This window comes from Cricetulus griseus (genome assembly GCF_003668045.3).
Source record: "Cricetulus griseus strain 17A/GY chromosome 1 unlocalized genomic scaffold, alternate assembly CriGri-PICRH-1.0 chr1_0, whole genome shotgun sequence".
In the NCBI taxonomy this organism is placed as follows: Eukaryota; Metazoa; Chordata; class Mammalia; order Rodentia; family Cricetidae; genus Cricetulus; species Cricetulus griseus.
Genome location: NW_023276806.1, coordinates 154,685,193 through 154,757,281, shown reverse-complemented (window position 1 = coordinate 154,757,281; position 72,089 = coordinate 154,685,193). Strand labels below are relative to the sequence as shown.

At 42.5% G+C, this 72,089-nt stretch overlaps 2 protein-coding genes and 1 long non-coding RNA gene across 3 annotated transcripts; 2 read left to right on the top strand and 1 right to left on the bottom strand.

Annotated features, from left to right (window-relative positions):
* Positions 1 to 19,100: 19,100 nt before the first annotated feature.
* On the bottom strand, positions 19,101 to 22,646 carry LOC103160196. Its single transcript, XR_004771881.1, has 4 exons — positions 22,562 to 22,646; positions 21,187 to 21,429; positions 20,687 to 20,790; positions 19,101 to 19,403 (listed from the first exon to the last, which is right to left on the bottom strand). It is a non-coding gene; the product is annotated as an uncharacterized LOC103160196 (long non-coding RNA).
* Positions 22,647 to 36,459: 13,813 nt separating this feature from the next.
* Positions 36,460 to 39,766, top strand: LOC103158567 (Krueppel-like factor 11). Its single transcript, XM_035451371.1, is given in 2 exon segments — positions 36,460 to 36,480; positions 38,680 to 39,766. Coding segments are annotated over 2 exon segments (1,098 nt in total). The 3' UTR covers positions 39,757 to 39,766.
* Positions 39,767 to 51,206: 11,440 nt separating this feature from the next.
* Positions 51,207 to 64,009, top strand: Spic (Spi-C transcription factor). The gene is made up of 5 exons (XM_035451370.1): positions 51,207 to 51,308; positions 53,286 to 53,406; positions 55,822 to 55,922; positions 57,055 to 57,163; positions 63,468 to 64,009. Exons 1-5 carry the CDS (start codon positions 51,207 to 51,209, stop codon positions 63,896 to 63,898), a joined length of 864 nt encoding a protein of 287 aa, XP_035307261.1. The 3' UTR covers positions 63,899 to 64,009.
* The last annotated feature ends 8,080 nt before the right edge of the window (positions 64,010 to 72,089 follow it).

The window sequence follows — 72,089 nt, the reverse complement described above, 5'->3', positions numbered from 1 at the left end:
CTCAGACACAAAAGAACATCAAGAAACAGGAGCAGTGTGCTAAAGAGATGAGCAGAATTATTGTCCCTTGAAGAGGTGTGTACTTTTTGTCTCAGAACCCCCTCCTTCTTTTTAACATGCATTTTTGCATTGATGTTTTACCTGTATGTATATATGTGTGAGGGTGTCAGATCTTCAAGTTGCAGACAGTTGTAGTGAAAGATTTTAGTTTGCTGAGAGAAAAAGTTTTAAAAGATTTTAGTTCACAGAGAGAAAAAGTTTCCCATAGGCCTTGACCCATTACAAGGAAGTTGACCCCAACCCTGGGCACATCCTATGGTTTAGACAGGGGCAATCACCAAGACAACCCTCTTTGGGTCATACCTGGCTGGCCAACAGACAATCAAGTGAAAGGCCCGCTGCCTCTCTGTCTCCCCCCCGCCTATGCTGATGCTGGGTGTTCTCTCTGGAGCAGCCGGGATGGGCTGGAGAGTGCAGCGCGGGGCGATAATTGTCCGGGAGCTGCTAGCTGCCGCAGAGCTGCCCTGCTTCACCTTCATCCTGCCCCCGCCGGCCTCCACTTCCCCCGGCTGCCGTTTTCCCTCCCAAGCCGGTTCACCCAGGCGGGGCTGCCCTGGCACCGCGCCGGGGCTGGGGCCGAGCACCCCTCGCCCCCACGCCCCCCCCCCGTTGAGAAACACTCCGTCCCAAGGTCTCCGCCCCCAAGGTCAGCCACCTGGGCGCGGAGGGAGGAATCAAGTCTGTTGTACCAGACACCAGACCTTGAGAATATGCTGATCTGGAATGGCTCTGTGCCTCATTTGAACCATCAAATAGAATCCCTGCTCCTAGCTTGCGCCTTTTTCCCTATATAAGGACCCCTTTCCCTTGGCTCGGCGCGCTTAGCCACACAAAGGCTAAGTCGCCCCGGGTACCCGCGTCTCCAATAAAGCCTCTTGTTTTTTTGCATCCAGTTCGTGGCCTCGCTGATTCCTGGGTGTGTGAGTCTCCCTCTACGAAAGTATCCCTTCGGGGTCTTTCACAAGGACTTTCCAGGGTACGTTCTGTGGTCTTTCCTTTGTAGAAGAGCAGGTCGCACCTGGGTGACGACTCTAACATGAGACCATACTTTGTAATCAATCACTTTGTGCTCCTTGCCTGTATGCTGATTTGTGGGTTTTTCCTATATAAGGAGCTTGCACCCCATGCTGGGGTGTGCAGCTTCCCCGATATTGCTGACACCTGAATGTGCATTTGTTCAATAAACCCTCTTGCTTTTGCAGCTCTTGCTCTGGTTTCTGAGTCTGGGGGGCTCCTCAGGATCCTGAGGCCCTTAGGGGCCTGGGGGGGTCTTTCATTTGGCGAGCCAGCCAGGAGGTCAGAGGAGACCCCAGACTCAGTACTGCGACTAAGAGGAAGTAAGTCCGGCTGGCTTATTTGGATTTATGTTTTCTGTTTGTCTGTCTATTTGGAAGCCCTGTATAGGCTATGCAGGCTTTGTAGAGACGCATGAGGTAGACTGACGAGTTGTTCCCCTCTGAGTCCGATCCTGAAGAATGCTTCATGGGGAGTTTGGGTGGGCGAGGGCGAGCAGGCAACCCTCGTCCCTGGGAGCGGACAACGCAAGTCTCCGCCGCTCCCTTTTGAATTTGTGATTTTGGTTTGGCACCGGTTTGCAGCTGCTCGGCCTTTGTTGTTTGGCCTGACTGTCTGTCTCAGTCTTTGTCTCTTTGTCTCTTTTTGTTTTTCACCATCTGACTGAAGGTACCGGCTTCCCTTTTGGCAGCCATAATGGTCGAACATGTGCTTCTATGACCTTGTCCTAGAAACCAGAAAGTCAGATGCCTGTCTCGTGACAAGGAACCAATCAGAAGTTAGCTGGTGGCGCTATGCTTTATGGCTCTGGGTGTGCTTTACAGACAAGCGCACAGCAATGACGTAGAGAGCATAGCAACCACCCTGGGAGGGCCTATGAGCCATAACAACCAGTTGACCAATCAACACAGGGCAAGCCCTCCAAGCCTGGAAGCACAACAATCGTGAGCCTGTGCGTAAGCCTGTGCATACCCCTAGACACTCCCCTTACGCTGCCCTATAAGATCTTTTGGGAGACACTAGGAGCCGTCTTTGCTAGCCGTCCGCCATGACGGGTGGGTGAAAGACCCGAGCTAACATGGGGTTAGCTCGTTAAACAACTACAATAAAGCCTCGTGCAGTTTGCAGCAAGCTCTCGAATCCGCCTGGTGATTGGGGTGACCGCGAACCTGGCCTGAGACCCCGGATACTTGAGTTTTCGGGGGTCTAACATGACCACCATGGGACAACAACTAACAACCCCCTTAAGTTTGACTCTAGACCATTGGGGAGACGTTTGGAACTGAGCCAACAACCAGTCCCCAAACGTCAAGAAGAAAAAATTGCAAACTTTCTGCAGTTCTGAGTGGCCAACAGTTTAATGCTGGCTGGCCTTGGGACGATTCTTTTAATCTTGAGATTATTTTACAGGTAAAAGAAAAAGTGTTCAATTCTGGACCCCACGGACACCCTGACCAGGTTTGTCTAAGATGGGATATCTAAGAGAATCAAAAAAAAAAAAAGAGCAAAAAGTAATAAAAATTTAAAGAGGGTCAAAAGGAAGTCATAAAAATGTCAGATAAAATGTAAACTGTTTACTATGGGCTCTCATATCTCTTTATAATAGTAATACAGGTTAAAAATTTTGACCACACCAGGTTAATTCTGTTTAAAAATTTTAAAAATTAATTCTGTATACTTGTTAAAAGGTTCTATCTGTGTTTTCTGGTATAAACGTAAATTTTATTATAAGCCAAAAGCCAAAACAAAAAACAAAAATGGTTCAAATATTTTTACTGTCTAATTCTAACAATAGCCAGTCATTTGTGGACATAGCTCAGAATTTATCTTTGAGCTCTAGTCATTAAATTTGGGTTATCAGGAATTCAGATGTCTTTTTTTTTTTTAAAGACTTTATTTATTTTTTATGTATACAACATTCTGCTTCCATGTATATCTGCACACCAGAAGAGGGCACCAGATCTCATTATGGATGGTTGTGAGCCACCATGTGGTTGCTGGGAATTGAACTCAGGAAACTCTGGAAGAGCAGTCAGTGCTCTTAACCTCTGAGCCATCTCTCCAGCCCCCAGATGTCTTTTTTAATAAAGATAATATTGAAAATGTTTCATGGTTAAATCTGTCAAAAAGTTAACACTAATAACACTGGGTATTGACAACATAAATTTAATAGTCACCCAGATGATAATGATTTTAAACACATCAAGGATGCTTTATTTTTGGTATTCTTACAAAAAGACATTAAAAGATTTTTAATTGTTCAAATTTATAAGGTTATAAGATATTTATACTTCTGTTATATTGTTACTATTTGTGCTTAAATCAAAAGAGCTAAAATTTAAGATCACAGTCATAAGTTTCATATGTTAATAAAAAATTAAGCTGTTTATTTCTTATGGTACAATAAGACAATGACCTAAGTTTAACAAAGGGCTTAAAATAACTGCTAAGCCCATAGGTCTCAATTCTTTAGAGTTTTAAAAACAAAACTCTTTTATAAGGGTAGCCTAAGACCACCTGTATGTCAGATGTTTACATTAATTAAAGGTAAACCTAACAATATAAAGTCTAAATTTTATAAAAGCTGCTAACCTGTTATAAGATGTTAAAAAATATAATTTACTAGCCATTCTTTTTTTAAAATTTATTAGTTCTAGTTAGGGAACAAGCTTGTTTCACATGTAAGTCCCTTCTCCCTCTCCCTCCCCTCATCCCCATCCCTCCTCCCCCACCCCCAGCCTACCCCCCACCCCATCCACCCACCACTCCCCAGGCAGGGTAGGGCCCTCAACGGGGCTCTGCAAAGTCCACCAAATCTTCCTGTGCTGGTCCTGGGCCCTTCCCCATGTGTCCAGGGCCAGAGTGTAACCCTTCACGTGGGATGGGCTCTCAAAGTCCCTTCTTGCACCAGGGAAAAATACTAATCCACCACCAGAGGCTCCCTGGAGTGCAGAGGCCTCCTTATTGACATCCATGTTCAGGGGTCTGGATCAGTCTTGTACTGGCCTCCCCGACAGCCATTCTTATAAATTAACAAGTTGCCAGATTTACCTAGGCAGACTTCTGCAGAACATGGCATTTAAAATGTTAAATAAAAAGTTTATAATATCAGATAGAGAATTCCAGATCCTGACAGTGACCCAAGGTCTCTAAAAAAGATTATGGGGCTCCATGGATTGTGACATCGCTGACCAATGAGCATGATACTCAGATGCTACACCTGCTGCCAGGCAGGACCGGGCTCAGACTGTGGACAGGCTACAGGACACTGGAGAATTGATTGCACCACTTTTGCCTAGACAAAATAAGGTCAGTCTTTTCCATGTCCCTCTTCCACAGAGAGAAAAAACTCTCACTTCATGGACCTGGAGAAGATTTACTTCTGCACTATTTACTCAACACTATTGAGACTTGGATGTGGCTAGCTGTATGTGGACTGGACCCTGTCACTTTTTAAAATTTATTTATTTATTACATATACACTGTTCATGCCTACATGCCAGATCTCATTATAGATGACTGTGAGCCACCATGTGGTTACTGGGAATTGAACTCAGGACCTCTGGAAGACCAGTCAGTGCTCACAATCTCTGAGCCATCTCTCCAGCCCGACTCTGTCATTTTTAATTGATTCTGAAACTGTATAAAATTTGTCCTCAGATCTCTGATAGTATTAATGGTTAAACTATAGCCAGCTTAATAAATCATTTAATAAAGTTCTGATAAGCTGATGAAACCAACTGCCTGCTGTTCAGTCACAAGCTCAAAGTTTTTGGGTTTACTTTGGTTGTCGTCTAAATATGAACTTGAGGGGCTTTTCATCGGGACAGGGGCACTCTGTCCAATCTATGCTCTGAACAGAAGACTCTCTGAATCTGACTCTCTGAACAGAAGAGAAATGTGCAGGCTTCTAGCCCAAATCTGTAGTTTTTGCTAGAACTCAAAGATATAAATATATTTCTGCTGTTCTACAGATACCCAATATCTGCTTTTTCAATAATAAAATGTCTAAAACTTCTATGTCCTATTATATAATAAAGTTTGTATAGCTTCAGAGGATCAAAAGGCATAAAGCTTAGATCCACTTCTCACAGGTAACAAAGGACTCCAGATAAGTACAACTTTTGTTATCCCATCTATTTGTTCCTGAGGATGGGATTTTCTCCCTTGTCTTGGAACTCCTGTCCTTCTTGATCACTAAAAATATAGGCCTAAGAGTTCCAATAAGATATACAAGTTTTAACTTCTGTTCCCAGTTTAAACATGTCTCAACAGATTTCCACTTCTGGCAGACAAATATCAGTTGCTGACTACAGCCTGCTCATAAAGACTGTGAGCCCTGAACCAGTCCAGCTGATATGGACACCCCCTATCTCTGCAACAGAGTCTGCCAACCAAAAGCTCCTGATGGATTCCCCATTGCCTAAATTCCCTTTTTTGCTTTTGACTAGCATTTCAGCCTTCTCGAGTCCCTAACTTCATCCCAAAGTCAGCAGGAAGTAGCATAGGAAAGAATATGTCACCCATTTTCCCTGGTTAAAATGCTAAGTCAAAAGGAACTCCCTTACATGGGGGAAATGCCAATATCTCTCACTCCCTGATGGGGACGCAGAGGTGGCACCAGAACCGCAGCACTGGTCCAGGGACCCCACCACTATAATGAGCTAAAAACAGCCATAGATGAGGATATTAAAGCCATAAAAAGATCCATCACTAAATTAGAAAAGTCTTTGGCTTCTTTAGCAGAAGTTGCCCTCCAGAATCGTAGGGGACTTACTCTCCTTTTCCTTAAGGAAGGTGGACTCTGTGCTGCCCTAAAAGAAGAGTGCTGTTTCTATGTTAACCATTCTGAAGTTATTAGAGATTCCATGGCCAAGCTCAGAGAAAGACTCAACCATCGGCAAAAGGAACCGGAGTCCCAACAAGGCTGGTTTAAAGGATGGTTTAACAGCTCTCCTTGGCTCACTACCCTAATCTCCACCCTCTTAGGACCCCTGCTTATTCTTTTACTGCTGCTTACTTTTGGGCCATGCATTCTTAATCACCTACTCCGATTTATTAAAGAACACTTATCCATAACCCAAGCCCTAGTTCTTAATCAGCAATACCAGGCTCTCAGGCAATAAGAAGGACCATATGTTTTAGGATTAAAACCTCACAAAAAAAAATGGGGGAATGAAAGATTTTAGCTTGCTGAGAGAAAAAGTTTTAAAAGATTTTAGTTCACAGAGAGAAAAAGTTTCCCACAGGCCTTGGCCCATTACAAGGAAGTTGGCCCCAACCCCGGGTACATCCTATGGTTTAGACAGGGGCAATCGCCAAGACAACCCTCTTTGGGTCACACCTGGCTGGCCAACAGACAATCAAGGACTTTCCAGAGTATGTTCTGTGGTCTTTCCTTTGTAGAAAAGCAGGCCACACCTGGGTGACCACTCTAACATGAGATCATACTTTGTAATCAATCACTTTGTGCCCCTTGCCTGTATGCTGATCTGCGGTTTTTTCCTATATAAGGAACTTACACCCCATGCTGGTGTGTGCAGCTTCCCCGATATTGCTGACACCCGAATGTGCATTTGTTCAATAAACCCTCTTGCTTTTGCAGCTCTTGGTCTGGTTTCTGAGTCTTGGGGGCTCCTCAGGATCCTGAGGCCCTTAGGGGTCTGGGGGGTCTTTCAGTAGCTGTCAAGTGGGTAATGGGATTTGAACCTGAGTCCTCTGGAAGAGCAATCAGTGCTCTTAACCACTGAGCCCTCTCTCCAGCCCTATCTCAAAACTCTCAACCCCTATGAACTGCCTTTCTGTATTTCTGAAGGTGTGACTATTTTTTCTTTCTTCTTTACATCCCTCTCCTCTCTCTGTCTTTCTGTCTCTCTGTCTCTGTCTCTGTCTCTGTTTCTCTCTCTGTCTCTCTCTCTGTGTCTCTGTCTCTGTCTCTCTCTCTCTCTCTCTCTCTCTCTCTCTCTCTCTCTCTCTCTTCTTTTCCCTCTTCCCTTTCCCCCTCTCTCTGAGTTATGGTCAGTGCCTACCTAACTAAGCTTGTCCCTTTCTCCTGCCCACACTTTCTTTAAAGTTTCCTGTCCTGACATTTGGTTGCTTGTCCACCATGTTTCTAGCCTCCATACCTGCCTAATTCAAATGACAAGATTCCGTGGGGTTTTTACTTTTGTTTTTCCTTCTCTACTGCAGGCAGCTGCTGAGATTTACAGCTTGCCTGCCCTAGTTTTGTTTCTTTTTTTCTATTTTTTTGGTTTTTCGAGACAGGGTTTCTCTGTGAAGCTTTGGTGCCTATCCTGGTACTCGCTCTGGAGACCAGGCTGGCCTCGAACTCACAGAGATCCGCCTGCCTCTGCCTCCCGAGTGCTGGGATTAAAGGCGTGCGCCACCAACATCCGGCCTTTGTTTTTCTTTTAAACGCTAATAAAATGTTCCTAGAGGAAAAACAACCCAGAACCACTTGATGTGGTGAGGCTCATGCCTGAGATCCAGCATGAGGGAGAAGGGCCGATTGGGCTATGTAGTGAATTTCAGGTCAGCCTGGACTACAGAATGAAAGAGGTGGGGAGAGGCTTGCTTCTCCAAGCTCTATCAATGCTCTTCATTCCTGAGACACTTGAATGTCAGCCAGTGCCTGGAAATTACTGAGTCAGTGGTAATATGAAGGGAATGTCTATGTGCGATGAATGTGTTTTAGCATCCTTGTCACTAAAATGATCAGATTTGAAAAAAGAAAAGCCGAGATTGGGGTGGAGTTGAGTGGTAGAGGCTTGCCTAGACTTCACAGGACTTTGAAGTCAGCTTTGCTCTCCAAAAGATCAACAAAACAAGGTAAACACTGACCTTACTTTTACAAACCTTTATTGTATATGCCTGGCATATTCATCATGGATGTGCATTCTACTGACATTTAACAAGTGTTTACCTTTCATTGGCTGAGTGCTTGTCAATTGAACTACATTACTTCACCTGATCTACATTTGAACCCTAAGAGGTAAATATCCTTGATTTAAAGTCAATGAAATCAACATTTAGATAAGTTAAACAATTTGCTCAAGGTGTATAATTAACTCAAGCTTTTGGATATCAGAATCAGACCTCCTGAGCACTCTTACCATACAGAGCTTCTAGAAAATAAATTGGATGACTCCAAATAAGAAACTTCCTTGTAGCTGGATATGGTGCACACCTATCACCTCAGAACTCCAGAGGCAAAAAAGCAGGAGACTCATGAACTTAAGGTCAGCCTGGACTAGGAAGTGATTTCAAAACCATCTTGACTACTTAGTGAGGCCCCATATCAAAAACAAAACAAAAGGACAAAACCAAAAATCTACCCTTACTTATTGGCTGCTATGATTTGAAAAGCCCTGCTTTGACACCCCTTCCATCATGATGAACTTCCTGCTTCACTACAGGTCCAGAAGAATGGAACTATTGTGCCATCGACCAAACCCATGAAACTAATAACACAAGGCAGATCTTCGAAGGATCCTTTGAAAATTCTGCAGTTCTCTGACCTTCACACCCTTTGGCCCTGGGGACCATATCTGCCAGGACTTGATGCCATCATAACCCAGCTTTCAGGAAGGCAAAGGGACACCCCCACACAGGCCATCTGACAAGGAAGAGATCACATATCACCCAACAGTGGCAGTAACTCTGGGACAAGTTGACAGGGGTTTAGAAAGTCCAGTATGCAAAGAAGACTACGCAGTGGAAGAAATCTGAGAGTTACCCCATGATTACCTCTTTTACGGAAGCTGTATTGTGTCATGGCCACTGCCTGGCACGTATCCCATATGTAGGACATTTTTAAATGATAAGAACTCCTCTCAACAAATCCAGAGCTCTGAGGCCTCTGCTAGTAACAGATTTAGCAGTGAATGGCTTTCTGAAACTAAAATTGTTCTGGACCAAACCAACTGTGGTACTTTTCTTTTTCTTTTCTTTTCTTTTCTTTTTTTTTTTTTTTTGTTTGTTTGTCTGGAGACCAGGCTGGCCTCGAACTCACAGAGATCTGCCTGCCTTTGCTTCTCGAGTGCTGGGATTAAAGGCATGCACCACCAACACCCGACCTGTGGTACTTTTCTTAACACAGCTTTAATTAGATCAAAATTTAAAAAAACAGTAGCTACTACATGTATGATGCTAAGATCAATTTATAATACCATTATATATATGTATGTATGTATGTATGTATGTATGTATGTATGTATGTATATATTGGATTTAGGGTTCACATAAGAAACCCCAATCTAGCCAGGCATGGTGGAGCATGCCTTAGTCCTAGCACTCAGAAATATAGAGACAGGTGAATCTCTATATGTAGTGAATTCTAGGGCAGCCAGGGTTACATAGAGACCTTGCCTCAAATTAAAAAAGAAAAGAAAAGAAAAGAAAGAAAGAAAAAAGGAAGGAAGGAAAGAAAGAAGAAAGGAGGAGGGAGGGAGGGAAGGAGGGAGGGAGGGAGGGGGAAGAGAGAAGAAACCCCAATCTATTAATCTATAATATTAAAGCAGTGAGTTTTTCTTCTCTAATGAAAGTTAATATCTCCAGACCTACAGATGGAAAACCAAATGTCTCCTGTTCCTTAAATCATAGTGATAATTTCATAACCACGACATTGACATTTAATTACATCAGTTTGCTCTTTCCCCAAATAGAAGATTTCCCTAGGGACCTGCTCTGTGTTTTGTCTTTTTTTTTAAAGATTTTATTTATTTATTATGTATAGTCTTCTGCCTGCATGCCAGGCAGAGGGCACCAGATCTCATCCAAGGTGGTTGTGAGCCACCATGTAGTTGCTGGAAATTGAACTCCGGACCTCTGGAAGAACAGTCAGTGCTCTTAACCTCTGAGCCATCTCTCCAGTTCCAGGAACCTGCTCTGTTATACTGGTTTCTAATGGATGTTCCCATGCCCCTCTCCTGCCCCTCCCCCACCATCACTGGGTTTTACATTAAATACTCAGGAGTTGGAGCGATAAAGCCCTGTTGATAACAAGTTCTTTTTGTTTTACGAGTACAAAGGTATCCTCCTTTGACTATGTCATTAGCAATGACGAGGTAAGATTAAATCAGGAATCGAAGACTAATGGTTTGCTTGTTTTGAGCCTCTTAGAAAATCAAAGAAGTAGCAGTGGGACTCAGCTTGTCAACAGGCACATTGATAACTTTTTTGTTTGTTTGTTTTGAGACCAAGTCTCACTATATAGCCCTAGCTGTCCTGAAATCACTACATAGACCAGGCTGGCTTTGAACTCACAGACATCTGCCTGCCTCTTCCTCCCTAGTGCTGAGATTAAAGGTGGGCATTACTATGGGCCTGGCTATATTTTGGCTTCTTCATTTTAGTTTTCAAAGACTATTTCTGGAGGGCCACTTTCCCTGAAACCCAGCGTGGCCTGTCCAGGGAGTCTGATATTAGCAGGATTCTGATTCCTTTAGGGGGATGGATGAAAAACACAACTTCTATACACACAGAAAACAAGTGTTTGAGATACTTAGTTCTGAGATTTTTTTTAATGATCCCATGTTTACTCATGTTTACTATATTTTGTGCCAGAGAGTAGAAAACAGTTTCCTTCATAGAACTAGAATTACTTTATTCCTGCTTTCACAGCCAGGTCACTGTATGCTTTAGATTCCTGTATGTGAGTGAGTGGGTGTATGAGTGCTTGTGTGAGGGAATAGGTGCACATGTGTATGTGCTCATACATATAGAGGGCAGAGGTCATCCTCAAGTGTCATTCCTCAGGAGCCATCCAAGTTGGTTTTTGAGACTAAGTCTCTGACTGGGACCTGGAGGTTATCAATCAGGCTAAGCTGGCTGTCCCATTGGCTCCAGACTCTTGTGTGTCTCTGCCTTCCAGCCCTGGGATCACAAGCATGTGCCACCATGCCACCTTTTTATGTGAGTGGTGAGGATCAAACTCAGGTACTCATGCTTGCACTTTACTGACTGATCCATCTCCCCAGACCCTAGTTTTCTGCTTTGTTACTGGTTTGTGTTTGTTTTCAGGCAGGGCCTATCCACATAGCCCTGGCTGTCCTGGAACCACTATGTCTACTAGGCTGGCCTTCATTTGCCTCTACTTTCCAAGGGCTGAGATTAAAGATGAGTACCATAATGCCTGGCAATTTGGTTTTTTTTAAAACATATATATATATATATATATTATATATATATATATATATATATATATGAGAGCTTGTTTTAAAAAACATATATATATATATATATATATATATATATATATATATATATATGAGAGCCCAGGCTGGCCTCAAACTCACTATGTAGTCAAGGCTGGCCTTGAACTCTTGATCCTCCTGCCTCCACTCCTCAAATTCTAGAATTATAGGCATACATTATCGTACTCAGTCCAATTTGCTGTTATATATCTATTTCCTTTTTCTTTTCTTTCTTTCTTTTTTTTGTTTTGTTTTGTTTGTTTTTGTTTGAAACAGGGTTTCTCTTTACAGCTCTGGCTGTCCTGGAACTAGCTATACAGACCACGGTGGCCTCTGCCTCCCAAGTGCTGGGATTAAAGGTGTGCACCACCACTGCCCAGCTTCTATTTTATTTTTAAATTACATTTATTTCTTTATTTATTTTGGGTACACGGGCATATGTTTCCCTCTACAGCACAGTACACATGTGGAGGTCATGAAACTTGGGTCATCACGCATGGTGGCATATGCCTTTCCATACTGAATCAAATTACTGTCTCCTTCATTTCAAGTGGGGTTTGTTTTGTTTTAGGGGATTTGGGGGATATTGGGGGTGTGTTTTGTTTTGTTTTGAGACAGGGTCCTGGCTGTCCTGGAGCTCACTATGTAAACCAGACTGTCCTGAAACACTCAGAGTCTCCCTCCTCTTCATCCCTCCTAAGTGCTGGGATTAAAGGGTAATGGCATGGTGGTTTTACACATCTTAAGAAACACAGTCAGAGTGCTTAAGACAAGAGAAGAAAGGGCTCTACTATTTCTTTCTTGAGAAGTCTAGAAGTCTTCCCTGCTAGTTTCATAACATCTGACACCCAAGATAGGTGTCAAAGAGGAAAAGAACAAAATAAGCACAAGTTCAAATTCATGTGACTTTCCCACGTTGATGCCAGCAAAAAAGCCAATACATAAGTGAAAAATAACCTTTGAAAAAGAAAAAATGACATGACTAAGCAAAACTGGCATTGCCAAGCTAGTTCTTCTTTTTGTAAAGGACTTGAAACTTGCTAACTTAATAAGAGTGTGTTTCTCATGCCCCAAAAACCATTTTCACATCCCACATTTGCCAGCTTAGTATTTCCTTCCTTATTACTTAAAAGGTTTCTGGATCTTCTGAGAGGAGAGAAGTTGGTTATGACAGATGCAGATAGCAGAAGCAGTTCTCAAAGGATAAGGACAGGAATTGATTTGATTTGCTCTGTAGAGGGCAAGGAAGTTGATTACTTACTTAATTCTGTTAATCATGGGGGAAGGTGTTATATCTGCACTGAAAGTAAGTATGCTTTTAATATTTGTTCAAGTAGAGGAAATCTTTTTTAAAAGACTTATTTTTATTTTAATGTGTGTTTCTTGTATGTATATGTATAAGCACATGTCTGTCCCCCATCCACCCAGAGAGCAGAAGAAGCCATTGACTTGCCTGGAATTGGATCTACTGGTGATTGTGAACCACGGTGTGAGTGCTGGGAACCAAACCTGGGTCCTTAGCCAGAGCAATGCTTTTAACCATCTTTCCAGCTCCAAGTGAAAGAATTCTATATCCCATGTTACCCTTGAACTGTCTCAAATTGCATGCCTTCATCCTGCTTATAAGTACTTGTAAGATGAAAAGAAGCCAACTCTCCATCATAATTCACATACTTTACATTACAGAAAATTTTGGGACATGGATGTTCTCAATTTTTCTTCTTCTTTCTTTGTTTTGTTTTTCCTGACAGGGTTTCTCTATGTAGCTCTGGCTATCCTAGAGCTTGCTTTGTAGACCACACTAGCCTGTAGACTCAGAGATCTCCTGCCTCTGCCCCCCAAGTGCTGGAATTAAAGGCATGTGCCACTGCCTGACTTTCTTTCTATTTTTAACCAGTGGAATTTGTTTCTCTAAAAGACTCCCATGTGGGATGTGAACATACAAACCACATGAAAATGCTCTGGTGGGCAGGGTCCATCTAGTCCTCTGAGTACTCCATACAATGGCTTGAAGAAGTGCTAACTTGTCTGCACAAGGTGAAAACTGTACAAATGTGACAGGCAGGGCTGCAGGAAGGCTAACTGGTTGACCTTAAAGCCTACAGAAAGCACATTTTAGCTTTTGATGATCAGTCTAATATTCATTAAAACCATATTTTTATTACATTACTTTATCACCAGAATCAAGCACAAGATCTGGGACTTTATAAAAACTTACTGAAGGAATACATTATGCTGACTCATCATCAAGAACATCTATTTTAAAAGTACTATAGTGGGGCTTAGAGAGATGGCTCAGCAGCTAAGAGCATTGACTGCTCTTGCAGAGGACCGGGGTTCAATTCTAGCACCAACATGGCAGTTCACAACTGTTGGAAACTTCAGTTCTGGGGGACCCTCACACAGACACACATGCAGGCAAAACACCAATGCTCATAAAATAAAAATAAATTATTTTTAAAGTACTATAATGATAAACTGTTTTGTATATCTTCAATAAAATTTCAGATCAGGAAATAAGTGGCTTTAAAATATTTTGTTTTGCACTAGGCAAACTAGCATGAATTTATTTTCATCTAGGAGGGTATATTTTGAGTTCAACATTACACGATACTGAAATGAACTAGAAAGATCAGTTACTGCTGTTCCTGTGCCCAGACACTCTTCCTCAGTCTTCTGACCCACCCCTTCTCATCTTTAACCATTCAGGCTCTTGCTAAAGTGTCACCCCTGTTTTGGTTTTCTGAAACAGAGTCTTACTATGCATCCCTGGATGTAAGGCTCCCAGGAGGTGAGCTTAAGTTGCATGGTGCCTTATCGTTTGTGTTTTGGAGACAGGAGAAAAGAGCTGGTGTAACTTTTTTTTTTTTTTTTTTTTTTTTTTTTTTTTTTTTTTTTTTCCGAGACAGGCTTTCTCTGTGTAGCTATAGAGCCTAACCTGGCAGTCGCTCTGGAGACCAGGCTGGCCTAGAGCTCATAGAGCTCCTCCTGCCTCTGCCTTCCAAGTGCTGGGATTAAAGGCGGGCTGCCACTAATTCCTGGCATTTATTTATTTATTTATTTATTTATTTTTATTTTTATTTTTTTTCTGGTGTAACTTTTTAAATGTATTTCACTATTTAGCTCACTCTGGCCTCAAACTCATTGTTTTCTGCCTCAGCCTTCCCAGTGCTAAGACTGCAAGTATCTGCTACCACTGAAACCCAATTTGAACCAATGGATTGAGACCCAACAGAGAGTATCTGGAGGTTGCTGAGAGGCCACCAGAGGTCCATTGGCCAGAAGGAATTGGGCACCTCAAGAAAATTCCTAGTTTAAGGAAACATTTAAAAGAAAAAGATTGGGAAGTGGTGGTACATACCTTTAATCCCAGCACTTACATCGAGGGCTACATAGAGAAACATTGTCTTAAATTACTGAGGGAGGGGGGAGTGAGTTGTTGTTTTGTTTCTTTAAAAATTAAATATTTATTTCATATGCATTTATGTATAAGTACATAGGTTCTCACAAGATGTGACACGTGTGTTTACTCTCCTAACCACATGGATCCCAGGGATTAAACTTGGGCCGAGCTATCAGGCTTAACAGCAAGTGCTTTACCTGCAAAGCTGTTCTGCCCTCCCTTTTTATTTTAAAATGAGCCACCCTGCCAGCCTCTGCCCCTTCGCTTGTTGGACAAAGGTTCACTATGGCCTTGAACTTGCTATGTAGACAGGCTGTGAATTTGCAATGATCCTCCTGCATCGCCTCCTGGATGCTGAGATTTCAGCCTTTGTTATAATGTCAGAAGATTCAAGCATTTCATTTTAAAAATGTGACATAGTTCCTAGGGACTGGACTATAGCTCAGTAGAAGAGCACTTGCCTAGGGCATGCATGGCCCTGACACCACAGGAAAAAAAGTGCTCCTGAATAAAGATGATGGTTTGTTTTTTGTTTGTTTGTTTGTTTGTTTTGATTTTTCCAGACAGGGTTTCTCTGTGGCTTTGGAGGCTGTCCTGGAACTAGCTCTTGTAGACCAGGCTGGTCTTGAACTCACAGAGATCCGCCTGCTTCTGCCTCCCAAGTGCTGGGATTAAAGGCATGCGCCACCAACGCCAGGCTTTGTTTTTGCTTGGTTTGGATTTTTGTTTGTTTGTTTTTGAGTCAGGGTCTCTCTATGTAGTCCAGGCTGGCCTTGAACTCTCAGAGATCAACCTGCCTGAGTGGTGGGGTCAAAAGAGTGTACCACCACAGAGAAAGATAGTTTTGAGTCTTGTGTGCTGTTTCAGGGTTGAAGAGTTTGTGGGCCATGTCAAAATTAAAAACTTGACAAGTTGTTATGACAGAAAAGATTTGTGGGACATGATGGCAGAAAAGACACCTTTCTCCACTGTACAGGACAGTGACAGTATGCACTAAGCCCCTGTGTGGCATCATCAGAGTGTGGACATGAGCAACTTCTTATCACTCAAGGAGGCTGATGAGTCATCCACACGGGCTTTGAAGTAGGGTTGAGGATCCCTCAGGTGTTGGTAGAAGATGAATCCAGAGAGATGCTACTTAACCCCATTACTGCATTTCTCTTTCTTCCATCTCTCCTCCATGGCAGCTGTCTGAAAATGATGCAAAATAAATGTGCCAAAACATATGGTTGTTAAAGAATAGTAAGAATCAAAACAGTTTAGACGTTGTGTTATCATTTATATTAAAAGAGATACCAGCACAGTGGTGGTGGTGCATGACTTTAATCCCAGCACTGGGGAGGCAGAGGGCAAGGCCAGTCCGAGTTCCAGGACAGCCAGGAGTGTATACACAGGATACAATTCAAAGGACTCATTCCATTTTTTTTTTCGAGACAGGGTTTCTCTGTGTAGCTTTGGAGCCTATCCTGGCACTCGCTCTGGAGACCAGGCTGGCCTCGAACTCACAGAGATCCACCTGCCTCTGCCTCCCAAGTGCTGGGATTAAAGGTGTGCGCCACCAACGCCCAGTAATTCATTCCATTATTAACAGCAATGAATTCTGAGGTTAATGCCCAGCCAAGAAGTCAAGGTAAGACATAATCTCACTCTATGTGTGGTGGTGTAGGGGTGGTTAAGTTACACATTAAAAAAAAAACCCAATTTATTTTATTTAAAATTTTTCTTTATTTGTGTGTGTGTGTGTGTGTGTGTGTGTGTGTGTGTGTGTGTGTGTGTGACACCTGTCTGTATGGAGATCAGAAGACAACTTTGAGGAGTCATTCCTTCTCTTCCATCTTGTAGGTCCTGGATATCAGGCCTGGTGGCAAGGGTCTTTGTCCACTCTGCCATCTCACTGGAGTCTATTTATGGTTTGAGACAATATTTCTAGCAGATCAGTATTCACTTTAAATTTAGAGGGGAAAAAAGCTCATTGCATTAATGTTAAGATTTCTCACTGATTCCTAAATCTATCCTATCTAGCTATTGAACTATCTAAAGTTTCTGTTGATGGTCTTTAGCTTTGCAACATTAAATACTTAAATGTGTCTATTAAATGGGTCTATGGCCATACTACCCTGAACGTTGATCTCAGAAGCTAAACATAGTCCAGCCAGGTTAGTACTTGGATGGGGGACAACTTGGAAATACTGGGTGCTGTAGGTTAAAAAAAAATTAAGTGAATATTGTTAGGCTTAAAAAGTAAGCCCTGTTGGCCATGGTGGTGAATGCCTTTAATGTCAGCACTGGAAAGGCAGGACAAAAAGGATCTCTGTGGATTTGAGGCCAGCCAAGTCTACATAGTGAGTTCCAGGACAGCCAGGGCTACATAAACAGATCCCATCTCAAAAGAAAAAAAATTAAAGGCAAACAAACAAACAAACAAAAAAGTAATCACTACTTTTCTATAAGAGCCAGAAGAAGTCAGATCAGGAAACAATTCAAATGAAAAAATTTTTTCTCTCTCTCTCCATTTTTTATTTGAATTATAAACAAGATTATTTTACATATAAATCCCAGTTCTGTCTCCCTCCCCTCCTCCCATGCCTCCCCCAACTAATACTCTACCTATCCCATGCCATTTCTGCTCCCCAGGGAGGGTGAGGCCTTCCATGGGGGATCTTCTGAGTCTGTCATGTCCTTTGGGATGAGGCCTAGGCTCTCCCCGTGTCTAGGCTCAGGGAGTATCCCTCTATGTGGAATGGGCTCCCAAAGTCCATTCCTATGCTAGGGATAAGTACTGATACACTACAAGAGGCCCCATAGATTTCTGAGGCCTCCTCACTGACACCTAGGTTCATGGGGTCTGGATCAGTCCCATGCTGGTTTCCCAGCTATCAGTCTGGGGACCAAGAGCTCTCCCTTGTTCAGGTCAGCTGTTTCATTGGGTTTCACCAGCCTGGTCTGGACCCCTTTGCTCATCAGTCCTCCTCTGCAACTGGATTTCAAGTCAGTTCAACGTTAAGCTGTAGGTGTCTGGTTCTACTTCCATTAGCTGCTGGTTGAAGGCTCTAGGAAGGCATATAAGGTAGTCATCAATCTCATTATCAGGGGAGGGCATTTAAGGTAGCCGCTCCTCTGTTGCTTAGATTGTTAGTAAGTGTCATCTTTGTAGATCTCCAGACATTTCCCTAGTACCTGATTTCTCTTTAAACCTATAATGTCTCCCTCTATTAGATTCTCTTATCTTCCTCTCTTCTGTTCTTCCCCCAACTCAACCTCCCTGCCCCTTCATGTCTTCCTCGCTCTTCCTCTTCTCCCCTTCTCATTCTCCAAGTTCCCTCTTGCCTCCTCCCATAATCCCAATTTGCTCAGAGGATCTTGTCCCTTTCTCCTTATCCAGGGGACCATGTATGTCTCTCTTAGGGTCCTCCTTGTTTACCAGCCTTACTGGCAGCCTGAGCTGCAGGCTGGCAATCCTTTACTCTATGTCTAAAATCCACATATGAGTGAGTACATGCAATGCCTGTCCTTTTGTGACTGGATTACCTCTCTCAGAGCGGTTTCTTCTAGTTCCATCCATTTGCCTGCAAATTTCAAGATTCCATTTCCTTTTTTTTTTTTCTGCTGAGTAGTACTCCATTGTGTAAATGTACCACATTTTCTCTATCCATTCTTCAGTTGAGGGGCATCTAGGTTGCTTCCAGGTTCTGGCTATTACAAATAATGCTGCGATGAACATCGTTGAAAAGATGTCTTTGTTGTAGGAATGTGCTTCTTTTGGGTATATGCCTAAGAGTGGAATTGCTGGATCTTGTGGTAGACTGATTCCCATTTTCCTGAGGAATCCCAATACTGATTTCCAAAGTGGCTGTATGAGTTGGCTGGCACTGCTACCAGCAATGGAGGAGTGTTCCCCTTTCTCCATATCCTCTCCAGCAAAAACTGTCATTGGTGTTATTGATTTTAGCCATTCTGACAGGTATAAGATGGTATCTCAGAGTTGTTTTGCTTTGCATTTCCCTTATGGCTAAGGATATTGAACACTTTCTTATGTGTCTTTCAGCTGTTTTAGATTCCTCTATTGAGAATTGTCTATTTAGTTCTGTACATCACTTTTTAATTGAATTATTTGGTGTTTTGGAGACTAGCTTCTTGAGTTCTTTGTAAATTTTGGAGATCAGCCTTCTGTCAGATGTGGGGTTGGTGAAGATCTTTTCCCAATTCGTGGGCTGTCATTTTGTCTTGTTGACTGTGTCCTTTGCTTTACAGAAGCTTCTCAGTTTCAGGAGGTCCCATTTATTAGTTGTTGATCTCAGTGTCTGTGCTACTGGTGTTATGTTCAGGAAGCTGTCTCTTGTACCAATTTGTTCAATGGTATTTCCTACTTTCTCTTCTAATAAGTTCAGTGTGGCTGGATTTATGTTGAGGTCTTTGATCCATTTGGACTTAAGTTTTGTGCTTGGTGATAGCCATGGATCTATCTGTAGTCTTCTACATGCCAGCATCCAGTTATGCCAGCACCATTTGTTGAAGATACTTTCTTTATTCTAAAGAATGCCAGGAGGGGATTGCCTGACCCAACTCAGCTTTCCTGGAGGGTTTTCAAATTTTACCCTAGAGAAGGCCAAACAGAGGAAAGCCATCTCTGCCTTCTTCAATGCAATTTGCTTACTCATGACTCCCGCTGTTCCTCTGAGAATGACTAGTCAGCAATCTTTCAAAGTTTTAGCAATAAGGCCAGAGGAGGCTGCCTGAGATGATCAGATTTAAATTAGCAATATGGAAAGAAGTCACATTACTGCATTCGCTAGACATTTGCTCAAGTAGGGGGTTTCCCATTTTAAAAAGTACTTACCCAGATAAAGGAAAAAAAAACTAAAAATATTAAGATATTGGAGCTGGAAGATAACCTTGGTATCTTCTAGGCAAATACATTTGATAGGAAAAGGTATAGCAACTCCTAGGCCATGTCTCCCATGACCACCCACTTAGCTCTTGAAGCATCAGGTCACTGTTCAGGGGATGACATAAACAACACACTTCCATCTGCCTGTCATCTTGTGAGAAATCCCTGCCTTCACCACTAAACCATTATTTTCCTGCCCCAGGAACCTTGCCTGGTTTTGCTTGTTACTTGCTAGCATAGTATCAGGCACATAGCCAGTGTATAATGAATACCTGCTGGGTGAGTATCGGCCAACATAGTCAACTATCAATAAATTGTAAGTAACACAGAGTCAACACCATATGAATAATCAATAAACGAATAATTGTCAATGTATTGCTCACATGTTTTATGGACAGGCTTAAGTTACTCGGGAAGCATGTTAGATTACACAGTGTTGCAGTTCTAAGGGGAAAGGCATCCTGGCAGTCAGGAACTAAGAAATGCCACAAAGTCATACTGCACAACAAATCTCACACAGAAATTCCTTGGGAAAGACACAAGAGACTGGCTGCCTCTGCTGGGGAGAGATGCAGCAGGGAACCAAGTTGGAGGCAGACTTATATAGGACTTCTTGGGGAAGGAGTTTTCGAGGGCTGAGATTTCCATGATGGGGATTGGTGAGATTTCAAGTCCTGAGTTTGGGGTAAGCCCATGGATCAGTGGGACTTTGGGCTCAGGAATTGGTGGGATTTTAAGCTTAGGAATTGATGGGATTTTTGAGTGCAGGGATGGGTGAGATTTTAAGCTCAGGGATTGGTGGGTTTGGGTGTGTTTTCAAATCTGGAAGTGAGCTTGGACCTTTTACCCTACATCTACTACATACAATACATAAACATTTCTAAATAGCAGTGACTGCATTAGTCACTGTTAGTGTCGCTATGACAAAATAACTGGTAGAAACAACTTAAGAGATGAAGGATTTACTTAGGGTAATGCTATAGGAGTCAGTGGCTGCTTTGGCTCATGAATGTGGGCAGAAGCATGACAGTGAAGAACGTGAAAGAAAGGGTTTGTCACCTCATGAAAGACAGCAAGGAGAGAGAGAGAGAGAAAGTGAGGCCAGGCTAATAGCATTCAAAGACATACCCCAGCGATCTACTTCTTCCAACTAAGGGTCTGCTTCCGCAAGTTTCTACAACCTTCTTTGAATAATCCCGTCATCTGGTAGTCCAATTCTCCAACACATGAGCCTACAGAGGGACATTGGATGTTCAAACCATAATGTTCTAACCCCCGCAAAGGCTCATAGCCAACTCATAATGCAAAATACATTTGACCTGTCTCTAAAAGTCTCCCAGAGTTTAATGGTTCCCACATTATTTACAGTATAAGCTCAGAGTCTATGTAGCTCAAGCTGTGAGACCATCTAAAGTAAAGAAAATTGCATACTTCCAAATCCCAAAGGCCCAGAGTAAACATTCCCATTGAGAAGGGGGAAATGGGACACAGAAAGGAAAAATAGGACCAAATCAGGAGTGAAATCCAGCAGCACACACAAATCCTATAGCTCCATGGCCCATATCTAACACATGGTAGTACCATGTGAGTGCCAACAGGCTTGGGCAACTCTGTCCTCAAGACCTTACCATTCACAGTCTACTTGGCCTTCCTCTCACTTGGGTTGACTCCACTCATCACTCAAATTTTGCTGAGCAAATGTTCCGCGTTCCTAGCTCCCCATCATTCTGGGACCTTCATTATACTCTGAACTTCACCTTCACAGATTCATGCAGTGCTCTCTTGGGAACTTTCTTTAGAGATCTTGCCTCTGTCACACACGGCCTGGCCTCTTCTGATATGCATAATTGAGCAGGAATATAATCTAAAGTCTTAAGATAGTGAAAGAGACAAACAATGCAATAAAGGTTGAGATGCCAAGCTTTACCTTATACTCACTCACTCACTCACTCACTCACTCACTCACTCACTCACTCCACTCTCACTCACTGTCTTCCAGGCATGACAGACCCACTGCCATTTTGACATCAGAGTAACCGATTATCCATGCTTTGTGTAGAAGTTTCTTCAGATATTCATTCTACCTTGTAGGAAAAACTCCTTAAGAGGGAAGATAAACAACTCAATAGCCTTCAGGAAGTCCCTGGGAACTGACCACATTCACCAGGCCAGAGTAAGCACAGCTAAATTGTAAAGGAGACTCTGAGACCAGTCCAGCTATGTGGAAGGAGCAGAAACCAGCCAAGCTGTGTGGAAGAGGTTCAGCCCAACTGAATCACTTAGAAAGGACACTCTTGATGGGCGGTGGGGACACACACCTTTAATCCCAGCACTCAGGAGGCAGAGGCAGGTGGATCTCTGTAAGTTCAAGGCCAGCCTAGTCTACAGAGTGAGTGCCAGGATAGGTTTCAAAGCTACATAGAGAAACCTTGTCTCAAAAAAACAAAAAAAGAATAGGAAGGAAGGAAGGGAGAGAGAGAGAAAGAAAGGACACTCTCCAACCTGTTAAGCTGCCAGGTTCTACCATGTTGGGGTTGGCTTTGGTGATGCAACTGCCTTTGAGTCATTTCTGCCCCCGTGAATAACCCCTCACCATATTTCTTGGTGGTATCTGTACTTTGGTCTGTTATAGGCTCCCTATGTGGAATGAGTAGGTGTATATGTTTTGTCTTCCAAGAAAAAGTCTTATCATGCAACACCATGTGAGATTCTCACAAGACTAAGCTACTGACACGTCCCCATGGAATGACTGAGGGCAGGCAGGTCATGAAACACCCATAAAAGAAGCACATATAAACAGTAAACAACTACTGGGAACAGGTGTGTGTGTGTGTGTGTGTGTGTGTGTGTGTGTGTGTGTGTGTGAGAGAGAGAGAGAGAGAGAGAGAGAGAGAGAGAGAGAGAGAGAGAGAGAGATGGAGCTGTTTATGAAGCCACCATGTTCCTACAAGCAACCCCTCACCCACATTCCTGTCCGTAAGCCCATTAAGCTTTTTGACTCACCGAGCTGAACTTGTGCAATGTCTGCTCTGGTGTGCTGTCAGTGCTGGATGTGGGTGAGTCAAAATTTGTCCAAACCTCCCCAGGGAAACTTGTGGCAATGCATTATGAAAATATGTCTTACTTTCTTTTTGTGTGTGTGTGGGGGGTGTTTATTTGTTTTTTTGAGACAGCATCTCTTTGTGTAACAGCCTTGGCTGTCCTGGAACTCTCTTTGTAGACTCAGCTGGCCTCAGACTCACAGAGAACCATCTGCCTCTGCCTCCCAAGTGTAGGGTTAAAGATATGTGCCACCACCTCCAAGCTCTCTTACAGCCAGAGTTAATAATATACATCAAGGTCACTTGAGACTGCTATCCTCAAAGGGTGGTGGAACAACTCTTTAATCCCAGAACTGGGGAGGCAGAGGCAGGTGGATCTCTGAGTTCCAGACCAACCTGGTCTTCAAAGCAAGTTGTGTGACAGCCAGAGCTACACAGAGAAACCCTGTCTTGGGAAAAAAAAAGATTTCTATCCTGCTATGTATTCATCCTGTCTATTTAACTGGCCTTTAACAGTAAAATGTAACAATCAGATTTATGCCAATTTTTATGTCTGAAGCTAAAGCATAGCTATGATCTTAAGATATATAATGTCTTAGGGTTTCTATTGCTCTAAAGGGATGCTATGACCATGACAACATTTAATAAGAATACCATTTAATTGGGGCTGGTTTACAGGTTCACAGGTTTAGTCCATTATTGTCATGGTGGGAAACATGGAGGCATGGTGCTGGAGAAGGAGAGGAGAGTTGTTTTTTTTTTTTTTTTCCAGAAGTACATTCTTTTTATTTCTTTAGATGTGCATATACACACACATACAAGAACTTTTACATTTCCTAAGATGACTCTCCATTTCTTCTACTTGTATTAAACTAAAGTTCATAAAGAAATACTGAAGGACTGTTTCAAAAAATCTTATCTTCAGTAACCTCAGCAATGAGGGTGAGAGGTAGCTCTCCCCTCCCCATGAGACCTTTATATTTATGCTTCTTGCCCACCAATGATCTGCTTCACAGCCTCCTGGTGAACTCACATCATTAGCTCAATATCATCTTGTCCAACAAATGTTATTCGTTCTTCTCTGCTTGTCCTGTATCGCCGGAAAAGGATGTAGGCAATTGCTGCACTTGCTGGGATTCCAAGTACCAGGGCTATTTTTTGAATAATTGACAGGTTGTCCATGAAGAGTCCATTTTCTGGGGTATTCTCTTGTCAGGAATCAAGCACCTTCGCCTTGCACCTTATTGTCCCCTCTGCCTGGTTGCTACCAGGGCCCAGCAGCCAAGAAGGCAGCTATTTTGCAGATGCTTGCCATGCCCCCGAGGCACATCCACACCAATCAATGCCTGTCTTGAAGTCTGACAATCGTGCACCCACGCAGCAGCCAATCCTTGCACCTGCAGCCATGAGCGATGGATCAGGAGTTTCTAAAGCCAGACTTGACTGTAGACCACAAGGAGCCTGTCTGACCTACAGATAAACCCTGGCGATCAACAGGAACGCCAGTCTTCAACAGATGAATGCTGCTGTTTTTTTCAGGAGAGGAGAGTTTTACATCTAGATCCCAGGCAGCAGGAGGAGAGAGTGAGTCATTGGGCTTGGATTGAGCTTCTGAAACCTCAAAACCTACCCAGAGTGACACACTTCTTCCAACAAAGCCATACCTCCTAACAGCGCCACTCCCTATGAACCTATGGGGGCCATTTTTATTCAGATCATCACATGTACCTTTCATGCCCTGACCCAGAGTAATGCATATGTTTGTATGTGCATTATGATAATATTGTCCATGCCTTCCATGCCCCAATTTAGAGTAATACAAGTGTGTTTGTACATAGGTTATGATAAGATTTTCTAAAACCAGAAAATAGGACAAAAGTGGCCTTATAAATGAATATCAACCATAAATGTTGGACACAACATACACATATTGCTTGATAAACAATGATTTTTGTAGTACTGTTTGTTATCTGGGTCAGCACAAAATTCTGTTAAGGAGTTCTATAACATATCCTCCGTTCCTTCACCATGTGGCACTTTCTGTGATGTTCAATCAAGACAGTGAAGCCCTTTGTTAGGGATAGACATAGAGATACACATATACAGACAGACAGACACATACACAGACAGGTACAGACAGATCCACAAGGCAGCCTTCAAGCAGGCATAGATTCACACAAGAGAGATGGGTGAAAGGAGACTGGCAAATTGAAGTAGAGACTGTTCACCAGAGAGGAAGGAAGTGAATGCAGTGGGGACCTCAACACCAGGATGGGGCTTTGATGGCAGGTCACTATATCCATGAGGTGAGAAAGGTAGAAGGGATTGTTGCTCAAGTTTGTGTCCTTCATTCAAGCAGTCATGTTTGGCTAATGGAGAGAGAGAGAGAGAGAGAGAGAGACAGAGAGACAGAGAGAGAGACAGAGAGACAGAGAGAGAGACAGACAGACAGACAGACAGAGAGACAGATACAGAGACAGAGACAGAGACAGAGACAGAGACAGAGAGAACAGCTGCAGCATCAGCCCAGAGCCTATGAGGCCCAGAGAACCAGAAAGGAGAATAGTTAAGAGCATGACCCTAATTTCCCTTGGCCTGGGATCAAGTGGCATGAGCCAACCCAATCCACTGTGTCCAGCGTAGTAGGGAGATGTAAAAGCCCCCATACAACATGCTAGCATGAGGAGGCCAATTAAGAAAACTATAAAGTTATATCCCTATCCATGCCAGTATACCCACATTACTCTCTAAATTAGTATTTATTTATAGCTTTGACTCACCTGGGACTCACAGAGATCCACCTGCTCTGCCTCTGTAGTTTGGCATTGAAGATGTGTGCCACCATGCCAGACTAATTTACATATTTTAACTGATATATAAAATATAAAGGTTGTACATATTAGTGGGGTAATATATGATGTTTCTATGCATCCATCTACCCAAACATTCTTCATTTCTTCACAGTGAAAACATTCAAACTGGTTTTTCTGGATTTTTTTTCTGGTTTTTCGAGACAGGGTTTTTCTGTGTAGCTTTGGAGCCTTTCCTGGCACTCACTCTGGAGACCAGGCTGGCCTTGAACTCACAGAGATCTGCTTGTCTCTGTCTCCCAGGTGCTGGGATTAAGTGCGTGCACCACCCGGAGGTAAAATGTTGAGATTAAAGGAGCTAGCCTATGAAAAGTGCTCAGAACAGGGAACACCCTGGAGATAACCAGCTGATGGTTTGGTCGTCTTCTTGGTTTGCCTGAGAGGGTGTCTTCTGTTCCGTTTAAATTTCCTTCCTTCCTTCCTTCCTTCCTTCCTTCCTTCCTTCCTTCCTTCCTTCCTTTCTTCCTTTCTTCCCTTCTTCCTTTCTTTCTTCCTTCCTCCCTCCCTCCCTTTCCCCCCCCTCCAAGGTCTCAATTGCTGACCTGGAGCTCACTATGTAGACCAGGCTCCAGGCTATTCTTGCATGTACAGACCTGAGAATAAAACCAAGCACACCCTGGCCTCCGCCTCTGCTGTTTAAAATTTGAAAGAGCCATAGATTGGGAGTCTTTTCAGTTTTAGGTATATGGGGAGAGTTGGTGGCCTTCCATCTTCCATATACCAGGTGAGTTTTGCCACTGGCTTTGAAGAGCAACTGCCAATCCCATGTCCCATAATGAGAAGATTCTAAATGATGTTGTTCCAATTTTCCCATTCACACCTCTGGAGACTCTCAAAGTCAATGGGCAGAAACCGGTTTGCATTTGCACATGTTAATAGATGACCCTCAGAAAAGGTGTGGTCCGAGTTGAATTTTGTTTTTCAGATTAAGGGGAGGGTAGAAGGAAGGGAAGGTCAGTTTGCAGTTGTAAAGGCATTGGATTTCCACAAAGGTGAGGCTTTTCTGGAGGCATTATTTAACCCATGTCCTATAACAAACAATGGCAACTGGAGAGATGGCTCAGTGATGAAGATCACTGGCTGCTCTTTAGCGGAGCTGGGTTCAATTTCTAGCACACATATGGTGGCTCACAACTTTCTGAAACGCCAGTTCCTGGAGATCCAATACCCTCTTCTGACATCTGTGGGCACCAGACACCCATGTGGGGCACAGACATACATGCAGGCAACATATCCATACAAATAAAAATACATACAGATACATAAATTATTGGCTTTTATTATTCGCATACTCCTTAGGAAAAGGGATGTAATAAACAGGGTAGAGCTGCATGAAAACAACTTGGGATTGGTCAACACTACTCTATTCACACTGGAGGTACATGGGTCAAATGTCACCTTTGAGACATAGCACTGGGCACACACGGAACAGAGAGGAGGCCAGAAGATGTGCCACCATGGCCCATTTTCCTCAGAGGTCCTCCCCACCGCAGAGGTGCTCCCCACTGCAGAGCTGCTCTCTGTCTCCTGGTCCAGAATGTCAGAGAAGCTGAATCTGCCAGGGTAGTGTTCTGTGTTTGGAGTCTTTCATTAACATGGCATTTTGAGGTTCCTCCCTGTGGAAAGGACATGTATCAGTAGTTTCCTTTTAAAATAAGATTCTAACATATATATATATATATATATATATATATATATATATATATATATTTGTTTGTTCACTCCAGAGTCAGTAGAACTTTGTGGTGTATCCAGTCACAGTCCATCATGAATATGGCTACAGTGACCATTTTCATACAAGTTGTTCTACTGACAGATGTTTCTGCTTCTCTTGAGTAAGAGTAGAATGGCTGGGTGAGGTGGCAGGGGCTTATTTAACTTTCTAAGAAATCAAGAAACTGGTGGGGGGCGGCTGGAGAGATGGCTCAGAAGTTAAGAGTTCTTCCAGAGGTCCTGAGTTCAATTCCCAGCAACCATGTGGTGGCTCACAACCACCTTGAATGAGATCTGGTGTCCTCTTCCGGCCTGCAGGGATACATGCAGACAGAACACTGTATACATACTTCCTTTTTAAAAAAGGAAGGAAGGAAGGAAGGAAGGGTTGAACTGTTAGACCCCCGAAAACTCAAGTATCCGGGGTCTCAGGCCAGGTTCGCAGTCACCCCAATCACCAGGCGGATTCGAGAGCTTGCTGCAAACTGCACGAGGCTTTATTGTAATTTAACGAGCTAACCCTATGTTAGCTCGGGTCTTTCACCCACCCGCCATGGCGGACGGCTAGCAAAAGACGGCTCCTAGGGCCTCCCAAGAGATCTTATAGGACAGCGTAAGGGGAGTGTCTAGGGGTACGCACAGGCTCATGATTGGTGTGCTTCCACTTGGAGGGCTTGCCCTGTGTTGATTGGTCAACTGGTTGTTATGGCCCATAGGCCCTCCCAGGGTGGTTGCTATGCTCTCTATGTCATTGCTGTGCGCTTGTCCGTAAAGCACACCCAGGGTCGTAAAGCATAGCGCCACCAGGTAACTTCTGATTGGCTCCCTGTCACGAGACAGGCATCTGACTTTCTAGTGTCTAGGTCAAGGTCATAGAAGCACATGTTCGACCATTATGGCTGCCAAAAGGTTCCTTCAGAACATTGTGGTTCATGCCTATAAGCCCAGTACATGTGGGTGCTGAGGCAGGATTGTCATGAGTTCAAGTCCAGGCTGGACCTAATCTCAGAGGAAAGTTAACAAGCTTGCTTTCAGTACTCCCTCCATTTTGTCTTCCCACCAGAAATGTACCGGAAAAGCCCACTGGGCCCAGCTATACACACACATGGCAGTTGTCCTTCATAAATATAGCAATTCTATCATTTATGTCGGGGGGGGTTAATTTAGTTAGTTGTATTTTGATTTATGTTTTATTTCTTTTCTAATTTCTCTTTTGAAATTTATTATTTATTTTACATCCCGACTGCAGCTTCCCCTCCCTCATCTCTTCCTCTGTTTTTATTCAGAACAGGCCTCCCAAGTATATCAACCAGCCACAGCATATCATGTTGCAGGGAGACAGGCACTTCTCTCCTGTTAAGGCTGGACTAGACTACCCAATATGAGGAATAGTGTCCCAAAAGCCAGAAAAAGAGTCTAAGACAGACAGGATCTCTCACTATTAGGAGTCCCATAAGAAAGAAGACCAAACTACACAACTGTCACATATATGCAGAGAACCTATGTCAGTTCCATGTAGGCTGCCTGGTTGGCGCAGACTCTGTAAACCCCTATGAGTCTAGGTTAGTTGATTCTGTGAGTTTCCTTTTTTTAAAAAAGATTTTATTTATTTATTTATTTATTTATTTATTATGTATACAACATTCTGCCTCCATGTATATCTGCATACCAGAAGAGGGCACTAGACCTCATTATAGATGGTTCTGAGCCACCATGTGGTTGCTGGGAATTGAACTTAGGACCTCTGGAAGAGCAGTTGGTGCTCTTAACCTCTGAACCATCTCTCCAGCCCCCAATTCTGTGAGTTTTCTTGTGATGCCCTTAACCCCTCTGGCTCCTACAAATCATCTTCCGCCTCTTCCCCAGGATTCCTGGGGTCTACCTAACATTTGGCTGTGGGGCTGTGCATCTTTTTCCACCAGTTGCTAGATGAGCCTCTCTAATAATTATTGGCCTAAGCACCAATCTATGAGTATAGCAGAATATCATTAGGAATCATTACATTGACATTTTTTTTTTCCCTCCAGTCGTGTTTGGTTCTATCCAGGGTCCTGGTGCTCCAGACAGTATCAGGATAGCATGGGTCTCAGGCTGGACCAGTCATTGCTTGGCTACTTCCACAATCTCTGTACCACCCTTACCTTTCACCAGCCTTTCCAGCACATCCCATAGGCAGGGCAAACTGTAGATTGACAGTTACGTGGCTAGGTTGATGCCCCAGTCCCTCTACTGGAAGTCTTGTCTGGTCACAGGAAATGACCAGTTCAGGCTATGTTAATCCCACCGATGGAGAATAAAACCACTACTACAATTTAAAAGGACCCTGCCCACCTCCCATCCTCTCTGTCTGTCTGTTCCTCTCTGTCTGTCTGTCTCTGTCTCTCTCTCCCCTCTCTTTTCTCTTTCCTACTGCTCCAGTCTCTGGAGAAGGCTAGTCTCCCCACCTTCTCTTTCCCCTTTTTATGATCCCTTTCCACCCAAAAAAACCAAAAAACAAAACAAAAAAAACCCTCTACTTGAACTCTGTCACATGCCGTCTTTCCCTTCAGCATCGATTTTCTTAAATTGCAACACCCTATCTCAAACAAACAAACAAACAAAAAATCAGCAGGATAAAAACAATACTAACAGCCGGGCTTTGGTGGTGCACACCTTTAATCCCAGATTTCGGGAGGCAGAGGCAGGTGGATCTCTGTAAGTTCGAGACCAACCTGGTCTACAAGAGCTAGTTCCAGGACAGCCTCCAAAGCCACAGAGAAACCCTGTCTCAAAAAATAAAACAAAACAAAACAGCAACAACAAAACTTATACAGCCTCTATGATAATCAGTATGGTCATTTCTCAGAAAATTGGAATCAACCTACATCAAGACCCTGCAATACCATTGTTGGATATATACCCAAAGGAGGCACATTCACACCACAAGAACATTTGCTCAACTATGTTCATAGCAGATCTTGGAAACAACTTAGATGCCCCTCAAGTGAAGAATGGATAAAGACAATGTTGTATATTTACACAATGGAGTACTACTCATCAGTAAGAAACAATGACATCCTAAAAATTGCAGGCAAATGGACAGAACTAGAAAAAAAAATCTTAAGTGAGGTAATCAAGAACCAGAAAGACAAATATAGTTATGTTCTCACTCATAAATGGATAGCAGACATAAAGCAAAAAATACCCTATATACAATCCACAATCCCAGAGAAGCTTGAACCCTCTTCCAGAAACAGATGGAAGCAGATGCAGAAATCCACAGCTAACCAATGGGCCAAGTTCCTGGAGTACAACTGAAGTGAGGGAGGACTGATAATATGAACAAATGAGTCAAGACCATGATGGGGAAACCCACAGAATCAGCTGACCCGAGCTAGTGAGAGATCACTGACTCAGGTCTGACAAATGGGGAACCTGCCTAAGACCGAACTAGACTCCCTTAATACAGGTGACAATGGTGTAGCTGGGACGATATATGAAGCCACTGGCAGTGAGTCCAAGATCTAACACTAATGCACAAACTGACTTAGTGGCACCCATTCATTCTATATGGAGATACCTTGCTCAGCCTAGACACAGGGGTGTGAGGGTGGGGAGGTGCCTTGGTCCTGCTTCAATGAGATGATGAGATGGACTTAGAAGGCTTCCTAGGGGAGGCCTTACCCTCTCTGAGGAGCAGATGGGAGGTGGGGAGGGAAAGTGGTAGGGGCTGGAGGAGAGGAGGGAGGGGAAACTGGGATTGGACTATAAAAAATAAATTAATAATAAAAAAGCAAAAGAATTTTAAAATCTTAAATTGTAATTGTTATGGATGGATGGGGGAGTCTGGAATGGGAGAATCAAATGGGAAAAGGGAAATAAGAGAGTGAGTATAGTCAATCATTGGTGGCGCATGCCTTTAATTCCAGCACTCAGAAGGCAGAGGCAGGCAGATCTCTGTGAGTTTGAGGCCAACCTGGTCAGTCTACAGATCAAGTTCCAGGACAGAGAGAGACAGAGAGAGAGAGAGACAGAGAGACAGAGAGAGAGAGAGAGAGAGAGAGAGAGAGAGAGAGAGAGAGAGAGAGAACTAAGGGAACTAAGGGACACTTGAGGGGTTACATGGAGATGTAATACAGTAAAAGCTCATATATATGTATGAGATAAATCTAAGTGGAGTCACTAAAAACTGGGGGGTGGACAAAGCTCAACTCGACATCTCTCATCACCAAGTGAAATCTCAAGTGCCAGGAATGGTTCATATCTATTTGAGTTGTTGGCCAAAGGGACACCATGAAAACCACCCAACAACCCAGGCTATTATCCTGGCTATTGTTTGCTCTCCACAAACTGATGATAAGGCCCTATTGCTGAAGACAACACCTACATAACTCATTGAACACAAGGAAGTAGAACTCGTGCCTACCGAGATCCTTCATCCTTACTAACTTGTGTCCATGGTCCTCTGCACACTACTAGAGGAATAACACCAACCCAGCTATAAACCCTTTGATCTACAATGGCGACCAGCCTGCAAGATACGCTGGTGCAACAGTGGCTCAAACATTGTAGGAATAGCCAATCACTGTCTGTTAGATTTAAGACACACTCCATGAGATGCAACCCTGAATGTCTGACATTGCTTAGAGGTCAAGAACCTGAGACTAGATAGACCACAGACTTAGAGGAAAACCAAATACCGAAGGAACATAGCAGTAAAATAAAAGACTGCTAATAACATTCTGCTATACTTACAGATCACTGTGTTGCTTAGCTGTCATCAGAGAAGCTTCCCCCTGCAGGAGATGGGAACAAATGCAGAGACCCCCCAACTGGACAAAATGCAGAGTGAGACACCTTGGAACACTCAGTCCTAAACGGATTGTCTCCATCAAATCCCTCTGCTCAGGGTTTAGGGAACTCTGGAAGAGGATGCAGAAAGATTACAAGAGCTAGTGGGTATAGAAGACAATAAGGACGCAAGGCTTTCTAGACACAACACAAGACCAAAGCACATATGAACCCACAGAGACTATGGCAGCATCCACAGAGCCTGTACAGGTCTAAGCCAGATGGGGTCCAAGCATTGAGAGGGAAGGGAAGTGGACACAAGCCACCATCCCTAACCCAGAAGCTATCTCCAGCTGATAACTACTCACAAAGAAAAAATACTTCTCTCCAACAGAGTCTCACTGGGTATACAAACCACTTTAAAGGGCAGACTCCTTGCTCAGCAATAAATGATTACACAAAATGAATTCAGTGTTACTTTGGAAGGTTTTTTTTTTTTTGTCTTATAGTACTATGTCTGGGCATTTTTAAAAACCTTATAGGTCTTTTACCTATGTGTTATGATTTCTGATTTTGTGTCTTTATGGGATTTCTGGTTACTCCGAGTATCTCAGTGTCTATATTTTTTTTTTTCCTTTTTAAAAGTAATATATTTTTATTTTATGTTCTTTGGTGTTTTGCCTGCCTATATGTCTGTGTGAGAACATCAGAGCCCCTGGAACTGTAGTTACAGACAGTTGTGAGCTGCCATGTGGGTGCCGGGAATTGAACCCACGTTCTCTGGAAGAGCAGTCAGTGCTCTCAACTGCTGAGTCATCTTTCCGGACCTACTTTTTAGTAGGTTTTTTGTTTTGCTTCGTTTGTTTACTTGTTTTTTTAAGACAGGGTTTCTCTATGTAGCTCTGACTGTCCTGGAACTCTCTCTGTACATCAGGCTGGCCTCAATCTCAGAGATCTGCTTGACTCTGCTTCCTGAGTGCTAAAATCAAAAGATGGCACCAGGCTCTATATTGTTTTTTTTTTCTCTTATTTTATTTTTTTTTTTAATTTTGATTTTCCAGACAGGGTTTCTTTGTATTGCTTTGAAGGCTGTCCTGGAACTCGCTCTGTAGACCAAGCTGGCCTCTGACTTACAGAGATCTTCCTGCCTCTGCCTCTAGAGTGCTGGGATTAAAGGTGTGTGCCACCAACGCCTGGTTTTTGATTTTTGTTTGTTTGTTTGTTTTGCTATCCTGGTTTGTTTTCTAATGAGAGGGCAAGAAAGGGTGTGGATTTGATTAGGTTAGGTTAGTCTGGGAGAGGGGAAACCGTAACCAGAATATATCTTGTGAAAAAAAATCTATTATAAACCAGGTGTCAGCTGGGTTAATCCCAGCACTTGGGAGGCAGAGGCAGGTGGATCTCTGTAAGTTTGAGACCAGCCTGGTCTACAAGAGCTAGTTCCAGGACAGCCTCCAAAGCCACAGAGAAACCCTGTCTCAAAACATAAAACAAAAAAACAACAAAACTTATACAACCTCTATGGTAATCAGTATGATGATTTCTCAGAAAAATTCAACCTACCTCAAGACCCACATTCACACCACAAGGACATTTGCTCATCTATGTTCATAGCAGATCTTGGAAACAACTTAGATGCCCCTTAACTGAAGAATGGATAAAGAAAATGTGGTACACTTACACAATGGAGTACTACTCAGTGGTAAGAAACAATGATATCAGGCTGGGCGTAGGCTCCAAAGCTACACAGAGAAACCTCGTCTCAAGGGAAAAAAAAAACAAAACAAAAAACCATCCTAAGTATAATTATGTTCTTACTTATAAGTGGATACCAGACATAAAGCAAAAAATACCCAACCTACAATCCACAATCCCAGAGAAGCTTGAACCCTCTTCCAGAAACAGGTGGAAGCAGATGCAGAAATCCACAGCTAACCAATGGGCCAAGTTCCTGGAGTACAACTGAAGTGAGGGAGGACTGATAATATAAACAAAGGAGTCAAGACCATGATGAGGAAACCCACCGAATCAGCTGACCCGAGCTAGTGAGAAATCACTGACTCAGGTCTGACAAATGGGGAACCTGCCTAAGACCAAACTAGACTCCTTTAATATAGGTGACAATGGTGTAGCGGGGACGATATATGAAGCCACTGGCAGTGAGTCCAAGATCTAACACTAATGCACAAACTGACTTAGTGGCACCCATTCATTCTATATGGAGATACCTTGCTCAGCCTAGACACAGGGATGTGAGAGTGGGGAGGTACCTTGGTCCTGCTTCAATGAGATGATGAGATGGACTTAGAAGGCTTCCTACGGGAGGCCTTACCCTCTCTGAGGAGCAGATGGGAGGTGGGGAGGGAAAGTGGTAGGGGCTGGAGGAGAGGAGGGAGGGGAAACTGGGATTGGACTATAAAAAATAAATTAATAATAAAAAAGCAAAAGAATTTTAAAATCTTAAATTGTAATTGTTATGGATGGATGGGGGAGTCTGGAATGGGAGAATCAAATGGGAAAAGGGAAATAAGAGAGTGAGTATAGTTGATCATTGGTGGGCATGCCTTTAATTCCAGCACTCAGGAGGCAGAGGCAGGCAGAACTCTGTGAGTTCAAGACCAGCCTGGTCTACAGAGTGAGTTCCAGGGCAGCCTCCAAAGCAATACAGTGAAATCCTGGCTCAAAAAACCCAACAGAACAACAAAAATCCCAGGTTCGGTGGTGCACACCTTTAATTCCAGCACTTGGGAGTTACCATTCACACATTACTGGAACAAATATTTTCTTCAGGTTGGTGAGATATCTCAACAAGTGAAGGCACTTACTACCAAACCTAACTGCCCCCTGCCCATGCACGCAAGCTAAATTAATAACAAGAAAGTAGAAGTAAATTGTTTAGGGGAGGGAGGGTTGAAGACAAGAAAGGAGGGGGTCTGGCAGGCATATGTTCAACATACAGTATCTATATATGAAAGCATAGTTCATAAGTTAATCATTAAATAATGTTTTATGCTTGAAAGATTTACTTGTATTATTTTCAATTATGCGTAGGTATTGGTGTCTGTGTGTGAGTATGCTTGAGTGGGTGCAGGTGCCTGGCAGGCCAGAGATGTCAGATCCCTCAAAGCTGTAGTTACAGATGACTGACAGTCACTTGATTATGGGGCCAAGAACCAAACAAACTCTGTCCCTCTGGAAGGGCAGCAATTGCTCTCTTTGGAGGAAGGAGACTGTTTTGTTTTGATGGTTTTTCCAGACAGGGTTTCTCTAGCTTTGGAGCCTGTCCTGGAACTCACAGAGCAGGCTGGCCTGGAACTCACAGAGATCTGCTTGCCTCTGCCTCCTGAGTGCTGGGATCAAAGGCTTGTGCTATTACCACCGACTGTTTTTGTTGTTTGGGTTTGGTTTTCTTTCTTTTTTTGTTTTTTGTTTTTTGTTTTTTTTTTGTTTGTTTGTTTGTTTTTGGTTTTTAGAGACAGGGTTTCTCTGTGTAGCTTTGGAGCCTATCCTGGCACTCGCTCTGGAGACCAGGCTGGCCTCGAACTCATAGAGATCCGCCTGTCTCTGCCTCCTGAGTGCTGGGATTAAAGGTGTGCGCCACCAACGCCTGGCTTTGTTTTTGTTTTTTTTTTTTTTTTTTTTTGGCAGCAAGTGTTCTTAACAGTTGAACTATCTCTCCAGCCTCGTCATCAACTACTTGAAAAAAATTTGGATGCAGTTTAGCTACTAGAGAGCATTCAGATTGGGAAGATTGGAGAGCTCCCTGGCAGACAATCACAATTCAGAACCCAGGAAATCATCAGGCCTTTGCAGAAGCCACAGGACCAGGATTCCAGGGCAAGCTTCTATGTGAAGCTGGGTGACTTCTGGCTGACCATGCATGGGAGGTTTGTGGTGACAGGAGCTAGTATAGTAATGACAAGACAGAGAACCTATAGGGAATACATGCTCAGTCTGGGTGTCGGAGATGAACCCTCTGTGGTAAAGGAAGGTTTGGATCTGGTACGCCACCTTGCTGTATGCCGCTTGGTTTGTCACTAACATTGGCCTCAGTTCCTAGTGGTGTTTGCTAGTGTTCGGGACTATCTCAGTAAACATGAAAAGCTCCGGGACAGGCCATTATCACACCCTTCTTGCTCTAGGGATAAACATTCAAACTCAGGTGCCTTGGTGAAAAGACTCTGGTTAGAGTGAGATAGAACTGGATTGAAAACCTTTACCTCTAGCTGGATGACTTTCAGTGTGTGGCTTCTTTTCCTGAGCATCTACTTCCTTATTTGCAAAATGGTAAAATTTCAAAGGAAAAAAAAAAAAAGCCCCAGAATTTGGTAAACGTTTCCCAAGGGCGTTGAATGGATCCAGAGTAAACTGCATAGTAACTCTGGGGAAACTAAACTTTCACAAAGGAGGATTTAAGGACTAAACTACTTAAGTTTATACAGATAGGAGCTATGAAGCCACAAGGACACAGGGAAACAACTCCTCACAGTACCGTTGTTAGGGTTAGATGACCGATTCTGATGAAGAGGTAAATGTAGGAGAAGATGGGATTATCTGCTAAGAAGGTTTTCACATTGAATAGCAACTAGTATAACACTAATCCAGAAAATGTTAGGTTAAGAATGCAGGGTTTCACAAAGACAGCTGACCTGAACAAGGGAGAGCTCTTGCTCCCCAGACTGATAGCTGGGAAACCAGCATGGGACTGATCCAGACCCCATGAACGTTGGTGTCAGTGAGGAGACCTCAGAAATCTATGGGGTCCCTTGTACTTATCAGTACTTATCCCTAGCATAGGGATGGACTTTGGGAGGCCATTCCACATAGAGGGATATTCCCAGAGCCTAGACACACAGGGGAGGGCCTAGGCCTCATCCCAAAGGACATGACAGACTCTGAAGACCCCTATGGAAGACCTCACCCTCCCTGGGGAGCAGAAAGAATATGTGATAGGTAGGGTTTTAATTGGGGGCATGGCAGGGGAGGAGGGGAGGGAGAGGGAACTGGGATTGTCATGTGAAATAATCTTGTTTCTAATTCAAATCAAAAAATGGGGAAAAAAAAGTAAATCAAAGAAAGAAAGAAAAAAGAATACAGGGTGCTGGGTGGTGGTGGTATATACCTTTAATCCCAAACTCCAGAGGCAGAGACAGGTGGATACTGGGTTCGAGGGCAGTCTGGTCTGCAAAGAGAATTCCAGAACAGCCAGGACTACACAGAGAAACCCTGTCTCAAAAAAAATTGGGGGAAAAAAGAATGCAGGTTTTGCTAGATGGTGGGGCAACCTTCAATCCAGCACCCAGGAAGCAGAGGCAGGAGGGTGGATCTCTGAGTTTGAGGCCAGCCTGGTCTATATTATAATGAGTTCCAGGGAGGCCAAGGCTATACAAGAAACCCTGTCTTGAACAAAACCCAAACTAATGCAAGACTTGGGGACTAGGAGTGTAGTGGTAGAGTGTGGGCCTGGCATACTCAAGATCTTACATTCAACCCAAGTTCTGCACAATTAATTAAGGGGTTTTTTGGGGGGATTGTTTGTTAGTTTGTTTTGAGACAGGTTTCTCTGTATAGCCCTGGCTGTCCTGGAACTCACTCTGTAGACCAGGCTGGCCTCAAAATCACAATGATCTACCTGTCTCTGCTCCTGGAGTGCTGGAATTAAAGGCGTGCACCACCACTACCTGGCTAATTAATGAATTAATAATAGGTAATAAGCCGGGTGGTGGTGGCACACGCCTTTGATTCCAGCACTCAGGAGGTAGAGGCAGGCGGATCTTTGTGAGATCGAGACCAGCCTGGTCTATAAGAGTTAGGTCCAGGACAGGCTCTAAAGCCACAGAGAAACCATGTCTCAAAAAAAAAAAAAAGGTAAGGTAATAAACATAGGAACATAGGGGTAGAGGCAGATATCAATAGCAAAGCACTTAAATGTGAGGCCCTGGGTGTTCAATCCCCAGCATTCAGAAAAACAAAATCCTAGCAGTGTGTGTGTGTGTGTGTGTGTGTGTGTGTGTGTGTTGTGTGTGTGTGTGTGTGTATGTATGTGTACATGGGCACAGATATGTCATGGTGCTCCTGTAGCAGCCAGAGCAGCTTTCCAAGGTCAATTCTCTCCTTCCACCATGGGTTCTTGGTATTTACCTTAGGCTATGGTTTTGTGTTGCAAGTGTTTCACCCACTGAGCCATTTCTCCAGCCTTGTAAAGACTCAGTTCAAAACACAAGGCTCCAATGGGAGCCTGCTAGTACCTTCTGCTCACAGACACAATTTGCTTATTGGGTTTCCAAACAGTTGCCAAGATTAAGAACCAGCTCTTATTTGTTGTTGTTTTCGATACAGCATTTTTCTGTGTAGTCTTGTCCATCCTGGAATTCTGTGCTGCTTCTATCCATACCTTTAATCCCAGCACTTGTGAGGCAGAGGCAGGTGGATCTCTGAGTTCAAGGCCAGCTTCGTCTATAGAGTTAGTTCTGGGACATGGAAGGTTATACAGAGAAACCCTGTCTTGAAAACAGGGGCTGGAGAGATGACTCAGAAGTTAAGAGCACTGACTGCTCTTCCAGAGGACCTGGGTTCAATTCCCAGCACCCACATGGCAGCTCACAACTAACTGTCTGTACCTCCAGTTCCAGGGGATCTTATACCTGAACACAGGCATACATGCCAAACATGCAGACAAAACACTAAAGTACATAAAATTAAAATAAGTAAATCACTATTAAAATAGCTGCTTGGTGTAGGGGATGCAAGGTCCACATGTAGCATCCTGGAGCAGACAGACATTGAAGCCGTGGAAGCTCTCGTTTGTATGAGTTATTGGGGACAAAGATCCCAGATGAGACCCCTCACACCTGTCTCTGATTCCGGCGACATTACCAGCACTGTGCTTATGGACACAGCTGCACCTGATCTACCAAAGGACTTCCATTCTTTTTCAACTCTGTGTATAACTCCTCCTCAGAGCCCAGAGCTCACAGAACCATTGACAGGGACCCCTGTTCCTTCCCAAGTAACTAATTTCAAAGGATGCATGGTCACCACCCTCCCTGAATCCTCCACTGTCTCCCCCAGAGTGCTGAGCAGGAAGGAGCCACTGGAGCCAGCCTCAGGATCCTCCTGCAGGGCTGTGATGACCAGTGTGATCCATCACACTGGGGAGGGCCCTGTTTCTACGTGTTTTCCAACTGCCCCAGCTCAAGTGCAACAACTGTCTAGCAGCAGAGAAGGACAAGTAGAGCTGCTAGGCCATCGTGAAGCTTTGCAAGACACTCACTTGGCAGATGGTTTACTTGTTTCTAACTCAGTTTCCTGTCAGCCTTGCTTGCACAAGTCTGGTGTCCCATTCCCCACCTACCAAGGCCAGCAGACAGGATGGCCCACTGCCATTCAGACCCACTCACCAAAGAATTCTGAAAGTGACTTGTCAAGGAAAACCACCCCTCTGATTTCTGTCCCTGTCTGCACTCCCCCCATCCTTTGCTAAATGATCCCCGTGGCTGCACAAAACGGCATGTTCTCAGTCTTTTTGAAGCCTCCTCCTCAGTTGTCTGCAGAGACTGTCAAGTCCATCCTACCCCAAGCTGCTGCAGTGCCCCAACCTGTGTTCACGGGCCCATCTATGCCTCAGGGAACCGTGATGCTGGTCTTGCCACAGAGCACCTTCCCCCAGCCTGCCACCTGCCCATCCAGTGTCATGGCCATCAGGAATACCAAGCTGTTGCCCCTTGCCCCTGCACCAATGTTCTTCGCCTCCAGCCAGAACTGTGCCCCTCAGGTAAGGCAGGTTATAAAGCAGGTGAGGTAAGTAAAGTAGTTCAAAGTCCCTATACATCTGTACCAAAGGCAGAATTATATGCAATTCTCTTGGTACTTATGAATTTTATAGAACCTCTTAATATAGTTACTAATTCTTAATATGTGGAGAGAGTCATGTTACACATTGAGACTGCAGAATTCGTTCCTGATAATACAGAATTATCTTCACTGTTTATACAATTACAGGAAACAATCAGAAACAGAAGTAATCCTATATACATTACACAAATCAGATCCCATATGGGTCTGCCAGGCCCACTAGCACAAGGCAATGATGAGATTGATCATTTATTAATTGGAAGTCTGCTAGAAGCCTCAGAATTTCATAAGAAACATCATGTAAATAGCAAAGGTTTGAAAAAGGACTTCTCCATCACTTGGCAACAAGCCAAGGAGATAGTGAGAAACTGTCCTACTTGTTCCTTTTATAATCAAACTCCATAGCCAGCAGGTTGTAATCCTAAGGGTATTCAAAGAAATGAGGTTTGGCAGATGGATGTCTTTCACTTTGCAGAATCTGGAAATTTGAAATATGTGCATCATACTATAGACACATTCTCAGGGTTCCAATGGGCTACTGCTCTTAACTCTAAAAAAGCTGATTCTGTTATTACACACCTGCTAGAGGTGATGGCAATTATGGGTATACCTGCACAAATAAAAACTGACAATGCTCCAGCATATGTCTCCACTAAGTTGGAACAGTTTTTCAAATATTATAACATAAAGCATGTTACCGGTATAACACAAAATCCTACGGGACAAGCAGTGCTTGAGAGATATAATAGGACACTTAAGGAGATGCTCAACAAACAAGCTTGGAAGACTAAACCCACAAACATAGGCTGCATAATGCTTTGTTAACACTAAACTTTTTTAATGCCAATGAGAAAGGGCAAACGACTGCAGAATAACACTGGACGACGGAAAAACTGCTGAATTGAATCAGCCGGTATACTTCAAAGATGTACTAACCTCTGTATGGAAACCAGGACATGTGTTATGATGGGGTAGGGGTTTTGCATTGGTTTCCACAGGAGAAGAAAAACTATGGATACCATCAAAGTTGATCAAGATTCGAGTTGAAAAGGAAAAACCTCTCAACAAGAAGAAAGGACAGGTACTCTACTAAGGTATATCTCATAAGCTAAATAGAAACCTCCCAAAGGAAAGGGAAGTATTTTGCTTTTATCTTCACAGGAAAACTCATCTCCAGAAGTCCAAGAATACTGCATGGGTAGATGCTTAAATCAAACAAAAGGAACATGCCATACATGCTGTGTCTCAGAGAACTCTATTTCTCTTTATTTCCTAGTCCCTATTCAGTTAAACCAATGCTGGATTTAGAGGTGGATTTGGCTTTCCTCCTCTAAAATCCAAGCACGTTTTTAAACTAAACTTTAGAGTTTCTGTATTGTATCAAGAAACCAATTGATATAATACAGAATAAGAGAAGAATTTGGGGACTGTCTTTGTCTTTTCTTGGCTCTTTCTTTCATGGTGTACACCCTATCATAATTGTTATGCTCCTTTTCTAGTATGCATACTTACACAAGCAAACATTTCTCTGCTAACATTTATGTTTGAGTCCCACACAGCTAATGAAGACCTCCCTGACAGCAATCCTGGATGCCCGGGAAAGAAAGAAAATGGGCCACACCTCCTCAACTGCACTGGATCCAACTTGCTCTATTTCAACGGATACTCCGGCCAGAGCTTCAGGTACTGACTTCAATCAAGTTGAGGATTTCAAGCGAGATCTTCAATCAAGCGAATCCCATCTAACATGGACTGAATACAATCCATTCAAGACTTTCACTATACTAACATTTTCTTCCCTCAGGACCCCATGAGGCTATCGTTGTCCCATTTCAGCAGGAAGTAACTTGGAGGATGCTACGCCCCCTTTTCCCCATTGGTTTTTTTTTTTTTTGTTTGTTTGTTTGTTTTTCGAGACAGGGTTTCTCTGTGTAGCTTTGGAGCCTATCCTGGCACTCGCTCTGGAGACCAGGCTGGCTTCGAACTCACAGAGATCCACTGCCTCTGCCTCCCAAGTGCTGGGATTAAAGGCATGTGCCACCACCAACGCCCGGCCCTTTCCCCCATTGTTGTCACTTAGGATAGTGTATATACCTAGTTAGGGATAGCATCCTATTGTTTATGGTTGGGATTGGAAGGAGGTGTTCAGGCTTGGACACCTCTTTCAGATGACTTTAGGGTTTAGTTAAAATAAATAGTTAGGATGTGACATAAGCAGATTGTTGTATCTTCTTATATTTCACCTTTATGATTGTTAATTTTGGATACTTTACACTGTTAAGTTTTAATCCTCTTTTAGACTAAAAGGGGAATTGTAGGGGATGCTGTAGCCACAACCGCTTAGGGGCTGGCTACAAGTGTGCCTGACCACGCCTACGAGGGCATGGTCATGGTGATGTAGGGAAAGTTTAAGAATGAGGGACCCTTATGTGGCAGGCCCTGCTTTCGCTTTCATCTTTGGCTTGCTGTACAGACTGCTGCCCGCTGGCTGGCTAGGTCACTCTGTAAGTAAGGCTTTTCCCTATTAAATTCCCTTGTATTTTTACCTGGCTCTGTATTGGTAATTTCCCACATTAGCTTGGAACAAATATTATTGTATTTGCACTTAATTTTTGTTCTCATCTAGATGTGTATTTTCTGACTGTATAGAAGAACTTTTGTCATATAATAAATTAGATATCTAAATGGCAATTCTTTAATTTTTAAAATTTCCATCAAAAATAAAAAGAACCAGCTCTTTCACCCTCTAGCTACTTACTTAAGGAGAAATTGGGGTTTGAACTTAGTCTCCCTTTTCCTGGCTTCTCTAGTCCCCTATTCTCAGAAGATGCAGTCTCCCACCCGAAGACGGGCACACTCTGATTTAGACACCAGCACATCTGTTGCTTAAGATTTTCCAAAATAATTTCTGTTGCCACTGCAGACAGTGAACTTCTGCAAAAGAGTCTGTTGTTTGGGGAGCCTCTCTGAATAGCTCTTGGCAGCTATTCTGAACAGCTCACTTCTGAACAGCAGGGCAATATTAGTACCTGTAACAGAGTCCTTCCAAAGAAAAAACAGGTGGCCGTGTCTCAGACGCAGCTCTTCCTTAGGACAAGCCTAGCATATTATTCACAACATAGCCAGTTTTGCAACAGGGCCTCTGGATCCTAAGAAGGGTTCTAGGACTGCAGTTGAAAGGTTCACCTAAGACAATGTGCTGAAGTTGGTCCTGGTAGCCAAAACAACCCCACAGCAAATACTTGGCAACTCATTTCACCTACTCTTCAACTACACAGGAGCCTGAGGAGGAATGATTGTGAGTTCAAAGCCAACTGGACATTATAGCAAGTCCTCAACTTAAAAATACTGAAAAGACAGGAAAGAAAGTAGTAAGTGGCTGGCGTTTTCCTGGGGAAATATCTCCAAGATTCCATCAGATTCTGGAAGAATCAGATCTTTTTTTCAAGGAATGTTTTGAATTCATTGACATGGGAGACAGCTCCCTGAACAGAACACCAATAGCACAGGCACTAAGGTCAATGATTAATAAATGGGACTTCATGAAACTGAGAAGCTTCTATAAGGCAAAGGACATGGTCAACAAGAAAAAACAGCAACCCACAGAATGGGAAAAGATCTTCACCAACCCCACATCTGACAGAGGGCTGATTTCCCCAATATATAAAGAATTTAAGAAACTAGTCACCAAAACACCAAACAATCCAACTCAAAAACGGGGTAACGATCTAAATATAGAAGTTTCAACAGAGGAATCTCAAATGGCTGAGAAACACTTAAATGTTCAGCCGGGCAGTAGTGGCTCATGCTTTTAATCCCAGCACTCGGGAGGCAGAGGCAGGTGGATCTCTGTGAGTTCAAGACCAGCCTCATCTACAAGAGCGAGTTCCAGGACAGCCTGCAAAGCCACAGAGAAACCTTGCCTAGAAAAAAAAGAAATGTTCAACATTCTTAGCCATGAAGGAAATGCAAATTAAAAGGACTCTGAGATTCTGTCTTATACCTGTCAGAATGGCTAAGATCAAAACATAAATGACATCTTATGCTGGAGAGGATGCAGAGCAAGGGGAACACTCCTCCATTGCTGGTGGGAGTGCAAACTTGTATAGCCATTTTGGAAATCAGTATGGTTGTTTCTCAGGAAATTGAGAATCAATCTACCTCAAGACCCAGGTATACCACTCGTGGGCATATTTCCAAAGGATGCTCAATCATAAACAAGAACATTTGCTCAACTATATTCACAGTAACATTATTAGTAATAGCCAAATCTTGAAAACAACCTAGATGCACCCCCCCCATTGAAGAATGGATAAAGAAAAAGTGGTACATTTACATAATGGAGTACTACTTAGCTGATGAAAAACTGACATCATGAAGTTTACCAGCAAATGGATGAACTAGAAAAGATCATTCTGAGTGAGGTAACCCAGACCCAGAAAGACAAATATGATATGTACTCACTCATAAGTGAATATTAGCTGTAAAGGAAAGGATAGCCATGCTACAACCCACAGACCCAAAGAAACTAAGTAGCAAGGGGGATGTGCTTGAGTCTCACTGTAAAGGGAAAATAGAATATCCATCCCAGGTGGATGGAGGGGGGTCTAGATGGGGGATTGACATGGTATCAGGTAGGGGGAGGATGGAGGGAGAGAATACTGGGAGAGGCAACTGGAATCTGGGGGTATGTCTGAGATAAGCTAGAAACCTAGCACAATGGAAACTCCCAGGAATCTATGAGGGTGACCCTAGCTAAGACTCCTAGCAATTGGGATTACAAGAGGATGTAGAACCTGAACTGACCATCTCCTGTAACCAGGCAAAACATCCAGTAGAGTATTTGGGACCCCAACCCAGTTATAAACTCTTTGACCCACAGTTTTCCCTGTCTGCCAAATGTGCTGGAGTAAAGGTAGCATAGAAATTATGGAACTAGCCAACCAATGACTGGTCTAGCTTGAGACCCATATGAAGAGAGGGAGCCCATCCCTGACGCTGCCTAGAGGGCCAGGACCCAGAGGCTGGATAGCCCAGAGGCCTAGGATGGAACCTAACATGACTGGCAAAAACAAAAGTCACTGAAATGATTCCTAATGATATTCTGCTATACCTACAGATTGTTGCCTAGTCCAATTGTCATCCAAGAGGCTTCATCTAGCGACTGATGGAGACAAATGCAAACCCACAGCCAAACATTAGGCAGACCTCGGGGAATCTTGTGGAAGAGGGAGAGGAAAGATTGTGGGAGCCAGAGGGGTCAAGGACACTACAAGTAAACCCACAGAATCAACTAACCTGGGCTCATAAGGGTTCACAGGGACTAATTCCCCTAACCAGAGCAGTCACCTGAGTGGGACTGACCTAGGCCCTCTGCATATATGTGACATTTATGTAGCTTGATCTTCTTGTGGGACTCCTAACAGTGGGAGCAGAGCTGTCTCTAACTCTGCTTTTGGGACCCTTCCATCCTACTGGGTTACCTAAGCCAGCCTTAGTAGGAGAGGAGGTACCTAGTTTTGATATGTTAAGGCTGTCTGATACACATGGGAGATTTGCCCTTTTCAGAAGAGAAAGAAGGAGGAATGGGGAGAGGGGAAGTTGGGGGTTACTGGAAGGAGAGGAGAAACTGATGGAGCTGGAAAAAGTATGCAAATTAATTAATTTTGTTGTTTCTAGTTTTTCAAGACTAGGTTTTTTCTATGTAGCCCTGGCCATCCTGGAGCTTAGTCTGTAGACCAGGCCGGTGTCAAACTCACAGAGATACACTTGCCTCTGCCTCCCGAGTGCTGGGATTAAAGGCGTGCACCACCACCATTGGGCGAAGATTAAGATCTTTGAACTCCTGCCTAAAAGGTTTATACACCACCTTTTCTGGTCGTCAAAACCATCTGGCACTTTAGACTCACAGGGCACCTGAAAGGCATTTCTCTTTGCTTTTCTTTAGAAGATCTGGAAAATACTTATTTCATTACTTTTAATTGGAAATAGATTTTTTTCATACAATATATTCTGATTACCTGTTTTCCCCCTCTAAATCCTCCTATATTCTTCCCACTCAAATCCACACACTTTCATGCTCTCTCTCATTAGAAAACAGGTAACAGGGGGCTGGAGATATGGCTCTTAACAGGGGTTAAGAGCACTGACTGTTCTTCCAGAGGTTCTGAGTTCAATTCCCAGCAACCACATGGTGGCTCACAACTATCTGTAATATGATCTGGCACGCACTGCATACATGATAAATAAATAAATAAATAAATCTTTAAAAAAAAAGAAAATGTGTAAGAACCATACATAGACACCGAGACACACATATTCACACACAGAGAGAAATCCCATAAAGAAACAAAATCAGAAAGCATAATATATAAGCAAAAGACCTGTAAGGTTAACAAAAACAAAAGCTCAGACCAAGTATTATGAGACAGAAACCCCTCAAAATAGCATCGAGTTAATTTTGTGTTGGCCAGGTATTGCTGGGCAAGGAGTCTGCCCTTAAGAGTGGTTTGTATACTCATTGAGACTCCATTGGAGAGAACTAATTTTTCTTTTCTTTTCTTTTCTTTCTTTCTTTTTCTTTTTTCTTTTCTTTCTTTCTTTTTTTTTTTTTTTTTTTTTTTTTTTTTGCTTTTTGAGACAGGGTTTCTCTGTGTAGCTTTGGAACCCATCCTGGTACTTGGCACTTGCTCTGTAGACCAGGCTGGCCTCGAACTCACAGAGATCCTCCTGCCTCCCGAGTGCTGGGATTAAAGGCATGAGCCACCAACGCCCGGCAAGACTAATTTTTCATTTGCCAGCGGTTATCAATTGGAGATAAATAACTTCTGGCCTAGGATGGCACCTGTGTCCACTCTCTTTCTCAGCCTCCCATCTGGTTTACACCTGTGCATGTTCCCACCCTCTCTGAACTCTTATGCGCTAAAAGACCTTCTTTCCTTGGTGTCCACACCCATCAGCTCTTAGTACAGAACCACTGCAACTCTCTTTTCTAATTGAGAACAGAGTGCTGCATCCAAACATGACAAGCCTACTCACCAGCCTCCCTAAGGAAGCTTGCAACGCTTCCTCATGTATTGATTATATAGCCTTTCCTCAGCAAACAGGTCCTTGGTAGCCCAGACTGACCTGTAACTCACTATGTAGCTATACATTGGCTTCTGGTTCTTCTGTTTCCACCTCCCATGGGCTTGGATTGCAGACTTGTACCTTCATGACCAGTTTTATGCAGTGCTGGGGATTGAACCCAGGGCTTTGTGCTTTCTGGGTACTCTACCAACCAAACTACTTCTCCAGCCCTCAGTCAACATCTTATGCATTTGCTTTTTTGGTTATTGTTTTGTTTTTCAAGACAAGGTATCACTGTATCAATTCACCAATTTAGCCTCCCCAGTCCTGAGATTATATGAGTTCCTACATTCATTTAAAATACTGCCAAGCCTGAGACATGAGACTAGCCTCCGTAGAGCCCTTGGGACTGTGGAGCTCTTTCCACCTTTATCTTTTGTCCACCCTCCTCCTCCAACCCCTCCCCAAGTTTATTTTCCTCTCTGGCCTTTTTTCTGTACCTTGAATAAGTTAGCTCTCCATTCCATCCCCTGTTCCTTCCTTCCCCTCCACTCCTATGTTTTTCTTTTTTCTTTTTCCAAACAGGGTTTCTCTGTGTAGCTCTGGCTATCCTGGAACTCGATTTGTAGACCAGCCTGGCCTTGAACTCACAGAGATCCAATTGCCTCTGCCTCCCGAGTGCTGAGATTTATTTACTTATTTATTTATTTATTTCCCGAGACAGGGTTTCTCTGTGGCTTTGGAGGCTCTCCTGGAACTAGCTCTTGTAGATCAGGCTGGTCTTGAGCTCACAGAGATCTGCCTGCCTCAGCCTCCTGAGTGCTGAGATTAAAGGCGTGAGCCACCAACGCCCATCGCCCATGGAGATATGACTCTTAGACACTGAATCATGCCTATGGAGTAAAGAACTCCAAAACTTGTATTTATCAAATGAATAAAATAAATAAATTGGATGTCTTGAAAATGGGTGAAGATTTGGTGGGGCTGCAATTCAATAACAATAAATCAACATGAGTGATTAGGTTTCTATTTTTGTTACCTTAGTGTCTGCATTTGAGAAGAGGGGCTGTTTGTTATATTTGCATGACAAACCACCTCATACAACAACAAATTCCATATCAAAGGGAAAAGGTAAGTACACACACCCTTCCAACGTTACTACCTAAGAGGATACACTGAGCATTTGTTTGGACTTTTTCCTCCCCACCCCCTACTTTGCCCCACCCCAGGCTTTTAAGAAGGCCCTGTGCATGCTGGTTAGGAGCCTGCCAAACCAAGCCTTGGGAGGACGAGTTTGTTTCCATTTTGCACGATTTACAATGCTGTGTTGGACAGGTATGTGAAACAGATACTTGGGGAGGGTGCACCAAGGAGACCTGGGACAACTCCCAAATTCCCATCAGAGTCACCAAAAGTCACTTTAACCTTCAAGTTCAGTAGAGAACTTCTCTGTATCAGTGGCTGCAGTGCCTGAGGAACATTCAGCAGGGAAGGTGCCATCCAGGGATCTCCATGCTGAAGATGGCCTAGACTTGTAGACCTTTCACCTCATCCTGCCCACCCCCATTATGCTATGGATTTGTGTGTGGTCTGTGTGTGTGTCTGCAGCTCTGAAATACTGGGTGTCCATAGAGACCGGAAGAGAGTATCAGATTGTGCACTGCTATTGTAGGGGCTAGGAGCCCTCTGGGAAAGCAGCCAGTGTTTTTAATTTCTGAGCCATCTCTCTAGCTTACTCCTTTGCTTCTTGGGACAGGGTCTCGTGATGTAGCCCTATCTGTTCTTAAACTCCCACTGATCTTCCTGCCTCTGCTGAGTGCTGGATAAGTGAGACATCACAACCAGCCCTTACTACCCTTTGAAGGAGTCAGTTCTGGTTCCAGGACAGAATTCAGGCCATCAGGCTTGGCAATGAGTGCCTTTACCAGATTATTTCCTCTTGAATGAACTGTGGGAACTAAGGTTTAGGCGGGTCAGGAAAATCTATGGTGCCGGAGCTGAGTCTTGAAGATTGCAATGAAGGCTCAAGGATGATGTGGCTTAGCTTGAGGATCTTTAGGAGAGGTCTTGGGGCAGGCTATTCAGTCTAGAGAAGAGATTGGAGTCCCAAACTGGAAGAGAAGATTAACATTTCTTTTTTTCTTAATGGTGGTGGGGGATGAGATAGGTCAGAGGTTTCTGAATAGGCTAGCAGAACAGAGAAGTTGAGTGGGAGTGGGAGAATGTATTGGGGCTGGGCCTTGAGTTTGATTCTAATGTTTGGGCCCCAAGAATGCAAACTATTCCACGTCCCTTCAAAATAGCAGCCCTTGACATCTTACTGGCTACACCAAGAAATGGAATTATGTAGGCACTGTATCTTTAAAAAAAAATCCCCTTTGTAGCACTTCCTTAAAAATAAGTATTTATTGCACCTCTGCCAGCATGCTCTTGATCGTTGCTAACTTGATAGTTGCTAACTGCAACTTCATGAAGGGCTGAAGTGTATCTTCCATGAAGAGCTGAGTGTCTCTTCTGGGTGAGTGTTCCAAGATTATGCTTTTCCAAGCCCTTTACATTAACTGTTCAATTTTTTCCTTCAGATGAATGTTTCTTGGGTGATTGTCTTATTAATTGTTCAGTTGCAAGAAATGTTGATCCATTAAGGTGACTAGCAAGATTTTCTCTCTCCTTTGTATTTGCAGCTTGGTCATTGTGACAGGCTTTGGTACTAGGAATGCAAACTCCAGTTTGAGGGGATTCAGCACCTGAACCCGCGTCTTTACAGCATGTTCTTCATTGAAACCACTTATGCTCCTCTATTTACAGCTCATAGAAACAAAGTGTAGAGAGTTTGCTTCTACTAGAATACTCCTGGCACCTTTAGGTACTTAGTTCAAAATACAGCAGTCTTCAGCACTAATGAATGAAGTCATGATTGCCTCAAAGTTGTGGATAGCTTTAAAAAATTATCTGGCACTGATAATGTTAATGTGGTGGGTAAGGTCAGTGCATGGCTAAAATCTCAGCTTTTGGGAGGCTGACAGAGGAGGACTGACATGAGTTTAAAACCAGTCTGGATTACAGAATGAGTGTGAGGCTAGCCCAGGCTTCATAGTCACTGTCTCAAAAGAGCAAGTAAACAGACAGCCAAAAAAACTGACTAAAGAACATATCCAAAACTGGATTTATGAATGTTCTTATGTTTTCTTTTTGTTGTTGTTGTTCTTAGTTTTTCGAGACAGCTCTGTGTAGCTTTGGCTGTACTGGAACTTACTTTGTAGACAGGCTGGGATTAAGGGCACGAACCACCACAGCCCGGTCTCATGTTTTCTTTTAAGTGAACTGATTGGAAGATAAAGTATTGTGCTGTGATCACTGTATTATTTGGTATTTATTGTTATTATATCAGTATTAGATTAAAACCTTGCCAGGTAGTGGTGGTACTCTTAGGAGGCAGAGGCAGGCAGATCTCTGAGTTAAAGGCCAGCCTGCTCTACATAAGTGTGTTCAGGACAGCCAGGACTACACAGAGAAACCCTGTGTCAAAACAAACAACAACAAAAAATGAAATAAATGCTAAACATTAAATAATAATAAAGGGTATCTGTTTATGGGATAAGAACTTGAGGTAACAGCCAACAGCCTCTTTTTTGGTTTTCTCTGTGGCTTTGGAGGCTGTCCTGGAACTAGCTCTTGTAGACCAGGCTGGTCTCGAACTCACTGAGTGCTGGGATTAAAGGCGTGCGCCCGGCTAACAGCCTCTGGTTTTTAAATGGTATGGTAATCTGTTTTAAATTCCCACACTTTTATCTATAGTGGCTTTGATATATATTCACATTCACACAAATAGGGAACATTTAAAGCACCCATCTCTGCGACAACTGGTATTAGAGAAAATATTCATCACTGAAAGTGATAAAGACGTAGATAACAAATCTTTTTTCTAGAGGCACACACACACACACACACACACACACACACACACACACACACACACACACACAAAAAAAAAAATCCTGTAACCCACAGAAACCAAATGTCCTCAGGCTTCCAGGTACAGGCTTTCTACACCGGCCTTCATGCTTGGCCCAATAAAAGGTCTGCACCAAGATTCTGAAGGCAAAGAGGTCTAAAGTTCACTATTACTTAAAAAGGTTGTGTGTGTGCTAAGGTGAAAAATTGAATTTCAAAATTTTTAAATTAAAAGCATTTGGGGTGAGACTGGCCACAAACTCCAATTTGAGCTAGTCTTTCTGAGTCAGCTTTCAAGAGCTAGGGTTACAGTAGAGGATTATAGGTTTGCACTGCCATGCCCAGGTTAAAGTACTTAAATGACTGGGATTCTTCAACATGCTCCTGTGCTTTCTGTTCTCTGATCAGCTAAGCAGTGAGGGTGACCCACCACCTTTAGCTATTTCAGAATGTGTAGGAGCTGGGGTGATGGCTCTGCAGGTAGAAATGGTTGCACTGTAAACATGAGGACCAGTCTTTGGATCTCCAGAACCCCGGGAACGCTGATGTGCTAGCTAGTTCTTTGTTGATTTTTTCCTTCCTGGCATGGCACAAGCTAGAGTCATCTGTGAAGAAGAAATTTAATTAAGAAAATGCCTCCAATAGATTGGCCTATAGGTGAGTCTCTGGAGCCTTTTCTCTTTCATTTATTTATTTATTTATTTATTTATTTATTTATTTATTTATTTATTTTGAGACAGCATTTCTCTCTGTAGCCTGGAACTGGCTTTGTAGACTAGTCTGGCCATGAACTCACAGCCTGCCTCTGCCAAATGCTGGGATTAAAGGAGTGTACCACCAACACTCTGGAGCATTTTGTTGATTGACTGTGAGAGGGTTCTGACCACGGTAGTGGGTACTCCAGAGTTACATAAGAAAGCAAGCTGAGCAAGCCAGTACATACTCATTTCTCAGTGGCCTCTGCTTTAGTTCCTGCCTCAAGTTCCTGCCCTGACATCCCTCAATGATGCAGTGACAATAGTAAAACCCCTTTCCTCTCAAGTTGTTTTGGTCATGGGGTTTTATCACAGAAATAGAAACCAAACTAGGACATCTTGCCAGGGTGTAGTGGCCTCCTTTAATCCCAGCACTTAGAAGGATGAGTCATCACAAGATCACCAACTTATCCAATCAGCAAGTTCTGAGATCCTGTTTCCATTCGTAGGGTAGAGAGTAGTGGAGGAAGACCTTGACATCAGCTTCTGCTCTCTGTACACACTGGCATGCACGAGAAGCCACACAAACATACATGTTCCTTCACTCACATACAATATACATATACATGTAATGTTAGAAAAGTGAAATATTTGTAGGAAGTTTTGTGGAAAGAAAATTTGTACTGTGAAAGAATTCAGATGATGGCATTTTGCATTTATACCATTTTTCAGGGCAAGATCTGTTTATTTAGAATCAAATTAAAAATTACTTTTGTTTCAAGGTTAATCTCATACCTGTAATCCAAATGCTCAAGAGGCTGAGGCAGGAAGATTACTATGAATTAGAGGCCAGCCTGGGCTACAGACTGAGATCTTGTGTCCAAAAAAGCAAAAGACAAACAAACAATAAATGTTAAACCTATTTGGAACTGTCCTTTTATTTAATTGGTCTTTTTCTTCCCCACCAGAACTTGTTATTGAGCCCAGAGCCTTGTGCAAGCTAGCAGCAAGTGCTTTACCACACAGCTTCCTCAACCCAAGACGACCATTAGTGAACAATGGTCAGCTGGTTTGTTTATCTTTATTCCCCAGCATTCCTTTTATTTAATTGGTCTTTTTCTTCCCCACCAGAACTTGTTATTGAGCCCAGAGCCTTGTGCAAGCTAGCAGCAAGTGCTTTACCACACAGCTTCCTCAACCCAAGACGACCATTAGTGAACAATGGTCAGCTGGTTTGTTTATCTTTATTCCCCAGCATTGAAACTAAGTTTTCCTTTTTCTTTTTGAGAAGGGTTTCCTGTATCCCAGGTTGGCCATATGTTGCCAGGGATGGCCTTGAGGTGCTGATCATTGGGCTGCGATTACAGACATGTGCTACCATGCTCTGCTTAGGTGGTGCCAGGGATTGAACCTGTAATTTTTATTTATACCATATAAAATTTTATGCTCTATCAAATTACATAATTATATGGTATAATATTTATGATATAAGATAAATGCTTTTGGTAATCACCAGGCTGACAGGCCAGTGCTTTAAATACTAAACTAGGAAACTGGCTCTCACATTTGGTGACACCTGAGGCGTACTATTAGTTGTCTATGGCTATGGACATCTAGCAGGGAGGGCCCAAGAAGCTGTTGAGTATTCTACACTGCAAAGAACAGCATGCTGCAATGACAACTTAGCTACTCTACTATGCCCATAGTGCTAAAGTTGAAACTCTCCTAGCAAAAGAGTAAAGTTACCTTTTATAAATTGCAGAACTCTCAAACTTCACCATTGTTGCAATACACTTGTATTGAACAAGACAGCCTGGGTCAACAATTTGCTGATGCTTTAGAGGTGTTGCAACATTCAGTTGGAGGACTTCAGTACTTCCCAGGTAAAATAGTCATTTACTCTTATCTCTTGGCACACGTGGCTAGTTAGTCACATGTGTGTAAGAGATAAGGCATGAAAACCTAATAGATAGACTTATGATCTTGGCATTGCCAAGCTGGAGAAGGGGTTTTCCCTAGCTAGCCAGCATACCCTTATTGATGAACTGTAGGCTAATGAGAGACTGCCTCAAAACACAAGGCTATTGAAGGATGATGTCTGAGGTTGGCTTTGGCTCACACACATGTACACACACAGGTAAAACACCCATATACATAAAATAATTGTAAAAGTGATGAAGTGATGTGGAATGGAGGCCAAGGGGTCATTGTTTTGAGGCTGGACTGATATATAGTTGAACCCTATTTCTTTCTCTTTTTTTTGTTTGTTTGTTTGTTTTTGTTTTGTTTTTAACTTTTTTATTTGAATTACAAACAAGATTGAATTACATGACAATCTCAGTTCCCTTCTCCCTCCCGTCCTCCTCTACCACCTCCCCAACTAAAACCCTACCTATCACATATCTTTTCTTCTAACCTACACCTGACTAAACCTTTCTGCTCCCTCATGACCTCTGCATTCTTCCTTTTCTTCCCTTCTCATTTTCGTGGCTCCCTCCTCCCTCTTTCCATGTTCTCAATTTGCTCAGGGGATGGTGACCCTTTCCCCTTCTCCAGGGGAGAAAGTTTGTCTCTTTTAGGGTCCTCCTTGTTTACTAGCTTCTCTGGCAGTGTGGATTGTAGGCTGGTAATCCCCTACTCTATGTTTAAAATCCACATATGAGTGAGTACATATCATGTTTGTTTTTTGTGATTGGGTTACCTCGCTCAGAATGGTTTCTTCGAGTTCCATCCATTTTCCTGCAAATTTCAAGATTCCATTGTTCTTTTCCCACTGAGTAGTACTCCATTGTGTAAATGTACCACAATTTCTCTATCCATTCTTTAGTTGAGGGGCATCTAGGCTGCTTCCAGTTTCTGGCTATTACAAATAGTGCTGCTATGAACATCGTTGAACAGATGTCCTTGTTGTATGAATGTGCTTCTTTTGGGTATATGCCTAGGAGTAGAATTGCTGGATCTTGTGGTAGACTGATTCCCATTTTCTTGAGGAGTCACCATACTGATTTCCAAAGTGGCTGTACAAGTTGACACTCCCACCAGCAGTGGAGAAGTTGAACCTTATTTCAATAAGACAAAGAACAAACAAAGTCTGCTTATCATTTGCTTATTATATCATCTTGTTTTCAGGAAAAGCTTTTCCTTTAAAAATATGTATATGCATTCTGTGTATGTGTATGTGTATATGTATATGAGTATGGTATATTGTACATGTGTATATGTATATGTGTATGGTATATTATGTATTTGTATATGTATATGTGTATGGTATATTGTGTATGTGTATATGTATATGTGTATGGTGTATTATGTATGTATATGTGCATGGTGTATTGTGTAAGTGTATGGTGTACTGCGTATGTGTATATGTGCCTGTTTTTTTTTGTTGTTGTTGTTTTCGAGACAGGGTTTCTCTGTGTAGCTTTGGAGCCTATCCTGGCACTCACTCTGGAGACCAGGCTGGCCTCGAACTCACAGAGATCCACCTGCCTCTGCCTCCTGAGTGCTGGGATTAAAGGTTTGTGCCACCAATGCCCAGCATGTCTGTTGTATTATGTAAGTGTACGGTGTATTTCATATGTGTATATGTGCATGGTGTATTGTGTGTATTATCTGGGCCATAATTAGACTGTGGAAGTCAGGAGACAGCCTTGGGTGTCATCTTTGTCAGAGTCTTAATACCATGCATATGCAAGCTAGCTAGCCTGAGAACTTCAGGGACTCCCCTGACTCTGCCTTCCATCTTGCCACAGAGATACTGGGATTACATACACATCTCTATGTGCTCAGATTTACCTGGGTCTGGGAGCTCTGGTTCCTTACACTTGTGTGGCAAGTGCTTTGATCATTGAGTCATCTCCCCAGCTCAGAAAAAAACTTCTTCATTGTTATATCTCTCAGGCCTTCCATGTAGTTAGTGTGGGAGAATACAGATTTTTATCTTTCACTAATTCTACAGTTATTTTTATTATTTTATCTACATAAGATGTAATAAGTTGTCTACTGAATTTATATACAGTATCATAGAGAGTTCCAAGATCAAATATAGTGCGGCACTTTAGGTACGTGGACTATTTCTCCATAAGGCAAAAGGGTTATGTAGAAGACTATAATATTAGAATATTGGGGTAAACACCATGAAAGAAATATAAAGTGGTAAGAACTTAGAAGGCAGCATACCTTGGGCCAACTCCGTACCTGTGCGTGTGCGTGTGCGTGTGAGTGTGCGTGTGCGTGAATGAATGTGTGCTTGTAAACTTGGACTTAAGAAATGTCTTTCTGTTCTTTTTTCTAATTAGAAAATACAAATCACATGGCTCACTATTACCCTCACAGCATAAGCAATTCCAGCTATTATGGAATTCTACACTCAGAAGAACCCACCTATACCTGGAGAAGTGTGAGTATGTCTAGCGAGGCCAGCCGCTCGGCACAGAAAAGGGTCCACAACAGTTATGCTTTTGTTTAATGAGTGAGTTTATAAAGTTTGGAGCAAACACGAGTAAAAGTGTGAGAGAGCAAGCAGCAGAGAGACAGTAGAACCTCAGTTCAAACACAGAACAGAAGAGCTGACAAAGCTCTGAACAATAGTGTAGTTACCTGGATCCCAGACTAGACAGAGAGCCCCAAGCAGAACATGTTTTCCTGGGTGTGACTTCCAATTAGCGCTTCCCACCACAGACATTTTTATTTGTGTTATCAGTGGTCACACAGTGAAGGTGCCTGGGAATAATAATCCACCTTTTGGTTGCATTCAAGGCCATGGTACTTTTATTATTCACTGAATCTGGCAACCTTACCTTTTTAACTCTTAGACTGCAGAGTATAGCTTCTTGTAGTTGGGACCCCTGGCCTGACAGTGTGCAGTGATAAGATAGCTAAAGCCCAGCCCCTTCCCTTCCCATCAATCAATGGACACTTCTTTGCCATGTGTCATGGTAGGAACTTCTTCCTCTTGTCTCTTGATCCCAGTTGCCATTGGTCTCCCTTGCCCAGGAAGGCATTCAATCCAGGAATGAAATCCTATCTTCCCTTTGCACTGACACCCTAATCTTTGACTTTCCTTGCTAAGGGGAGGGTGTCGGGGAGGTGATATTCTTGTTTATTTTTTGAGATATGGTGTTTGTCTGCAGCCCAGTTTCTGTAGCACAGGATCTCCTTAAACTCAAAGCAGTCCTCCTGCCTCAGTCACTCTCTGCATAGCTCTAGCTCTAGGCTTCTTGGGGCTGGGGTTGTGATCCGCCATGCCTGATTCCCACTGATTCTCTTGACTCTTTCTCACTGGTCATCTTTAGAAAAGAGTAATCACCTCTTTCTCGTTCGAGGAAGAGTCAAATGTTAACCTATATCCCTTGGTCCTCTCTGTATCGTTTGATCATCCCTGGGATGATCTGGCTGCAGTGGAGTCAGTACTTTGAGAATGCAGATGTTTAGTACCCTTTTCTCTTAGCTTTGGTCTTCAGCCACTGATGGGGGGTTGGGGAGACACAGGACAAACTCCCACTTAACACCCTGCTGTCTTGTGTCTGTAGAATGGTTCTGCGGACTTGTATTTGGAAGAAAGTCTCCAGGAACCTCTGCAAAGCATAAATGCAAACCAGCTGGGACAAGTATCCCTCATCCAGCCAAAAGGAGGAAAAGGTACATTGCTATGACACCCTTTACATAAGGTACAAAGGGATGCTATGTATGTGTTTAGGTTTGTTTGTTTTTTTTTTCCTTTCTGTTATTACGTAGCTCAGGCTGGCCTTGGAGCTCACTAGTAGACCAAGATGTCTTCAAACTTGCAATCCTGCTTCAGATTATAAGTACATGACATCATGCTGGATGGAGTTCAGAAGTAATTATATCTCTAAGTATTATCTTGTAGCTAAACACAGTAGTACATACTTAGGGCCAGCACTGAGGCAGAGGGATTGCAAGTTTGCAGCAAGCCAGGGCTACATGATACAAACAAGTGTAGATAGACAAAAACAAACAAACAAATAAACAAAAACAACATGAATTGAACACTCCAAGGGTGTTGTGTTATTTATTGCATCATAGGCAACTTAGTGATGGTTACACTCTGGAAGAAAAATGCCACCACCCCACCCCCAGCACCAAAAGCTCCTCACGGAGCTCATGTGTCTCTCCATAACCATGCTAGAGTGTAGGCAGTCTCAATTTTTGTGCAGTTCTTGTGCAGGTAGCTACAGCTGTAGTGAGTTGATAGTAAACAGCCATGTCATGTTCAACAGTCTTGTAATGCTCAGAGGACAGTTTCACCATTTCTAAACTCAAGATAATGAAAGCAGATTTTGGGAGGTGGAGATATACAGCAATAAACTACGCTGATTTCTTAAGGAGAAAATATAATCTAGCCAAGAGTTTTTGTTTTTAACTACTGGTGGGTCCATTGAAGCATGATATGACATGCATAAGCTAATTGGGATGTCATGACATGGCTGTCACTTTAATTCAGTGAATTCTATCAACAACACACAATGCACAAGAATCCTCTAAATCTATTTCCCTATCTAGTCATTTTGAGACACAAATTATTACATCTCTAAATGAAATACTGACATTAACACTTGTTTTGTAATTGAAAATGACAATGTCCTTAGCCATTGCTCATGAACAATGTGGACTGAAGACTTGTCACAAGGCTGGGATCTTCAGCTTCTAGCCTCATGGGCTGGGCAGCTGTTGCTTCTCATCCTCTGGACAGCGTGTAGACAATCACTGTTGAACTGCTTGACTCATGGTGTAAGACAGTCTAACAAACAGACTTAGAATATATACTCATTCTGTCAGTTCTGTTTCTCTAGAGCTCTAATACAAACATCCACAAAAATGTAATAATAAAGTCTATTGGTTTTGTGTAATCAATACATGCTATTAAAAATATTTACACAGGGCGTTGGTGGAACACGCCTTTAATCCCAACACTTGGGAGGCAGAGGCAGGCGGATCTCTGAGTTTGAGGCCAGCTTGATCTCCAGAGCGAGTGTCAGGATAGGCTCCAAAGTTACACAGAGAAACCCTGTCTCGAAAAACCAACCAACCAACCAACCAAACAAACAAACAAAAAACAAAAAAAATTGCAACAACAATGGTAAACTTCAGAAAAACTGGAGTAGAAATGTCAAATGTTTTCATGTCATTGTTTACAGCCCCAGAGCTAGCCTCCATGTCATGGATACTAATTCCCCTAATATTACTTTTAGGGACAAGAGAGAGGACAACATTTAAGAACAGTGGAACTGGAGTTAAAGATATTTGTGAGCTGCTGGGACTCGAACCTGAGTCTTTTCTGCAAGCTCAATAAGAGCTCTAACAGCTGAGCCAACTCCAGCCCCTTGTATGTTTCTTTTTTTAAGAGTTATTTATTATTTTATGCATATGAGTGATCTATTTGCATGTATGCCTTTATGCCAGAAGAGGGCATCAGACCCCCACTATATAGATGGTTGTGAGCCACCATGTGGTTGCTAGGAATTGAACTAAGGACCTCTGGAAGAGCAACCAGTGCTCTTAACCTCAGAGCCATCTCTCCAGCCCCCTTGTATGTTTCATAATGAGAAACTATGGTGGAAATTTAACTGAACAAAAACTGCCTTCAAATGAGATCTCCAGATGTGGGGGTGCAGGCTTCCTTTTTCCAGAGGACTGAAAGACCCCCAGACTCCTAAGGGCCTCAGGATCCTGAGGAGCCCCCCAGACTCAGAAACCAGAGCAAGAACTGCAAAAGCAAGAGGGTTTATTGAACGAATGCACATTCAGGTGTCAGCAATATCGGGGAAGCTGCACACCCCAGCATGGGGTGCAAGCTCCTTATATAGGAAAAACCCACAAATCAGCATACAGGCAAGGGGCACAAAGTGATTGATTACAAAGTATGATCTCATGTTAGAGTGGTCACCCAGGTATGATCTGCTTTTCTACAAAGAAAAAACCATAGAACGTACCCAGAAAAGTCCTTGATTGTTGACCAGTCAGGTGTGACCCAAAGAGGGTTGTCTTAGTGATTGCCCCCTGTCTAAACCATAGGATGTGACTGGGGTTGGGGCCAACTTCCTTGTAATGGGCCAAGGCCTATGGGAAACTTTCTCTCTGTGAACTAAAATCTTTTAAAACTTTTTCTGTCAGCAAAGTAAAATCTTTCATTCCCCCATTTTTTTTTTTTTTTTTTGTGAGGTTTTAATCCTTAAATCTATGGTCCTTTTTATTGCCTGAGAGCCTGATATTGCTGGGTAAGAACTAGGACTTGGGTAATGACAAGCGTTTCCCCCATGTAAGGGAGTTTTTTTCTGTTTGTTTGTTTGTTTTTTTGTTTTATTTTGTTTTGTTTTTTTGACTTAGCATTTTAACCAGGGAAAATGGGCGACGTATTCTTTCCCATGCTGCTTCCTGCTGACTTTGGGACGAAGTTAGGGACCCAAGAAGGTTGAAATGCTAGTCAAAAGCAAAAAAAAAGGGGGGGGGCGGAATTTAGGCAATGGGGAATCCATCAGGAGCTTCTGGTTGGCAGACTCTGTTGTAGAGATAGGGGGTGTTTATATCAGCTGGACTGGTTTACATCCACAGCAAGTCTAGGGCTTGAAGTCTTTAGGAACAGGCTGTAGTCAGCAACTGATATTTGTCTGCCAGAAGTGGAAATCTGTTGAAACATGTTTAAACTGGGAACAGAAGTTAAAACTTATATATCTTATTGGAACTCTTAGGCCCATATTTTTAGTGATCAAGAAGGACAGGAGTTCCAAGACAAGGGAAAAAATCCCATCCTCAGGAACAAATAGATGGGATAACAAAAGTTGTACTTATCTGGAGTCCTTTTTATTTGTGAGAAGTGGATCCAAGCTTTATGACTTTTGATCCTCTGAAGCCTATATGAATTTTATTATATACTAGGACATAGAAGTTTTAGACATTTTATTATTATTAATCTGTATTGAAATCTTAATTGTAGAAAAAGCAGATATTGGGTATCTGTAGAATGGCAGAAATATATTTATATCTTTGAGTTCTAGCAAAAACTATAGATTTGGGTTAGAAGCTTGTACATTTTTCTTCTGTCCAGAGAGTCAGGTATAGATTGGACAGAGGTGCCTTTGGCCTGATGAAAAGCCCTTTAAGTTTATATTTAGATAACAACTAAAGTAAATCTAAAAACCTTGAGCTTGTGACTGAACAGCAGATAGTTGGTTTTATCTGCTTATCAGAACTTTATTAAATGATTTATTAAGCTGGCTATAGTTTAACAATTAATACTATTAGAGATCTGAGAAGTATAAATTTTATACAGTTTCTGAATCTATTAAAAATGACAGGGCCCAGTCCATATAAAGTTAGCCATACCCACGTCTCAATAGTGTTGGGGGCAGAAGTAAATCTTTGCCAGGTCCATAAAGACAGAGTTTTTTCTCTCTGTGGAAGCGGGACATGCAAAAGACTGACCTTATTTTGTCTATGCAAAGGTGGTGCAATCAATTCTCCAGTGTCTTGTAGCCTGTCTACAGTCTGAGCCCGGTCCTGTCTGGCAGCAGGTGTAGCATCTGAGCATCATGCTCACTGGTCAGCGTGGTCACAATCCATGGAGCCCCATAATCTTCTTTAGAGACCTTGGGTCACTGTCAGGATCTGGAATTTTCTGTCTGATATTATAAACTTTTTAAGTTAACATTTTGAATGCCATATTTTGCAGATCTCTGTAGTATTAGAAGTCTGCCTAGGTAAATCTGGAAACTTGTATAAGAATGGCTAGTAACTTGTATTTTTAAACATCTTATAACAGGTTAGCAACTTTTATAAAACTAAGACTTTATATTGTCAGGTTTACCTTTAATCAATATAAACATCTGACATACAGGTGGTCTTAGGCTACCCTTATAAAAGAGTTTTGTTTTTAAAATTTTAAAGAATTTAGACCTATGGGCTTAGCAGTTATTTTAAGCCCTTTGTTAAACTTAGGTCATTGTCTTACTGTACCATAAGAAAAACAGCTTAATTTTTTTATTAACATTTGGAATTTATGGCTGTGATCTTAAATTTTAGCTCTTTTGATTTAAGCATAAATATTAACAATATAACAGAAGTATAAATATCTTATAACCTTTAATTTCTAGTGTTACTAGTTTTAATTTTTGACAGATTTAACCATGAAACAGTCTTAATATTATCTTTGATAACCCAAATTTAATGACTAGCGCTCAGAGATAAATTCTGAGCTATGTCCACAAATGACTGGCTATTGTTAGAATTAGACAGTAAAAATATTTGAACCATTTTTGTTTTTTGTTTTGGCTTTTGGCTTATAATAAAATTTACGTTTATACCAGAAAACACAGATAGAACCTTTTAACAAGTATACAGAATTAATTTTTAAAATTTTTAAACAGAATTAACCTGGTGTGGTCAAAATTTTTAACCTGTATTACTATTATAAAGAGATATGAGAGCCCATAGTAAACAGTTTACATTTTATCTGACATTTTTATGACTTTCTTTTGACCCTCTTTAAATTTTTATTACTTTTTGCTCTTTTTTTTTTTTTTTTTGATTCTCTTAGATATCCCCATCTTAGAAAACCTGGTCGGGGTGTCCGTGGGGTCCAGAATCGAACACTTTTTCTTTTACCTGTAAAATAATCTCAAAATTAAAAGAACTGTCCCAAGACCAGCCAACATTAAAATGTTGGCCACTTAGAACTGCAGAAAGTTTGCAATTTTTTCTTCTTGACGTTTGGGGACTGGTTGTTGGCTCAGTCCCAAACGTCTCCCCAATGGTCTAGAGTCAAACTTAAGGGGGTTGTTAGTTGTTGTCCCATGGTGGTCAGATGGTGAAAAACAAAAAGAGACAAAGAGACAAAGACTGAGACAGACAGTCAGGCCAAACAACAAAGGCCGAGCAGCTGCAAATCGGTGCCAAACCAAAATCACAAATTCAAAAGGGAGCGGCGGAGACTTGCGTTGTCCGCTCCCAGGGACGAGGGTTGCCTGCTCGCCCTCGCCCACCCAAACTCCCCATGAAGCATTCTTCAGGATCGGACTCAGAGGGGAACAACTCGTCAGTCTACCTCATGCGTCTCTACAAAGCCTGCATAGCCTATACAGGGCTTCCAAATAGACAGACAAACAGAAAACATAAATCCAAATAAGCCAGCCGGACTTCCTCTTAGTCGCAGTACTGAGTCTGGGGTCTCCTCTGACCTCCTGGCTGGCTCGCCAAATGAAAGAGCCCCCCCCCAGGCCCCTAAGGGCCTCAGGATCCTGAGGAGCCCCCCAGACTCAGAAACCAGACCAAGAACTGCAAAAGCAAGAGGGTTTATTGAACAAATGCACATTCGGGTGTCAGCAATATCAGGGAAGCTGCACACCCCAGCATGGGGTGCAAGCTCCTTATGTAGGAAAACCCCACAAATCAGCATACAGGCAAGGAGCACAAAGTGATTGATTACAAAGTATGATCTCATGTTAGAGTCGTCACCCAGGTGTGACCTGCTCTTCTACAAAGGAAAGACCACAGAACGTACCCTGGAAAGTCCTTGATTGTCTGTTGGTCAGCCAGGTGTGACCCAAAGAGGGTTGTCTTAGCGATTGCCCCCTGTCTAAACCATAGGATGTGCCTGGGGTTGGGGCCAACTTCCTTGTAATGGGCCAAGGCCTGTGGGAAACTTTTTCTCTCTGTGAACTAAAATCTTTTAAAACTTTTTCTCTCAGCAAACTAAAATCTTTCAGGACAATAAGCACCTTTTAACAATTTCTGTATCATTTAGTCCCAGTGCAAACTTTAAGAGGCCCATTGATCTTTCTGGGCTGCTGGTAACTGCATTCCTAAGGTAGTGAGTAAGAGGAAACCAGCTCAGTGAAGTTTCCATTTCTGGGGCTCAGAAAGTCCTTCCCTAGGACCTTCCAGGGCCAGCCACAAAGGGTTTGATGTCTCTTCTTTCCCTCAATTGCAGGCAGGAGGAAGCTTCGGCTGTTTGAATACCTTTTCCAATCTCTGTGCGATTCAGATATGTCATCTTGTATTCAATGGGTAGACAAAACCAAAGGTGTCTTTCAGTTTATATCAAAAAACAAAGAAAGGCTTGCTGAGCTATGGGGGAAAAGAAAAGGCAACCGAAAACCTATGACTTACCAGAAGATGGCCAGAGCCCTGAGGAACTATGCCAGGACTGGGGAGATCACGAAAATCCGCAGGAAGCTGACCTACCAGTTCAGTGAAGCTGTTCTCCAGAGCCTGTCTCCATCTCCATCTCACTTCCAGGCGAAAGACCTGTTCTACTGCCAGTATGACCAACCTAATCAGGAATGTCTTAGCATGAACCACTGGAATACAAACTACTATGCTTATGCTGGTTACCAAGAGCTAAGCCACTCCAGCTTCTAATTGTATTCTACCATTCCTTGTCTTGCTAGCATCAGAAAAATCCCCAGTTCCAGAACTTCTAAGGCAAACAGCTGCTCTCCATAGGCATACATACACGATACACAAACATCTAAGGAGGACTCTGTATAGAATATGGTCAGACTTTAGGTAGTATTTGCAACATGTACTGTGACACAGAGGTTATAACAAGATGTTCATGACTCAAAAACTACAATATCTTTTATAATATCCAATCTAACAAGCATTAGATTATGACTGTGACTTTAATTTGCATTTTTCTGATTATATATAAGAATTTTTTTTAAGATTTTGTTTATTTTGTATACAACATTCTGCTTCCATATATATCTGCACACCAGAAGAGGGCACCAGATCTCATAACAGATGGTTGTGAGCCACCATGTGGTTGGCTGGGAATTGAACTCAGGACCTCTGGAAGAGCAGTCAGTGCTCATAACCTCTGAGCCATCTCTCCAGCCCCGAATTTTTGTTTTAAGACAGGGTCTTGCTATATATATAGGTCTGCCTTGCTTAGATCTCACAGATCTCCAAGTACTGGTATAAAAGGTGTGTGCTTGTGTTTGGAGGTCATTGAGGACATTTCTACTCAAACTCACCAGTGTGAAATTTTACCTGTTCTAGTAGTTGGGTTTTTTTGTTGTTGTTTGAGACAGGGTCTCACTTTGTAGTGCTAACTGACCAGGTGAATACAAGGCCGGCCTAGAATTCAGATCTTTTCCATTTATCTACATAGCTTTACTTATATTAGTCATGCTTCCATGGTTTTCAATAGATCCCAAAGAAGTAAATGATTGGTTAAACATAGTTAAGAATTCTATTAGGGACCGGGAGTTGGTGGCGCACGCCCAAAGAAGTAAATGATTGGTTAAACATAGTTAAGAATTCTATTAGGGACCGGGAGTTGGTGGCGCATGCCTTTAATCCCAGCACTGGGGAGGCAGAGGCAGGCAGATCTCTGAGTTTGAGGCCAGCCTGTTCTCCAGAGCTAGTGCCAGGATAGGCTCCAAAGCTACACAGAGAAACCCTGTCTCAAAAAACAAAAACAAAAAAACCATTAGGCTATTGTAAGTGAGTTTTCATCTTAATTTCTTCTTCAGAAATTAAACAGACTGATGTGTATGCACGCTCACGTGCACCTGAAGTTTATTTTTTTATTATCAGTATTAACTAGTCTTTTGCTGCTGTTGCTAGACTCTTTTTTTCCCCCAAGAAATTATTTTTTTATTAGTTCAACTTAGAAACAAGTCTGCTTCAGGGCTGGAGGGATGACTCAGTGGTTAAGAGCACTGGCTGCTCTTCCAGAAGGCCCAGGTTCAATTCCCAGCACCTACATGGCAGCTCACAACTGTAACTCCAGTTCCAGTGGATCTGATACCTTCATACCAAAAAGAAACAAGCCTGCTTCACATGCAAATCCCTTCTCCCTCTCCTCCTCCCCCCCACCAGCTCCCCCACTCCATCCCCCCTCTGCTCTCCAGGGAGGAGTAAGGCCCTCCATGGGGGATCCCCAAAGTCTGTCATATCATCCTGTGCAGGGCCTAGGCCCTCTCCCATGTGTCCAGGCTGAGAGAGCAACCTTCTATGTGGAATAGACTATGCTCATTATCATTTATAACCAACCCCATTTAAATGAAAACAAATATTTATAAACAATATTTGGGAATATGGGCATCATTCTATCTAAACTGCTTCCTGCTGATTGGGGGCGATGTTCATACCATTGGAATCATAATAAAACATAGAAATCTGACCAAGTCCTTGTTTTTGAAGTCTGTAAGGCTTTAGGGGGTCTTGTTTGATCAAACCATATTAGTCTGGAAGGAATCCACAGCTTTTTATTTTCTGTGGAAACATAAGAAAGAACTTTTTTTCCAAGTAGCCTGTCCTTAGACTTAATTTTGAAGTCAAAGCATTTTTAAAATGTATAGGTTGGATTAATTTAGCAGCATTTATAATCAAATGTATTTTAGCAGCAGTAAGTCTTTTCTCGGCAATCAAACAATTTAAAGACAACAATATGGCATATAGTATCCAGATTCTCTGTATTTTTTATCTTTATGTGGCTTTTTTATTATTTTATTTTTACTTTCTTTTGTCAGCAAATCCTACCGGTGTGCGCTACCACAACTGGCTACTCTATTTCCTCCTGTTACTTTTTCTCTCACAAGCCTACATATATTTTTAAATGTAGGGTAAACCTTTAGAGGTTTTTCTTTATCTGGATCTGTCTGTGTCATCTCTGGAGTGCCGAATCCAAGGCCCTAGAGTGCCAGGACGGGGGGAGCCTATGGAAGCTGCTCCAATGCCTCTCAGCGGCCCGACAGGGCAGGCTGTGGTGGAAGGTTTCCCTATTTCTCTGGTAATCTTGGGGCATGGGGTCATCCCACTTCTGCCAAAAGCCGCCTGAGCCCCACCGCCATGTGTGAGCTTTACACCAGCCTATGAGCTTTATGCCAGCCGCCCGCCTGAGTTAGGGCCCAAATGAATACACAGAAACTTGTGTTAGGTACAATGCTGCTTGGCCAATGACTAGGATTCTCATCTGTTAGCTCAGTCTTAACTATCATAAACCTATATATTTTATAAGCCTTATCTTATCGGATGCCTTATTGGCATCCCTCCTTGCCAGTGGATCATATTGTGCCGCTGGAGCAGGAGCGGAGGGGAAAAGAGCAATGCTTCCTTTTCTCCTTTAAATATGAGTCTCCTTGCTGTGTCACTTCCTGCCTGGATCACAACTTCTCTACTACATTTCCTAGAATCCTCTTTGACTCCTAGTCCAGTCAAACTTGCTGTCTCATTAGCCAAACAGTGTTTTATTTAACAATCAATAAGATAAACATACACAGTATATTCCCCATCACATTTGGACTTAATTTTTGGTTTTGTTTTTGTTTTTCAAGACAGAGTTTCTCTGTGTGGCTTTGGAGCCTATCCTGGCACTCACTCTAGAGACCAGGCTGGCTTCAAACTCACAGAGATCCTCCTGCCTCTGCCTCCCCAGTGCTGGTGTGCACCACCAACTCCGGGCTTAAAAATTTGTTTTTGGATTTTTTTATTAGAAAGAAAATTATTTTACATGTCAATCCCAGGTCCTTCTCCCTCCCCTCCTCCCCTGCCCCCCGCAACTAATGCCCTATGCATCCCATACCCTTTCTGCTCCTCAGGAAGGGTGAGGCATTGCATAGGGGGGGTCTTCAAAGTCTGTCATATTCTTTGGATAGGGCCTAGGTGAACTCCCTTGTATCTAGGCTCAGGGAATATCCTTCCATGTGGGATGGGCTCCTAAAGTCCATTCCTATGAAAGCGATAAGTACTGATCCACTACAAGAGGCCCCATAGATTTCTAAGTTCTCCTCACTGACACCCACATTCAGAGAGAGGGTCTGGATCAGCCCCATGCTGGTTTCCCAGCTATCAGTCTGGGGACCAAGCATTTTCCCTTGTTCAGGTCAGCCATTTCTGTGGGTTTCACCAGCCTGTTATGGACCCCTTTGCTCATCAGTCCTCCTCTCCATCTGGATTTCAGTTCAGTTCCAGGTTTAACTGTGGGTGTCTGCTTCTACTTCCACCAGCTATTGGATGAAGGCTATACGATGACATATGAATTAGTCATCAATCTCATTATCAGGAGAGGGCATTAGCCGCTCCTCTGTTGCTTATATTGTTAGTTGGTGTCATCTTTGTAGCTCTCCAGACATTTCCCTAGTGCCTGATATCTCTTTGAATTTATAATGTCTCCCTCTATTAGATTATCTCTTATCTTTCTTGCTCTCTTCTGTTCTTCCCCCAACTCAGCCTCCCTATCCCTTCATGTCTTCCTCGCTCTTCCTCTTCCCTTCTCATTCTCCAAGTTCCCTCTTGCCTCCTCCCATAATCCCAATTTGCTCAGGAGATCTTGTCCCTTTCTCCTTATCCAGGGGACCATGTATGTCTCTCTTAGGGTCCTCCTTGTTTACCAGCCTTACTGGCAGCCTGAGCTGCAGGCTGGCAATCCTTTACTCTATGTCTAAAATCCACATATGAGTGAGTACATACAATGCCTGTCTTTTTGTGACTGGATTACCTCTCTCAGAACGGTTTCTTCTAGTTCCATCCATTTGCCTGCAAATTTCAAGATTCCATTGCCTTTTTTTCCACTGAGAAGTACTCCATTGTGTAAATGTACCACATTTTCTCTATCCATTCTTCAGTTGAGGGGCATCTAGGTTGCTTCCAGGTTCTGGCTATTACAAATAATGCTGCGATGAACATCGTTGAAAAGATGTCCTTGTTGTAGGAATGTGCTTCTTTTGGGTATATGCCTAAGAGTGGAATTGCTGGATCTTGTGGTAAGACTGATTCCCATTTTCCTGAGGAATCCCAATTCTGATTTCCAAAGTGGCTGTATGAGTTGGCTGGCACTGCTACCAGCAATGCAGGAGTGTTCCCCTTTCTCCATATCCTCTCCAGCAAAAACTGTCATTGGTGTTATTGATTTTAGCCATTCTGACAGGTATAAGATGGTATCTCAGAGTTGTTTTGCTTTGCATTTCCCTGATGGCTAAGGATATTGAACACTTTCTTATGTGTCTTTCAGCTGTTTTAGATTCCTCTATTGAGAATTGTCTATTTAGTTCTGTACATCACTCTAACTTCTTGAGTTCTTTGTAAATTTTGGAGATCAGCTCTCTGTCAGATGTGGGGTTGGTGAAGATCTTTTCCCAATTCGTGGGCTGTCATTTTGTCTTGTTGACTGTGTCCTTTGCTTTACAGAAGCTTCTCAGTTTCAGGAGGTCCCATTTATTAATTGTTGATCTCAGTGTCTGTGCTATTAGTGTTATGTTCAGGAAGCTGTCTCCTGTACCAATTTGTTCAATGGTATTTCCTACTTTCTCTTCTAATAAGTTCAGTGTGGCTGGATTTATGTTGAGGTCTTTGATCCATTTGGACTTAAGTTTTGTGCTTGGTGATAGACATGGATCTATCTGTAGTCTTCTACATGTCAGCATCCAGTTATGCCAGCACCATTTGTTGAAGATGCTTTCTTTATTCCATTGTATAGCTTTAGCTTCTTTGTCAAAAATCAGGTGTTCATAGGTATGTGGGTTAATATTAGGGTTTTCAACTCAATTCCACTGGTCTACCTGTCTATTTTTGTGCCAATACCAAGCTGTTTTCAGGACTATAGCTCTATAATAGAGCTTGAAATCAGGGATAGTGATGCCTCTAGAAGTTCTTTTATTGTACAGGGTTGATTTGGCTATCCTGGGTCTTTTGTTTTTCCACATAAAGTTAAGAATTGGTTTTTTTCAGGGTCTGTGAAGAATTATGCTGGGATTTTGATGGGGATTGCACTGAATTTGTAGATTGCTTTTGGCAAGATTGCCATTTTTACTATGTTGATCCTAGTTATCCAAGAACATGGGAGATCCTTCCATTTTCTGGTATCTTCTTTAATTTCTTTAAAGATTCAAAATTATCTTTTTAAAGATTTATTTTTATTTATTATGTTTACAGTCTTCTGCCTGCATGCCAGAAGAGGGCACCAGGCCTCATTATAGATGGTTGTAAGCCACCATGTGGTCACTGGGAATTGAACTCAGGACCTCTGCTAGAGCAAGCAGTGCTCTTAACCTCTGAGCCATCTCTCCAGCCCCAAGACTCAAAATTCTTATGATACAGGTCTTTCACTTTTTTGGTTAGTGTTACCCCAAGGTATGTTATGTTGTTTGTGGCAATTGTAAAGGGTGATGTTTCCCTGATTTCTTTCTCAACACATTTATCATCCATATATAGTAGGGATACTGATTTTTTTTTTTTAGTTAATTTTGTATCCTGCCACTTTGCTGAAGGTGTTTATCAGCTGTGTAGGAGTTCCCTGGTAGAGTTTTTCTGGTCACTTATGTATCATCTGCAAATAGTGAAAGTTGGACTCCTTCCTTTCCAATTTGTATCCCTTTGATCTCCTTTTCATGTCTTATTGCTCTAGCTAGAACTTCAAGGAAAATATTGAAGAGATATGGAAAGAGTGGACAGCCTTGTCTTGTTCCTGATTTTAGAGAAATAGCTTTGAGTTTCTCTCCATTTAGTTTGATGTTGGCTCTTGACTTACTGTATATTGCTTTTATTATGTTTAGATATGTCCCTGTTATTCTTGTTCTTTCTAAGATCTTTATCATGAAGGGATGTTGGATTTTGTCAAAAGCTTTTCCAGCTTCTAGTGAGATGATCATGTGGTTTTTCTTTTTCAGTTTGTTTATATGGTGGATTACACTGATGGATTTTCGTATGTTGAACCATCCTTGCATCCCTACTGATGAAGCCTACTTCATAGTGGGTGATCTTTCTTTCTTTCGTCTTTTTTTTTTCTTGAGACAGGGATTCTCTGGGGCTTTGGAGGCTGTCCAGAAACTAGCTCTCATAGACCAGGTTGGTCTCGAACTCACAGAGATCCACCTTCCTCTACCTGCGGAGTGCTGGGATTAAAGGTGTGAGCCACCACCGCCTAGCTTTGATGATTTTTTTTTGCCTGTATTTTGTTGAGTATTTTTGCATCTATGTTCATGAGGGATATTAGTCTGTAGTTCTCTTTTTTAGTTTTGTCTTTGTGTGGCTTGGGCATCAAGGTAATTAATTGTAGCCTTGTAAAAAAGAGTTTGGCAATGTCCCTTCTGCTTCTATTGTGTGGAACAATTTGAGGAGTACTGGTATTAGTTCTTGTTTGAATTTTTGGTATTATTCTGCACTGAAGCATCTGGCCTTTGGTTTTTGTTTTTGTTTTTTGTTTTTTGTTTTTTTTTTTTTTGGTTGGGAGACTTTTGATGACTCCTATTTCATTAGGGCTTATAGGTCGATTTAAACTGCTTATCTGTTCTTGATTTAATTTTGTTAAGTGATATCTATCCAGAAAATTGTCCATTTCCTTTAGATTTTCGAATTTTGTGGGGTGCAGGTTTTCAAAGTATGACCTGATGATTCTCTGGATTTCCTCAGTGTCTGTTGTTATATCTCCCTTTTCATTTCTGATTTTGTTAATTAGCATGCTGTCTCTCTGCCTTTTGGTTAGTTTAGATAGAGGTTTGTCTATCTTGTTGATTTTCTCAAAGAACCAACTCTTTGTTTTATTGATTCTATCCCTCAGTTTGATTATTTCCTGGCTTCTACTCCTGGGTGAGTTTGCTTCTTTTTGTTCTAGAGCTTTCAGTTGTGCTGTCAATTCTCTGGTGTGATTATTCTCCAGTTTCTTCATGTGGGCACTTAGTGCTATGAGCTTTCCTCTTAGCACTGCTTTCAAAGTGTTCCATAAGTTTGGGTATGTTGTGTCTTCATTGTCATTGAATTCTAGGAAGGCTTTAATTTCTTTCTTGACCCAGGAATGGTGCAATTGTACATTATTCAACTTCCCTGTAGTTGTAGGATTTCTGCAGTTTGTGATGTTATTGAATTCTAACTTTAAAGCACAGTGGTCTGATAAGATACAGGGAGTTATTTCAATTTTTTTGTGTCTGTGGAGGTTTACTATGTTGCCAAGTATGTGGTCCATTTTAGAGAAAGTTCCATCTGGCGCTGAGAAGAAGGTATATTCTTTTGTTGTTAGACTCTTAGAATCTTTTTGTTGTTTTGTTTTGTTTTTGTTTTTCAACACAGGGTTTCTCTGTAGGATTAAAGGCATGTGCCACCACCGCCCCCCCACTTTCTTAGATTTTTTTTAATTTAAATTAGAAACAATCTTATTTTACATCAACCGCCCCCCAATCCTCCCTAGAATCTTTAACAAGGAGCATTGATATGCCGTTGGCACTAATAAGTTAGCAATAGTGTGGATCTTCCTCATAAAACTAAAAGTAAAACCACCATATGTGATCCAGCAATCCTGTTCTTGGGTATGTTCCCAAGGTAGTTGAAATCAGAAGTCTGCGTTCCTATGATCATGGTGATGGCATTTGCATGTATAAACATGCTCACACAGTGGAATACTAGCCTTAAAGTAAAACACACATGAAAGCATATGAGGAGAAACTGTTAGGGAAGACAAGGAGCAACAGGAGGGAGGGAGGAGGAACAGAAGATACCAAGTATTTCTGGAGACAGGGTCTCTACACAGTCCTATCCTGGGATTCACTATGTAAACCAGACTGGCTTCTCTAACTCAGAGATCCACCTGCTTCTGCCTGCAGAGTGCTGGGAT

Bases quoted from the DNA above. Each gene is read 5' to 3' on its own strand.
- Spic (XM_035451370.1), top strand. From the start codon at position 51,207: ATGCTCCTGTGCTTTCTGTTCTCTGATCAGCTAAGCAGTGAGGGTGAC. The intron at 53,407-55,821 runs GTAAAATAGTCA...TTTTCTAATTAG, and splicing joins AGGACTTCAGTACTTCCCAG to AAAATACAAATCACATGGCT. The intron at 55,923-57,054 runs GTGAGTATGTCT...TTGTGTCTGTAG, and splicing joins CCACCTATACCTGGAGAAGT to AATGGTTCTGCGGACTTGTA.